The sequence below is a fragment of the Gorilla gorilla genome, chromosome 7 (assembly GCF_029281585.2).
Source record: "Gorilla gorilla gorilla isolate KB3781 chromosome 7, NHGRI_mGorGor1-v2.1_pri, whole genome shotgun sequence".
NCBI lineage: Eukaryota > Metazoa > Chordata > Mammalia > Primates > Hominidae > Gorilla > Gorilla gorilla.
In genome coordinates, this window is record NC_073231.2 from 139,166,959 (window position 1) to 139,239,047 (window position 72,089).

At 46.9% G+C, this 72,089-nt stretch overlaps 1 long non-coding RNA gene and 1 pseudogene across 1 annotated transcript; one reads left to right on the forward strand and one right to left on the reverse strand.

Moving 5' to 3' along the window:
- Positions 1–23,555: 23,555 nt before the first annotated feature.
- On the reverse strand, positions 23,556–40,214 carry LOC129524227 (uncharacterized). Its single transcript, XR_008667966.2, has 3 exons — positions 40,131–40,214; positions 37,864–37,976; positions 23,556–23,794 (listed from the first exon to the last, which is right to left on the reverse strand). It is a non-coding gene; the product is annotated as an uncharacterized lncRNA (long non-coding RNA).
- Positions 40,215–68,684: 28,470 nt separating this feature from the next.
- LOC101151948 (hsc70-interacting protein-like) lies at positions 68,685–69,874 on the forward strand (annotated as a pseudogene).
- The last annotated feature ends 2,215 nt before the right edge of the window (positions 69,875–72,089 follow it).

Sequence of the window (72,089 nt, forward strand, 5' to 3'; positions counted from 1 at the left end):
GCTCACAGTCCATTGGCCAGAAGTAAACACATGGCCCCAAACTGGATCTGGGATGGTCAGTCTTAGTGTCAACTTTAATGGGCCACGAGATGCCCAGATTAAACATTTGTTTGGGGTTTGTCTGTGAGGGTGTTTTAGGATGAGATTAGCATTTGAATCAGCAGACTCAGTGAAGTAGATGGCCCTCCCCAGTGTGGGTGGTCACCATCCAGTCCATCGACAGCCTGCATAGAGCAAGGTTAGAGGAATGGGGAATTTCCCCCCATTTTTACAGCATTACTGCTTGAGCTGTAACATCACATCTCACCTTCTCCTGCCCTCAGAATGGGATTGACATCATTGGCTCCCCTGGTTCCAGGCCTTTGGACTGAAACTGGATTATACCATGGGATCCACTGAGTCTTCAGCTTGCACATGGCAGATCATGGGACTTCTCAGCCTCCGTAATCACATGAGCCAATTCCTCATAACAAACCTCTCTTCTCTCTCTCTCCATATATATGCGTGTGTGTGTGTGTGTGCGTGTGTGTGTGTGTGTGTGTGTGTGTGTATTAGGTCCCTCTCCTGTGGACCCAGAGCATGATCAATTTCCATACTGCCCCTGCAGACAGCAGGTAGGAGGTATTCTTGGGCATTTGTCATGCTGAACTAAATGCCTTTTACCTGTGTAACCTCCAGAAAGTCCTATAACCTCTCTATGTCTCTGTTCCTATATCTGTAAAATGAGAATAATACTGCCATCAATCTGATAGGATTGTTATGAGGAATCAATACATTAATATATAAGAAGCATTTAGAAGTCTCTGACATGGCCTGGCGTGGTGGCTCACGCCTATAATCCCAGCACTTTGGAAGGTCAAGTCACATGGATCATGAGGTCAGGAGTTCAAGACCAGCCTGGCCAAGGTGGTGAAACCTCACCTCTACTAAAAATACAAAAATTAGCCAGGAATGGTGTCTGGGACCTGTAATCCCAGCTACTCAGGAGGCTGAGGCAGATGAGGCAGAGAATTGCTTGAACCTGGGAGGCAGAGGTTGCAGTGAGCCAAGATCGCACCACTGCACTCCAGCCTGGGTGACAGAGTGAGACTCCGTCTCAAAAAAACAAAAAAAAAAGGAGTTCCTGGCACAAATTATACAAGTACTAGCTATTATTTTTATTATTGTTATTTACTATTATCTACCCATCTCCTGCCAAACCCTGTATTAACCACGGTCTGGCTAGTGTGAGTTACATAGGTGTACTACCCTACCCTGCATCCATCATTTGTTTACTGTACAAAAATTACTTCATATCCCACCCTACTTAAAAATGTGCTACTGAAGTCAAGCTAAGGGTATGAAAAAAATGTGCCGGTGTACATTCATGCAAGTAAAACAGTCGTTTATGATGATCTAAGCTCAGAACCTAGCTACATGTTACATAGACACTCAGACAGGCTTTTGTGCACACTGTTAATATTTCCTAAATGTTCTAGGAAGCAACTACAGTGTAAAGTGAGAGAAGCTTGTGCTTTGTTTGGTCTGGAGTTCTTTCAAGAGTCACTTGCTGTTTGGGAAAATTACAACACTCTCAGCAATTCTACTCATAGTCTTTGAATCACCAGCAAAACACACCCAAGTTGGTCTGTGTTTGTAAGTGTGCATCCACAGTGGTTCCTTATTTATAGGCGTTGGGAATCTGATCGTTTCATCACGTCTTCCAGTGTGGTCATGCCCAAGCACTTGCATATTTAGAAATATACTACAAATCATTTTTATTCCATTTCTCCTTTATATGTAAAAGCACATCATATCTATTGTCTTAAAATTACATATGTAAGGAGATCATAGATCCATAATTTGGATTTCAGATAGTAAAGAATATCTACTTTACAAAGGGGAATGGAGTCATGAGTTTTAGTTCTTTTCTAGGAAATAAATGGGTCAGAAAGAGGAAGCTTGCACTGGCAGAGGGTGTGGTGGAATTCCAGGTATGTAAACAGCATTTAGAGAAGTTACCCTATGCTCCTCTATCATTCTTCCCTAGCCTTCTGAACTGTATTTTCTTCCAGCTTCTAAGACACAGGCAGTATCTATGCATCTTTGCCTTTTAAATTATCTGGAAACAATTACGTTTCTTGGTCCTTGTATCCCAATGGGTTTGTTTTTTTTTGGTTTTTTTTAGAAGAAACAGCACTGGGTTAGGAGACAGAGGACCTCAGTTCGAGTCTTCTGCTGGTGACCTCGGGACACTGCACTTGTCTGGGCCTCTGTTTCCTCATCTGCAAAAGTGAGAGTAATCATCTCATTTCTGAGCGGGGAGTGTTTTGAGCTCTGTAAGGGGCCACGGGAAAACAAGGCAGCAGGCCCAGGAGGGCCAAGACCACAGCCCCTGGAAAGAATAAATCAGGCTCACTGGACAGCAAGGCGTGCTGGAAGGAGCTCAGACTGGCTCTGCCCCACAGCAGGCCCTGGGACTCAGGTCTGCTCTCTGAGCCTCAGTTTCCCCATCTGCAAAGCAGTCACAGGGGCAGAACTAACTAGATGAACTCTAAGATTCCTTTGCCCACAGAAGCCCTGTAAAATCAATTAAAGGTAGATTTGTCCACGGAAAGGAGAAATATATTTATTCAGAAGAGATAGTTTCTGTGATGGTTTAATTTTGTGTCAACTTGACTGGGCCAATGGGTTAACGCTCTGATTCACCAATTTTTTCCAGGTGTATCTGTGCAGATGTTTCTGGATGATACTAGCATTCAAGTGGGGGAACTTAGTAAAGCAGATGGCCCTTCCCAATGTGGGTGGAAACCATCCAATCCATCGAGGGACTGAACAGAACAAAAAGGCAGAGGAAGGAGGGAAAGATTCATCCCTTTTGCTTCCTGCATGCCTGGTTGAGCTGGGGCATCTCATCTTCTCTTGCCCTTGGACCGGGACTTATAGCGTCAAATTCCCTGGTTGTCAGGCCTTTGGATTCAGGCTGGCATTACAGCACTCACTTTCCTGGGTCTTTAGCTGGTGGATAGAAGATGGTGAGGATTCTCAGCCTCCACAACCACATGAGTCAATTCCTCACAATCTTTTCATTAATTTATATCTATATCTATATATCTATATGTCTTTCCTATTGGTTCTGTTTTTTTGGAGAGCCATAATACATTCTATTCTAATGATGGAAAGAAGTTAAGCCCCAGTTGTTCCACATGTCTGGGAATTGCATTGGAAAAAATAGTCTCCTAGTGGAAGGTGACAGTGGTCATTTCCACATACCGTGGAAGCTCTCAGACAAGTGACATTGTATCTGAAACACAGGCAAAGGGCTGTCACTCATACCCTGGGTTAGCACCAGAGACATACATTCTCTCGTTTGGCTCACATCTGTTCTCTCTAACCATGCTCCGTGCTGGGTGCACCACTTAGGCCACTCTAGGTCAACAAAAGAAGCGGGTACAGAGAAAAGCTGAGCCCAGGCTCTGTGCTAACTGTGATGACTGAGGTAGCTTAGACAACTACAGGAAGGAGTACAGAGCAGGGTCACCTAACCTAGCCAGGGCACATAGGTGTCTGGGGAAATGCCAAGGAGGCACAATACTTCTAGATAAAGAGAAAGTTTGGAAAGCATGGTAGTTCCAGGCAGTGGGAACAGCCTGTGCAAAAGCATGGAAGCATGAGAAAATGTGGTGGGTTTTAGGAATGATTAATAATCACATCTGTTGGGCATAAAATAGGGGATTTGGAAAATCTAGAATTGAGGCTGATTGAGTAGATAGAGGCTGGCCAGGAAGGCCCTTGTATACTCTCATGAGTAGTCGTGATTTGCCTTTGGGCAATTGGAAGCCATTGAGGAATTAGAAACAGGAGGTTGACATAATCAGATCTGTGTTTTCAAAAGACCTTGATGTCTTCCACTATGTGTGGAAACACCAAGTCAGGGAGAAAATGCGAGACAGAATGAAAACTGAACCACGACTGTGGCTATGGGAGTCAATGCAAGACTGATCTGAACGATACTATAGGAGGAAGAAGAGAAAAGGGAGATCGGAGGGCAGCCTGGGTGGCTGCTATCAACAAATCCTTGGGCAGGGAATATTGCCCAGACACGTAGAGGATAAATGTAAGGCATTTGAGATATAAGATGATGATGGGCAATTGATGTAGGACAATGTCACATTAGTCTTTGTGTCAATCCTGAAAGTTGGTTGCTTTGGGATGTTGGATTTTCAGAGAGAGAAAGTGACTTGCCCAAGTTCACACCTCCAGGAATCCAGCTATGATTACAAGTGCCCTATATTAACTGGGGCCTTGAATGACAGAAGTTTGAGAAGCCCTACCAGAAGCTCTCAGTGGCCTGCTGCTGTGCCATTGAAATGTATTTCAGTGTCTAAGAGAGACTGTGCATTGTCCTCCCGGCAGCCCTGGACTGGACCCTGTAATATCATGAGCTACTCTGGAAGAGGAGAGACAAAGTTCACTGCTCTGAGCAGCAGGGTCTTTGGTTGCCATGTGACTGAAGATGGGTACAGATTTTTTTTGTAAACGTAATAAAAATCAAAAATAATAAAACGAGGTGTGATTTCTTCCATGAAAAACCATAAAATCTCTCTCATAGTCTCCCAGTCTGAATGCCTCCTTCCTTCTCTCTCCCCTTTGGCTCATGAATTTCTCATTCCTGCCAAATAGGTCGGTTGAGTTGGAAACATTAATTGTTTGCTCTAGTGGATGCCAAGGTTCCTGCCTGGCCTTCCTCATCTGACCCAACTTCATGTGCCTTTCAAAGCCCAGCTTAGATAGCCCCTTTTCTTGGACCCTCCCTGCTTCCCAGCCATGCCCCCACTGCACACATGCAGCTAGGTGAGGTCAGTCACTGTCTCTTGAGCCCTCCTCAGCTCTGGGGAGACCCTCCTTCTCTCAGCACCTGCTCCCATGGCCTTCCCCTTTAGACTCTGAGGATCCTGTCCTGGAAGTGGGGGCCTTGTCTTCTCTGCTTTCATATCTTCCTTCCTAAAATGACTGCCACCAAAATGCTGAATCAATGGACAAATGGATGAATAAATGAGTGGATTTAGAAGATGCTAGTGAGGTGAACTGTCATGAACACACTATCTCCGAGACATTAAAAATGTTTCATTAAGTTATTTTTATAAAACACACATACCATACACCATGGAATACTATGCAGCCATAAAAAATGATGAGTTCATGTCCTTTGTAGGGACATGGATGAAGCTGGAAACCATCATTCTCAGCAAACTATCTCAAGGACAAAAAACCAAACACCGCATGTTCTCACTCATAGGTGGGAATTGAACAATGAGAACACATGGACACAGGAAGGGGAACATCACACACCGGGGCCTGTTGTGGGGTGGGGGGAGGGGGAGGGATAGCATTAGGAGACATACCTAATGTTAAATGATGAGTTAATGGGTGCAGCACACCAACATGGCACATGTATACATACGTAACTAACCTGCACGTTGTGCACATGTACCCTAAAACTTAAAGTATAATAAAACAAACAAACAACAACAACAAAACACAGATACCAAGCCCAAAATATCCTTACAGTGTCCAAGGTTGTAAAATGAAAAGTGAGTCTTCTTTCCAGCTCCCAGGATCACTCTCCAGAAGGTGCTGCCCACAGGTGTCTTCTTCTGTTTTGAGACATTTCCCTTTTACATTCTTTACACAACTGGAGGCATGCTGCACAAACTGTTCAAATAAAAGAAATAAAATAAAAAGAAATCTTTTCGTTTCTTTTAACAATATCATGGAGATCGTTCCACATCATTTTCTATTCAGAGTTATGGAGTTCCTTTTTACGTATGTATAATAGTTTATTTGGCCAAGCTTCTATTGGAAGACAAAGATGACATGCCAATTAATATTCTCAACTCCAGGGCTTCTTAGCCTTCATCCTCACTAGCATTAGGTACTCTTTTATTCATTTTGGACCTTGCTGGTGACTTCTGGATGAAGGAGATGGTGTTGTCAGTCAATGTGCATTCAACTGTTCTATTTGCATTGTGTTTACTTAATAATTAATGTTTTTAAATACTTTTGCCAACCATGGTGAAAATACTTCAGAGACAGGGACAATATCATACACAATTACTGCTCTCACGTGGCACTAAATAGATGTCTGAAATGAATGGGTAAATGAATATCTGGGTGCTCAAACCTGGATGATAAGAGTTGGGAAGGGTTGGCAAATATTTTCTGAAGCAAGGTCAGTGGCTTAAAAGCCCAATTGATTAAGATATTTCTTGCATTATATTCCACCAAATCAATGAAACAATTCATTTAATCCACTTTCTATTAATGGCTGGTTAAGTTCCTTTCAATCCTTTACTATTATAAACAATGCTGTGTACTTTTCCGAGTATTTTCCTATGAAATAGCTCTAGAAAGTCCTAAATGACAAATTGCTGAATCAAAACATTCACTGTTTTTAGAAGTTTTTGATATATATATGATTGATTTTTTCCTCTAGAAGATTTGCAGAAATTTTCACTCCAACAGGGACCTCTGAATCTTTGCCATACCTTGTTCCATCCTTGAGCAGGGAAAAATCATGTGAAATGTAGACATGTGTTTCCCCAATTATTAGTTCTGTCGAGCATACTTTTACATGTGTGTTGGCCATTTGTATTTCTTGTGTGAATTATTTGTTCATTTCCATGGCTCATTTTTCCACTGGGATTTTGCCTTAGTTCTTTCCTGGCAGAATGTCACTGTGGGGTTTCCAATGAACCACGTCCCCTGGTGTGTGTGCCCTTGTTCCATTCCCCCTTGAATCTGGCCAGGCTGCTTGGGTGACCCACTCTAACTGACAGAAAGTGGCAGATGTAACATTTGGACAGTTTCAGGGCTAAACCTTCAGAAAGCCTGGTAGCATCTGCCTTTGCTCTGTTGGAAGCCAGCAGCCATATACCAAGCCCAGCTACCTTCACACCCCCAGACTGTGAGAAGTCCCAAGCAGCCTCATGGAGAAACCACGAGGGAGAATGCTGACGTCCCAGTCAATAGCCTTGCCTGAACTCCCAGCCAGCCACGTGTGTAAGCCATCTCAGAGGAGGGTCCCCCAGCCTCCCTTAGCCACCTGAGGTGCCACCCCCTGTCCAAATTGTAGAATCAAGAGCAAATAAGTAAAACAAGTGTCATTTCAAGCCACTAGTTCGGGGTAGTTTGTTACACACCAAACTACCATTAAAAAACCAAAACACTTACATTGTGTAAGAATTCTACAGATTAAGATTTGTGTTGACTGTCAGAAGTTAACTATCATGGTTAGATATCAAGGTGAGATCCAAGAAAGAGTCATACAGTACATTCTGTGCGTGATGCACTGTAAGTCTCTTTTAACCTGTAGGCATGTCTCCAGCCTGCAGCTTGATTGTTTTGTATTTTTGTCCTGGTGGAGAGAAGCCAGACGTCTTGAAGCATGTCTCCTCTAGAATCGTCTGCCGCCTCCTTAACCACTTGCAGTTGGTTTCCAGCTGGGCTCGGACATGGTCATTTTCAGAGCCAGCTCTGGCCTGTGGTATGTCTTTATCAGCAGCCCATCTGCAAGCCACGATGAGAGGCCTCAGAAGAAAGTCACCCTGCCAAAGCCTTCATTTCAAAGTCCAGCCCCCAGAATTGTGAGAAAATAAATAAATTTCTGTTGTTTAGTTCTGTGGTACTTTCTCACAGCAGCACAAGCAAACTAATATAGCTGATAATCCTTAACGTACACCCAGTATGTAGGAATCCTTATCATTAAATATTATAGGTGAAGGAGATGAGGTTAGAACAGATTAAGTCACCTGTCCAAGGCCATCTGATATGGTTTGGCTGTGTCCTCACCCAAACCTCATCTTGAATTCCCATGTGTTGGGGCAGGGACCTGGTGGGAGGTAATTGAATCATGGAGGCGAGTTTTTCCTGTGCTGTTCTCGTGACAGTGAATAAATCTCATGAGATCTCATGGTTTTAAAAAGGGGAGTTTGCCTGCACAAGCTCTCTTTGCCTGTCACCATCCATGTAAAATGTGACTTGCTCCTCCTTGCCTTCCGCCATGATTGTGAGGCCTCCCCAGCCATGTGGAACTATAAGTCCATTAAACCTCTTTCTTTTGTAAATTGCCCAGTCTCAGGTATGTCTTTATCAGCAGCCCATCTGCAAGCCACGATGAGAGGCCTCAGAAGAAGGTCACCCTGCCAAAGCCTTCATTTTGGACTTCCAGCCTCCAGAATTGTGAGAAAATAAACAAATTTCTGTTGTTTAGGTCTGTGTTATGTCTTACGGCAGCACAAGCAAAGTAATAGAGCAGTCAATCTGTGACACACTCCCAGCGTTTAGGAATCCTTATCATTAAACATTACAGGTGAAGAAGGTAAGGTTAGAACAGATTAAGTCACCTGTCCAAGGTCATCCTATTAGAAAACGGCAGAGCAGATGCTCAGACCAAAAACTGTCTTACATCAAACTCCCACATCAAACTCTCCTCCAAAAAATGTCAACAGAAACACCAACATACTCAGAATGTTGTATGGACTGGGGATGGTATAAGATTCCTGCCCTCTGCCCCACTTTCTTGTGAAATTTTCTCCGGACCTGAGAGGACCAATAAATGACCCCTCTCTCACTCAACACTTCTGTCCTCTCTGGGCCACATAAATTAGGGTTAAGAACATGGAATTCAGAGTTAAACTGGCCAGGATCTGAGCTCCTGGTGACTTGGCCATGGGTTTGCTGTGTGAAGTTGGGTGTGTTATTTAACCTCTCTGAGCCTCATTTTCCTCATGGAGAAGATTCATTTGCTCTCAACCTTGTGAAGTAACTATGGGAACTCAGGAGACAAAAGCTGTAGCTCATGGCCCAGAGCTTGGCCCCAAGGGGGACCCAGTAACTCAGAAGCCTCAGGGCAGGAGTCCCCAGGGCAGCTCTTCTCTCTGGGCTGGCCTCAGCAGCATCCCCTTCTCCCCTAAGAGGTCTCTTGGCCACCAAGGGGCTGAGTCTCACTGGGCTGTGTACCTTCAGAGCACAGCTCAGTGCCTGGCTCCCAGTAGACCCTTGGGAAATATGGGTTGTACAAATTAAAGTAGAAAGAGTAAATAGAAAAACAAATCTGGTTGGAAACTTCTGTGATTCTGTTTGTGCTATTAGATATAATCTCCTGGAATCCTCTTATTATTTTAGTAATTTAGAATTTTATTAAGCTCCTTAAGAAGATGCCAGTCGACCTTGTGGTACTACAGGGTGCTGGCCCATTCCAGAGCTGAGCTTCAAAGTGGGTCGGTGGCCTAGGTATAGTATTCTCTCTCACGGGATCTGAACTCTAGGTCCTGTGATTCACACAAACATATGCGGGGTGGCCCTCAGATGTAATTTAAGGAACCTCTCCAACGGACAGGGCCAACTCTGGCTGGAAGTGCCATAAGTCCACTAGTAGGGTGGGCAGAAAGAAAAGACGTGTGGGTGTGAAAAGACACGTGTGTGTGATGTTCCTCTCCCACCGCGGGAAGCATCCAGGGTGCCAAGGCTGGCCCACACCACCTCTGTGACCTCCCTTCCCTACCCTGCCAACATCCGGTCTACTCAACACTATATCGTGCATTTGAAGCCCGGCAATCGTTTTCTAGAGCACGACTTAGAAACTGGGACATAGATGACTATTGATTGGTGAAGACCAAGAGCATTTCCTCACAGGGCAGAAAAGGTCATTGGCAATTCATTTATTCATTCACCCATGCATTCACTCACTCAAGAAACTGGCTCTGATCAAGTGCTTGCTGACCTGGGGGTTGGAAAATAAATGAGACCTGGTCTCTGCCCTCTAGACACTTCTGGCCAAACGCAAACAAGCATGACGCTAAATGCCCACAGTGGTGTGTGCTTTGCAGAGCCAGGTATGGCACTGGGGGAATAAGGGGTCAGCATCTTAACCAACCTAGTGTGAGGGAAGGGAAGGAAGGAGGCAGGGGGACAGGATGGTCTAATCAATAGAAGTGCTGGTCTTTAGGTTCCTGCTCATGAAAATACAGCACATACAACGTCATCTTTATTCTCCTAAGAATTCCAACAAGATTTAATTCTCAGCCCTCATTTTACAGACAGAGTATCAAGGTTGACAGAGGTGGGGTAATTTTTCCTAACAAGAAAATGATGCAGATGGGATCTGCATCCAGATGCCTGATGCTGAGTCCAGCCACTACCATCAGGCAATCAGGAAGGGGCAGATGCAACTAAGACAGAAACTCAAAAGCTGAGAAGGGAAAGAGCAGCCCATCAGAGCTGCAGTGAGCGTGGCAGAGCAGGGGAAAGGGTGAGATATGGTGGGGCAGAGGGGGAGGATTGAGACCTAAGGGGCTCTTGCCTGGAGCCTCCATTAGCTCAGGGTGGGGCAATGCCCAGAGAAGTGAAGAGAATTGTCAAAGATGCATGACCCCAGTGGCAGAGCAAGAATTTTGACCCAGCATTCTCTTCATGAGAACCTGCTGTTCTTGGCTGGGTGTGCTGGCTCATGCCTGAAATCCCAGCACTTTGGGAGGCTGAGGCAGGTGGATAACTTAAGGCCAGGAGTTCGAGGCCAGCCTGACCAACGTGGTGAAACCCTGTATCTACTAAAAATGCAAAAAATTAGTCGGGTGTGGTGTGGTGGCACACGCCTGACACATGGAAGGCTGAGGCATGAGAATCATTTGAACCTGGGAGGCGGAGGTTGCAGTGAGCCAAGGTTGCGCCACTGCACCCCAGCCTGGGTTACAAAGCAAGACTCTGTCTCAAAAACAAAACAAACAAACAAAAAAAAAACTTCTGCTCTTTCCTCTGCAAGGGCTGCCTGGCCAGCCCTGGTCAACCTTGGGCCTGAGAGGAGCCAAGGTGAGCTGGGCAGTGAGGTGGGGGATATGGGAGGGAGAGAACCAGTATCTGTTTTTTTTCTCTTCTAGTTAAATAAAAGCTCAAATAACAAAAGTGCTACCTAAGCCCTAAGCCCTCGTGAGCACAAGGCCATATCCAGATGGATTCGCTAGGCTGGTTGGTCGAACTCCTCTGGAGACGGGGCCAAAGCTGGCAAATATTTAACCAGGGAGGGGACGGGTAGGTCCCATGCTTCCCCAGACCTGCACGACTCAGCCCTAGCGATGACCCCAGGTACTTGGAAAAAGTGCTGTGTGAGATTTCTGCCTGAATCTGCCTCCCTGTCCCCTACCACTGTGGTCTGGGGGTGTCTCCAAGCAGCTGCAAGCCTGAAAGGTGCAGGATCCATCTTTTGCTGGAAAGAAAACTTCTCCAGACCCTCAGCACTGAACAGCTGAGGTGAAGAAATCTTCTACAATCAAGGCATAAACGCTTAGAGGGAAGGTTTATTGTCTCTTCTTTACAGATGGGGAAACTGAGGCCCAGAGAAGGGAAACCCTTGCCTAGTGTCACCATAGCAGAATAGGGATGTAAACTCAGTCTCCTGACAGCCAGTTGTGGGCTTTATCCTCCCCAGCTTAGTCTGCCCGGGCTGCCATAAACAAATACCACAGGCTGGGTGGCTTAAAGAATAGGCACTCATTTCTCACAAGTTTGGGGGCTGGGAAGTCCAAGATCAAGGCACTGGCAGATCTGGTGTCTGATGAGGGCTCGCGTCTCGGTTTGCATGTGGCCACCTTCTTGCTGTGTCCTCACATGAAGGAGACAGAGATTTTGTGTCTCTTCCTTTTCTTATAAGGACAGTTACATCACAAGGGTCCCAGCCTCATGACCTCCTCTAATCCTAATTGCCTCTCAAATGCCTCTCCTCCAAACACCATCACATTGAGATTCCGGCTTTAACCTACAAATCTAGAGGAGGCACATTCAGTCCATTGCACTCCCCAAGACTGGGTTATACCGTGTGCCTCTTTGGTTCTTCACCCAACTGCAAAATCTCCATCCCATCCCTCCCACTCTATTGTCAAAATCAGTCTGTCTCCTCCCTGGGTCCTGAGCACACTCCTCAGGGGCTCAGGAACCTCTTCATCTCTCTCTACAACTCTGGAGCTGGCTCAGTGCCTGGCCCAAGGCGGGTGCTAAGGGAATATTTATTAAATCTATTTAACTTTCTCTCTTAATGCATTCCACATCCTGCTTCCAGAGTTATCTTTCTGTTTGTGTACAGGAGGGTAAGGTAGGTAGAGGGTTCAGCCCATGCAAAGGCCTCATGGCAGGAGTGTTCATAGTCAGTACTAGGAACTTGGAGGAGGCCAGTGTGTGGCTGGAGCAGAGAGCAAAGGGAAAGACTCAGGGCAGTGTGTTAGTCCACTCAGGTTGCTGTAACAAAGTACCACAGACTGGTGGCTTAAGCAACAGACATTTACTTTCTCACAGTCCTGGAGGCTGGAAGTCTGAGTCCAAAGTGTCAGCAGGACTGGTTTCTTCTGAGACCTGTCTCTTTGGCTTGCCATCTTCTCCCTGTGCCTTGATGGGGTCTTCCCTCTGTTTGTATGTGTCCCAATCTCTTCTTATAAGGACAACAGTCATATTGAATTAGGTCCCACACTAGCAGCCTTATTTTATCTTAATTACCTCTTTAAAGACTCTCTCTCTAAATGCAGTCACATTCTGAGGTCCTGGGGTTTAGGACTTCAACTCAGGAGTTTCTGGGAGACACAGTTTATCCCACAACAGGCAGGGCCTTGGAAGGCTTTGCAGAGCCTCAGGGAGTTTGGACCTTATTCTAAGTTGCTGTGAGACCAGCAGAAGCCTTTCAGCCAAAAGATAAAGTACTAGATTTGCTTTTGAAAAAGATCCCCATGGCTGTTGTGTGGTGACTCAGCTTCCAGGGGGTTAAGGGTTGAAACAAACAAGAGGCCCTTGGAGTGGCCCAGTGGACAGATGATGGTGGCCAGACCAGGGCAGGTTGGGGAAGGTGGGGAGAAGTGGCTGGAGCGGGGTAAGTTTAGAGATAGAAATGACAGTCCTGCTGACAAGTGGGTGGATGGAGGATTTGAGAGACAGAAGACATAAAGGAAAACTGGATTCAAGTCTTGCTCAGCCTTATGGTGGTGAGGTGACTTTGGGGAGGTGATTTCATGTCTCTGGGGTCCTGCTGAGATATGTGTAAAATCTGAATCAGGAGGCACAGCTCACTGGCAGACAGGGAAGTAATGTGTGGAAGGTGTCCTGTGGAGGCGCATTCATGGGTAGTGATGCTGAGCATCTGATGTATACCCCCCAGGCCAGACACTGGGCCCGATATCCACGTTGGGGGTGATCCACTCCCTGTAGGGGTATCTCCCGTGCCTCCCAGGGAGTCCATTCCAACACCCAGATGCTCTGTTAGATTTTCAGCAATGTCCACACTTATTTCTTAGTTTTATCTCTCTGAGTCACCAAAGCAAGTCCACATCACACCTGTCCCTTCGGGTATGGGAGCCCTCTTTTGTATTCCTATCCTGTGGCAGGATACCATGGAGTCAGAGATTTGGAGATTTGTATTTGCTTTTTTTTTTTTTTTTTTTTTTTTTTGAGACAGGGTCTTGCTCTGTTGTCCAGGCTACAGCCTCAACCTCCAGAAGTCAAGCTATCCTCCCAACTCAGCCTCTCGAATAGCTGGGACTACAGGTGTGCACCAGTGAACCCAGCTAATTTTTCTATTTTATGTAGAGTCGGGGTTTCTCCATGCTGCCAAGGCTGGTCTTGAGCCCCTGGGTTCAAGCAGTCCTCCCACCTCAGCTTCCCAAAGTGCTGGGATTCTAGGTGTGAGCCATCACGCATGGCCTGGAGGTTTGAATCCCAGCCCTGGCTCTTAGACACTGTGTGATCCTGGCTGGTCACATCACCTCTTGGGGTCCTGCTTTCCTCAGACATAAGGTAAGCATAATCATAATCGAATCACAGGCTGCCGTGAAGAATAAACAAGATGAGCTCACACAACGGTCAGGACCCAATAAAGGGCAACAATTTTAACATCAAAATCTATTTGTGAGAAAATAAAAGTTACTTAAACTTTGTGTGGGAGGCTTCTTGCAAGCTTTAGGATGGGGAAAAACAGATATGGTGGATATCACAGTTTTATTTCCTAGACCATGCCTATGCCACCAGTGGAGGCATTGGCCGGATCATTAGTTGTGGTTATTATCTTTGCTGGGGTCCTAGTCATCTCCTCCCCGAGCACACTCTTCATGTGACCAGCATCTCAGCGCTTCTGTCCCGCTCTTGTTACCGTGAGTTATGGCTGTCATCGACACCACCCTACAGCCCTTCAGAACGACTTCCGCCTGACGACCACTCACTTCCTGCCACCCTCAGCCAAGCATCATGGCCGCCCAGAACAGACTGGATGGGGATCAGGCTCTGCTTGGCCCACGGGCTTCTGCTGAGAGGAAACTCTCTGCCAACTGGGACATACTAGGGAAGGGGCTGAACTCTAGGTGGTCCCTACCTCACCTTACCAACCACACACCCCTTATGTCTTCCATTCCACTCTGCCTTCCCTTCCCCCCACCCCACACGAGGCCCTTCCAGACCCACCCACCTTTTACACAGGAAATGACCAACAAGACCACCAAGGCCTGCATATCCCAGAGAGGGGCCTTAGGAGGATGCAGTTGGGGTTCCCCAACATCATTTTTGAGGCACATGCATAAGGTGTTAAATAAAATCAAGCCACGGCAGACAAAATTTCATCCTAGTTCCTTGCATCCTTCTGGTTACATCGAGGAGCAGGCCTCAGTTTCGCACCAGGGCAGATGCTAACACCTCCTCTGCTCTCCTTTTAACCAGGAAAGAGCAGCCTCTGGGCTGGGCACCTCCCCCAGCAGCTAGACCTAGCTGGAAGTTAATATCTTGTTTGCTTTTGATTGTGTTTATTTTTACCCAGGCCTTTGATTTATGACCAGCCAAACTGCTTCTCCACTCAGAACAGCTATACACTGGTTTTCCTTTAATTGTTATATTTCAATTTATACAAAGGGATCCATTAAATTTTCAAAAATATAGAGGAATGAGTTTTACAAAGTGTACTTGGATTATGTCAAAAATCATAATTGTGGTACACAAAAAACTACCATTTGGGAAACATTACTTGAACACAAACAGGAATCCAGGCGGGGAGAAAGTGAGGCCCGGGAAGGGGCTTCCTCTCAGCTAATACTCAGTGGAGCTGGGCTGATGGAGGGAGTCACATTTGTTATGGGCTCCCTACGCACTAGCGTTGTACACACCCAATTACTCTACACAAGCAGCCTGTGAGATGCTATTTTCCCTGCTATGGTTCTGCAAACTGGGTTTCAAAGAGGTTGGGTGACTTTTCCAAAGTCACACAGCTAATTGAGGTACAGGTGAGACCAGAGGCCTTGTTTCCTGGGCCTGTGTTCTTAGAAAGAACTGTAGCCTAAACCCCTCACCCCAAACCCCCCTCTCCTTCCCCTGCTCATCTGGGGAGCTGAGTATATAAGGCCTGAGCTGGCCTTTGTCTTGACATGAAGGGTGGAACTTCTCCTTGTACTGACCCACAACCAAATGCTGACTCACCTCCTAAACCCACAGAACTCAATTTTCTCCTACAAAAGCCACGTGCCAAGGAGTACCTACTTGGAGCTAGGGCCTCATTTATATTAAGTTGACTTTGCATACAGCCTTGTGTGTTAGCGCATTTTAGACCTCAGTATACTGAGGCCCAGACTGGTCCTATAACTTGTCAAAACTCACCCAGCTGAGAAGAAAAAGAACTGAAATTCCCACTCGCATTGGTCTGGCTCCAATGCTGACATCAGCATCAGTATCCCTGCCCTTGACCTACAATTTCAGAGAAGCCCCAGTCTTCCCTGACCCCACTATCTCTGCAGTAACCTGAGTCTCTCACCCCTAATCTCCCTCCTGGGGCTGGAAGCACAGTATTTGGCAGCATCTGTTAAAAAGGCCATGTGGACTCCCATGATGGCAGTGGGCTCCTGGGAAGAGGTGGGATTGGGGATCTGAAGGAGGCAGGTAGGCCGGGCTCCTCGCATGAGAGATCCTGCCTCTGGGATGTTCATACCCTTGGCCTCAAGGGGCCAGAGCAGAGGGAAGGGTCTGGACTGGGAAATCAGAAATCTCTCTGCTGGACACTTACTCACTCCCAATGACCTTGGGCAAACTGTAGCCCCTCGGTTTACTCATCTGTAAAATGGAAAAGAGCTTCAGGAATTTCGAACTTGCAGGCATCGTATGGCCCACGAGCTTGTCCTGGTGTTTTTTACAAAAGAGGAATAATTCTCGTTATTTAATCTCTCTAAAGTAATGTCAGGGGGAGTTAGATAGAGGGTCTGTCTACAAAAGGTACATGTCCCTCCCTCCCTCCATTCCTTCCTTCCTTCCTTCCTTGCTCGTTCTCTCCCTCCCTTGTTCTTTCCTTCTCCTTTCTTTTTTTCTCTCTCTTTATTCCTTTCTCTTCCTTTCTCTCCCTCCATTCCTCCCTCCCTCTAATGTCCCACCCTCTGTCCCTGCTCTTTTCTTTCTTTTATCTTTGCTTGTTTGTTTATTTGTTTGTTTTGGGGGAGGGCACACTGATGCATGTATGGAAAGGAAAACTCTTCCTGTTAATATACAAAGTGAATCTGTGGCCACGGCTGCACTCCTCATTTTCATGGTCTGCTGCCTGTCCCGGGAGGCTGTGGCTCTGGACTGGAAGGGCTGGAGGTCCCCTCCCTGAGGACAGCCTCTGCAGCTGCTGGCCAAAGGCATGGCAGCCCCAAGAGTCAGCCGCCCGAGGCTGAGTCTGGAATGTCTTGTTTTGTTGTGTCATTAACACAGTGTTCGTTTTTAGGGCCTGACTTGGGAACGGGTGCCAAGAGCATTCCTGAGGGGTCAGAAGGGAGGGTGTTTATTGTCAGGCTACAGAAGTAACTTCCTTCAGTAATCCCTCAAGTACTCAGCAAACCTTCATTAGGCACCTACTACTGTATACCAATCACTGCACCAGGCCCAAGAGATGCAGAGAGGATCAATTAGCTATAATCCCTGTCCTCGGACAGCTCCCAGGACTGTGGGAGAGGCTGACCTATCAAGGGACAGCCCCCAGGGGTAAGAACAGTGACAGCGGAAAGCCCAGCGCACTGTAGGGTAGAGATGGTGACGCAGAGGGGTGGCCTCCAGGCTGCTTGAGTGCACCGGCCCTTTATTCTAGGGAATGTGCTAGAAGGACATAGTTACCTCTCCAAGAGGGCCTTTTGCAAAGGTATTCTTTTGCAATTGGTGATTTCTTTTTTCCTAATTGCAAGACTTACTTATTCCTACTTTCAGAAATCTTAAATGCTATGAAATGTGTGAGTCCAACAGTAAACATTCCTCAGAGATAACCAATGTTGGCTGTGTGCATTTCTTCAGCATTTTCTTGCTGGCTTCAGCATAACTAACACTCCTGGGGGCTTACCGTGCCCCAGACCTCCTAAGAAGGCAGCATGCAACTGCTCACTAAGGTAAGTACCGTCTGCGTGTCCAGCTTACACGCAGAGAAACTGAGACACACTCAGAATGAATCACTTGGTCCAGATCACGTAGGAAGGAAATAGCAAACCAGGACTCAAACCCGGGATATCAGGCTCCCTCCAAGCCTTTAATCCTGAGAGGGAAGAAGTCAAACATGGCTGGGCATGGTGGCTCAGGCTTGTAATCCCAGCATTTTGGGAGGCTGAGGCGGGAGGATTACTTGAGACCAAGACTTCGAGACCAGCCTGGGTAACATAGTGAGAGACACCATCTCTACAGAAAAAATTAAAAATTAGCCAGGCATGGTGGTGCATGACTGTAGTCCCAGCTGCTCAGGAGGCTAAAGTGGGAGGATTGCTTGACCCCAGCAGTTTGAGGCTGTTGTGAGCCATGATTGTGCCACTTCACTCCAGCCTGGACAACAGAGCAAGACCCTATCTCAAAAAAAAAAAAAAATTAGTCCAATAACTCCCCCATCCTCACCTGGCTAGTGTAGGAGCCAAGGTATACACCCAAGCAGTCTTATTCCATAACACTTGGACTTCACCACACTCTTTGCTGCCTTCATCCTAATGATTAAATATATATATTTACATGAAAACATTATTTACCAGCGTCTCATGGTGAATGGGACATTTTGCACTTCAAATAGAAGATCTTGTATCACTTTCATTGTTATTACAAGCAAATCTGCCTCCTTCACTTCAAGGTCAATTTGGCAATCCAAATCTCAGCATACCATTGTTGATTTGCCCAATGTCTTCTTTATGATTTTTTGGGTGGTTTCTGATTATCTGCTCTTGCAAACAATGCTTCCACAGAGATCTCAGTAGAGGTTGCTGAGAGTTGCATGAAAACTGATTCCTAGAAAAGGGATGGCTGGGTCAGTGGTGTGCACCTGCACGCCCTGGCATACCTGCCCAGAACCCCATGCAAAGACTTCCAGGGCTCATTTTCATCACCTAAAGAAAGAATGTCAGAGCCGGGTGGTGTTTAAAGGCTCCTCCCCACCATGGCTGGTGGCGGGATCCCATTTCACAGTTTTCATGCACTGTGCATTTTTATCTGTACTCCTAGATGGCTTTGGGAAGGTCATGATCTAAAAAGGAAAAAAAAAAAAATCAATCATGCTATCAGCAAAAGCCACGGTGCAGTCAGCAGCTGGCATTTCCAGGAGGCTAGTCGTGGCTTGGCAGTTCTTGTGTGTAAGTTACACAGTGGTGCCTCTTCCTCCAAGCAGCCCCAGAGAGCAGAATCCCAGCTGGATTTCAGCTTCTCTGTGCCCCCATGGCTAGGCGCCCTTGTGCAGTGCACAGCCTGACCAACCTCGCACATTATTCTAGTTAGAGCTGTAAGCTGGATCCCAGCTGCCTGGACTCAAATCCAGTCTTTAAATCCTATTAACCATATGCCCTTAGACAAGCTACTTAAACTGTGTGTGTCAATTTCCTAGTGTGAAATAGAAGCTGATTATAATAATAGTGCCTCCCTTATAGGGCACAGCAGCAGCAGTGAGGAATTAAGTTAAAATATCAAAAGCCCTTAGAAGAGTACCTGGCATATAATAAACACTCCATAGATGTTTGCTACTAAGCAATTAATAATCCTACTGTGCCATTATTTAAGGAGGCCCTACTATTCCGCCCCAAGGCTTTATTTTTCTCCAAATACAAAGACTTCCTTGGGCTTTCAAGGTAGCACATTTTAATGGAAAGATGCTGGGTTTGGGAACCAGAGATAATGGAGCTGGAATCCCGGCTTCTTTCCCTTCCATCCTTGTGACTTCAAGCAACTCCCTTTGCCGATCTGATCTTTACTGTGCAGAGGTTTGTTTCTATATTGGAGACCTAGCAGTGTCCCTGGCAAGGAACTGCACAGTGGATACTGGTTTCTCTCCCAACTCAGGGCACTAGGACTCAGCACAGGATGGAAGGTGAGGGTTTGGGTCACTCCCCAGGAGGGAGGTGGGAGGTGGAAGAATCCAGAGAGAAGCACACATTTTGTTCCCAGTGCAGCCTTGCCAAACTCTCCAAGGCCTGCCCCAGGGCCGTCCCAATGCCCAGCCCCTGGCAGGCTCCCACATGCCAGGCCAGCATTCCTGCACTTCCAACCTTGCTCATTCAAGAGCCAACACTTGCACTACCTCCTCCTGGAAGCTTAGAACCTTTCTCCAAACTAGGATTATTCCCTCCTAAGACCTCTCACATCTTTTAGCTTGTGCCTTTTTTGCAGGTGCTTTGATTCCACTTGTACTTCAACCATCTGTGAGCTACTTCTATTCTCTTTAGGAGACTGGCAACTTCCTAAAGGCAGAGGTTGGTGTAATGGGGGTGGGAGCATTGGCAGATGGTGAGATTGGGGACATTGGAGTTGAGGCTTTATCATGGACCAGTTCCAGGGTTCAGTTCTAGTCCCACCTCTCACTAAGCCAATATCCTTGGGTAAGGCACTTAACATCTCTGCTTTTCTTTTCCCTCCTTAGCATGAATTGGGGGATAATTGGCCACCATTACTGAGTGTCTACTTTGCCTTGCTCTGCACCTGTGGATCCTCAGAACAAGGAAGCTTAGTTCTTCTTCTTCTGCCCATTTTGTAGGGGAGGAAACAGTGGAAACTCAGAGGTGCAGACATTTGCCTAAGGATATACAGAAGATAAGGAGCAGAGCTGACTTCAGAACTCAAGCTTGCAAATGTGTATGCGGGCCACCATGCCACATCTGCCACCTCTCTCACAGCACTGCTGGGGGAACAGGAGAAGCACTGGAGGTGGCGGGCTTTGCCTTACTACACATGGCATATGCATTTTAAATAAGGACTTTGATCTGGAAGCAGGAGAGCATATTTATTGCCTCAACTCAGCTTGATTTGGGCTCTTCTGTCCCACAAATGACACCAACCCTCACCGGCCTGAAGACCTTGCCTGAAAGAGAAAGAGCAGTGGCGTGAAGTCAGAAGAGGTGCATTTACCTGCCACCTTTGCCTCTGTCTGTGTTCTCTCCCTGAGCCTCAGGAATCACACTTCAGTAATGGTTTTGCTATGAGAATTTGGAAGCGGCATGTGTAAAAACCCTAGCTCAGACTGGGCACTGGATAGACATCAGCAGCGAAGATTCACTGAGTTTGCCCCAGGGCAGACAGTGGAATGGGTACATTAATGCATATCCCAAATCCTCACAGCCACCCAGAGGTAGATCCTGTTACTGTCATCACGGCTACCTGATCAGAAAACTGAAGTTCCAAACGCAAGAACTGCATTGCGAGTGGATTTTCAACCCAGGTGAGTCGGCAAACATGTGTAAATGCTAGATTTGACCATTTAGTTCATGACACAGTACAGCCCACGAACTTGGAGTGTTTACATGAGAATTCAGAAATGCAGACTCAGGGCAGGCATTGCCTGGGTCCATGTCCTTTCCCCCAGGGCTGTCTGCCCCTGGGCTGTTTATAGTGTTGCTAGAGTTTACTTAATGCCAAATGAGTAACAGACTGTTCACCAGCACTTGTTTTGTGACTCTCACTTTTAAACCGAGTTGGAGTCTAACCCGATGAGGCCTGACCCGATAAACAGCCTATGGAATGACAAACATTTCTGTTAGCCAGCAATGGCTGCATATGATGCCTCCCATTGGCTGAAACTGCCCCTTTGTAAAAGAGATGGTAGTTTGGGGATGACATAAACAAGGGTAGAAAAAGTCAATTCCTGCAAAGCTTTTTTTTTTTTTTTTTTTTTTTTCTGAGATGGAGTCTTGCTATCTCCCAGGCTGGAGTGCAGTGGCGCGATCTTGGCTCACTGCAAGCTCCGCCTCCTGAGTTCACGCCATTCTCTTGCCTCAGCCTCCCGAGTAGCTGGGACTACAGGTGCCCGCCACCATGCCCGGCTAATTTTTTGTATTTTTAATAGAGATGGGGTTTCACTGTGTTTGCCAGGATGGTCTCGATCTCCTGACCTCGTGATCCACCCGCCTCGGCCTCCCAAAAGCTCTTTTTTTCCTCATCTTACTGTATCCATCCCTTTTATGTGGACTGGCATGTTGGAAGAACATTGCAGTGACAGGTGCCTGGGTTTGGGCTGTGTGACATCAGGCAAGTCACTTATCATCTCTCAGTGTTACTGTCAAGAGGAATAATTACACATATCCACCTGAGTGGTGAGGAATAATAAGATAGAAAAAAGCAAAGGCAGTGCTGACAGATGGGCAATGCTTGATTTATGTTAATCTTTTTCCTTTCCTCACTGTTAGGAGCAATTTTGTCTGTTTCTTTTTCAGAAATGCACTTTGAAGAGACATGCATTCGTAAGAGGTCGCTCCTGAGAATGTGACAGAAATCGCTGTGCCACCTGGCTTTCTTCTTTGTGAGTCTATATCTAGGAGTGGACTAGACTGATGCTGTGTGGTATTATTCTAACCAACAGCAGGCCGGGCATGTTGGCTCATGCCTGTAATCCCAGCACTTTGGGAGGCTGAGGCGGGTGGATCACGAGGTCAGGAGATGGAGACCATCCTGGCTAACACAGTGAAATCCTGTCTCTACTAAAAATACAAAAAATTAGCTGGGTGTGGTGGTGGGTGCCTGTGGTCCCAGCTACTCGGGAGGCTGAGGCAGGAGAATGGCATGAACCCGGGAGGTGGAGCTTGCAGTGAGCGGAGATTGCGCCACTGCACTCCAGCCTGGGCAACAGAGCGAGACTCCGTCTCAAAAAAAAAAAAAGCAAAAACAGAAACAAAAAAACCAAACCAACAGCATTTATTGAATACCATTGTAAGTTTGGCTCGATGGAGCCAGGGGCTGGGGAATTGAGGAAAACCTGGTACTGCAGAAAGGAGCTCACATTCCAGTTGGGGAGGCAGGAAGCTCTGGCCTGAATAAACCAGGGATTGAAGACACAAGCACAGCCTGTGAGTATCCCCAGGGAGTTATTCCTCCAGACTGTGGGGATCTGGGGATACTTTCTGGAGGATGTGGCGTGTTCAGAGTCCCCCAAACATGAGTGAGCCTGCTACTGACAGAGATTGGGAGAAAGGCATCCCAGGTAGAGGGAACAACAAAGGAATGGCTGTGCTATGCAATTTGTGAAACAGTCATGGCGAGCAGCGGCTCTCAAACTCGAGTTAGCATTGGAATCGCCTGGTGGGTGCATTAAAACACAGACTACTGCACCCCGCGCCAGCACCAGAGTTCCCAACTTGGGCAGTCTGGAGAGCAGCCTATGAGTTTGCATTCTAACAAGTCCCCAGGTGCTGTTGCTGCTGTTGGTCCACACAGGAAGAAGACATTGTAGAGGAAGCAGATAGGTTGGATGGAGCCAAAGCATGGAGGAATGTGAGCACCCGTCTGGTGCATCACTCACTGGCTATAGCCATCAATGTGTTCATTCAGTCCTTTACTGAGCAAGCAGCACCTCTGAGCCCTACTGTGTGCTAGTACAGTGATGGACTCTAGGTATACAGCGATGAATGCAACAGTCTGGGTTTTGCCATATCTTTACCCTGCTGAGGCTCTCAGAGGAGGATGGATGATATTCTACGTGACGTCACAGGCTGATGACCCTCTGGGCATCCAGGCACAGAAGGCAGGGGCTCTGGAGGTGAAAGTTGCCTTCAATCTCATGGCCCTTTAACGAAAGACCTTGTCTTACCCATGTTAAATTCAGTTTGGTTTAAATGTTTCTTCGTACATAGTGAACTATCACCTAACTGGATGTGTAAACAGGCTATAACCAACTCTAGTACCAATCTCTGGGTTTCAGCCAATCACAGACAGCCAACTGTTCAAACCATGTTCAAAGAAGGCAAACGCCAAGCTAGAACCCATCCAGCTGTTTCTGTTCCTTACTTCTGTTTTCCATATGTCACTCTCTTTTTTCTGCCCATAAATCATCCTCGACCACGCGGTAGCCTGGAAGCATCTCTGAACCTATTCTGTTTTGGGGATTGCCCAATTCAAGAACCATTTTTCACTCAATTAAATTCTGTTACATTTAGTTTTTCTAAGGTTTTTCCTTTAACGCCCAAAACACCCTGTGGTGTTTAAGGGAAGAATTGCTGCAGAGCTGACTTTCCTAATAATGAGGGTGATTGAGTCTGTTTGTTGCAATATAGGGTCTGCTGCTCCAACTGAGACCAAAAACAATGTGATGGAAACAAAAGAGTATTTTATTTCTCTTTTCATGCAATGGTCTGGGCTTGGGAAATTCCTGGAAGAAATGTTTGTTTCATGGGGGCCCTGGCTCCTTCCCCTGTACTTCTCCACCCTCCCTGGGGTGTTGCTTCATCCATAGGGTTGGTGATGATTTACGGCCAGGTGCTGCAATGCATAACTCGTGGGCATGTTGCATAGAACACAAGGAGAGTGGTGCTCTCTGGAGCCATGCGACACAGTGCTGCCTCTGTGAGGAGAGAAACAGGAAAGGAGTGTGAAGAGGACATCCCTTCCCTTTTAGGGCTCACCCTGGAAGCTGTGCACCTCACTTCTGCTCACAAACCACAGACTAAAACCATCCTGTGGCCTCAGCTGGCTGCAATAGAGGTTGGGATGTGTCATCTTTATTCTTGGCAGTCTTGTATTCAGCTGAACCCCAGCCACTTAATGAATGCAATCTATCCTCTTTTACTTCATTCTTTTAGAGTAAGTTTTGTGTAGCCATTCTCTCTAAGATTCCTACTCCATCGCCTTGCCTCTCTCCTTTGTTTATGAAGAGATACAGATATTTCCTTGTGGACAATCATTTTACCCCATCAAAATTCTCTGCAAACCTTCTAGAATTATATCCATTATTCTCAATTCTAACTTTTCAGCAGAATCACTGGAGGGATGAGGATGAAGATAGGGGAGGCTCTTAATACTGATGTTCCAGGCTTTTTGCCGGAAAAACCGATTTAATTTGTTTGTGGTAGGGTTGAAGCGTCAGGAATTTTGTAAAGCCCCCACTCATTGCCCAGGTTTAGTTATTTTCCCTTAAAGTATTAGGTTTCGGCTATTGGCCAGTGAGCTGAAAGTTGAGCCATAGTGAACAGGAGGTGTGCAAAGGTATGCATTGAAACGTTGAGTATTGGGTGCACAAAAACTGGGCCTGACGTAAACACTCAGCATCCACAAGTGCTTGCCACACTGCCTCTGAAATGGAGCCTCCATGCTACTGGCCCTCAGGTGTCAACTCTTTGATAATTGATCACCAAGTGTCCTGTGAAGATGCAATCCACAGCAAGTTTCTCTGTAGTGGGAGGGGAAGGAAGATAGGTTTAAACAGCAATGTCAAAAAGAAGGGGGGAAACAAAAGATATTCTTTGGTGGTTATCTGGAGCTGTAATTTAACTTCCCTCTACAAAGGTTGTATGCCCTTAATTATAGTGGGTTTTCTGTATTTATTCATGTATGTATATGCATCCATTTAATAGTCTGTGTTTATAGGTTAATACCCCAAATGACCCTTTATTGGGATAAGACAGAATCATTCTTCAATTCCCTGCATCCCTGTTCACATACCCATTTCTCCAGATGCTGACTTGCTTGTCCCCTCTTCCTTGAAACATTCCCCTCAGGCTCCACATGCACAGTGAAGAAGCAGGCAACATGGCATCAGCCAGGTAGAGAACCCAACTGCATAATAAAAGATTAGGGTGGGGCAGCCAGCTTCCTCGCAAGCTATGCAAACGGCACACCTAGTCCAAACCAGTTCTTCCCTCACTATGCAAATGGCATACCTGCTCCAACCAATCCTTTGTATCCTATGTAAATCAGACACCATCTCCTCAAGCTCATCTGTAAAACCTCCTGCACTTTGCCACAGACTGGAAGACCCACTCAGGAGCCCCTCTCTCTCTGCAGGAGAGAGAGCTTTTCTCTTTCTTTCACCTATTAAACCTCTGCTCTTAACCTCACTCCTTGTGTGTCCACATCCTTGATTTCCTTGGCACGAGGGAACGAACCTCGGATATTACCCCAGATGAGGACGATGCTTCACCCCCACTGGATGTGAAAGATGAAGAATGCAGCCCAGATTGCAGCTGGCAGCCACTTTGTGATCAGAGGGGAATGAGCCTGTGGATGAAGCCAACACAGTGGAGGGAAGGATGGAGACATGGAAGAAACTGGGCCTTGTTGATAGCCATGGAGATGCTGAATCAAGCCTTTCCTGAAGCCCTTTCTAACTGCCAAGATTTTCAGATCTTACACCAACAAATTCCCTTCATCATTTAGTCTGGTTGTTGTATGTATATGCTGTTTCTTATAGCTAAAACCATTGTAGCTTTTATGAGATATTATAGTAGGTTCTGGAACATAGAAGATACATGCTCAAGTTAGCTACCATATGCCCTAGAGACTGCCAGGGTCAGAAAACCATGCATGCCACCAACACATCTGTCTCTCAGCATTTTTATGTAGACAAAATCAAGTTAAAATGAATACCATGGATGGTCTTAAGTGGGCACAGAAATCCTTAGCCTTCTTCAGTATTATGGAGGGGGCTATCTAACCTTTTTTTACTTTCTTGAAGGTAGAGCTGATTGGGGTGGGCAGTCAGTGGTGCTAGTATATAAGCTTTCTGCTTTTTTTCTTTCTCTTTTTATTTTTATTACTATTATTATTATTTTTTGGGCTGCTTCTCTGAGTCACTGCTGAAGATTGTAGGACATCTTATTATTAAGATGGGGTGATTACTGAAATTAGCTCTAACTTCACATGGCTCTGCAAGAATTGGGTGAAGCGTGAACCCTGGAGATAGTCATCTCTTTCTCAAGAGTCAGCTACATGCACACTGGTCTGAATGTGATCCTTCACTTTGTCCAAGGGTAGGAAGCATTAGTCCCTTTGTAATGATGATTATTTTTGTTTGAGGGTGGGTGGGTAATTACTTTTGGTGTCCATATTCTTTTATTGAAAATGAAAATTTATTTTCTGATAATGCCTTAATTTTATCAGCCTTTATTGTGAATTATTCCATTGCTATACACAGCTTGCATAATCTTTGAAATCTTGCACAAAAATACCTTGGGGTTATAAATTCAGTCACATTTGAATTGATTGTGGTGTAGATGAAGGTGAATTCAAACTGGGTCTCTGAATAGCTGTGTGGCCTTGGGAAAGTCACTTAGCTTCTCTGCGCCATTGTTCTTCCTGAGGAATGGGGAAAAGGGTTGTGTTAGGCCAAGTAATGGCCCCCAAGATCATCTGGGTCTTAAGCCCTTAAACATGTGAATGATACTTTATATGGCAAAAGGGATTTTGCAGATGTGGCCAAGCTAAGAATTTTGTGATGGAGAATCACTCTGGATTATTCAAGTGAGCCCTAATTGTCATCATAAGTGTCCTTATAATGCAAAGGGGATTTGGCAGAGAAGAAAAGGCAATGTGACCACAGATATGGGGATCAGAGTGATGCGGCCACATGCCATAAAGTGCCAGCAGCCACAAGAAGCTGCAAGAGGCCAGGAATAGATTCTGCCCTAGACCCTCTGCAGGGAGCACAGCCCTGAAGCCATCTTGATTTTGGCACAGTGAAATTGATTTCTAAACTTCTAGCCTCCAGAACTGTGAGAGAATACATTTCTGCAGTTTTAAGCCACACAGTTTGTAGTAGTTTGTTACAGCAGCTCTAGAAAATGAATGCAAGCATCGCCTAGCACATTTAGAGTTCATGAGAGAACACCCAGCCTCCCAAAGTCTACTGCTCTGAAACAGCACCTAGAATGTGTGTCCAAAATTCAGATTCCCAGGCTCCACCCCAGAAATACAAAACTGGAATGTTTAGGGGGTAGGCCCTGGGCAGCTGCATTTTTAACAAGCTGCCGTGTGATGCATGTGATTGGGGAGCTCCAGTTCTATCATCAACATCAAGCTTGGCCCTCCCAGCAGGCCTGGGAGACAATTACCACTGAAGAACCCAGGGAAGCTGGGAGCAAAGGAAATCTCCAAGGAAGAAGGCTGGATGGGTACAATGTCTGGGCATATAAAGTTTTTATCTATATTTTCATCTGCATATGTAGAGTGAAGACACAGTGTACATGCATTAAAATAACCTAAACAACACCTGCTCTATAGAAGAAAAGGAGAGAAAATAATCCACACTTGCCATTTGAATTATGTGGGTGGTTTTGCTTGCTCTTCCTTCCCTCCATGAGAGTGTGCCCCCAGTGGGTGTGAAAAGGAGACAAGAGCCTGTTCCCTAAGTTTCCAAGTGCTCACATGGTGTGGGACCTTTCACAACACCAGTGCTGCTCCAGGATTTAGCCAAGTGTGTTTTGATAAAATGTGGCATAAACCGTTTTTGGTATGTATTGTGTATAACTGTGAAGAGCCATTGAACAGTTATGGGGGAACGAAGTGGCAAAGACCCTGTCCTTAGGGAGCACACATTCTAACAGGGGGAGCCAGGCAACACAAGAAATAAGGAACTAAACAGCTTGTTAGTTGGAAGTTAGTTCAGAAGAAAAATAAAGCAGACTAAGGGAGATCTGGTGAGTCAGGTTGAAGGGAGGTTTCAGTTATCAATTGCCACATAACAAAACCCAAATGTAATCATTTAAAACAACACCAATTTATTATTTTTTTGAAATTCTGTCGTCTGGGCTGGGCTCAGCTGAGTGGTTCTTCTGCTCCATGTGGAGCCTGCTGGTGCTACACCAACCGAGTGGGCATCTCCTCTCACATTTCTGGCACCTAACCTGAGATGGCTAGAACAGTTGGGGGTTCTTGGGCATCTCTTTTCAAGTGGCTTCTCCACCAGGCTAGCTAGGGCTTCCTCAAAGCATGGTGGTCTCAGGAGTGGCAGATTTCTTACATGGCAGCTGGATTTCAAGAGGGAGGAAGGAAAAGCTGTCAATGTGAGACATGGGCAGGTACAGTGTTATTTCCACCACATGTACTGGTGGGCGGAGTCAAAATCCAGCCCAGAGTCAAAGAGTGGGAAAAATCTTGCTGCCTTTTGCTATAAGGAGTGGCATGCACATACAAAGAGGGAAGGTGTTGGAGGCAGCCATTGTTGGAAACTATCCTTCACACAGAGGGGCACTCTTTTATATAGGGGAGGCCTCACTGATAAAGGTGCACATAAAGCAAGGCCAGAAAAAAGTAAGGGAGATAGCAATATGGATAATTGTGGGAGGAAAGAATTCTAGGTGGGCTGGGCATGGTGGCTCATGCCTGTATTCCCAGCACTTTGGGAGGCCAAAGTGGGTGGATCACTTGAGGTCAGGATTTCAAGACCAGCCTGGCCAACATGGTGAAATCCCATCTCTACTAAAAAAATACAAGAACCAAAAAAAAAAAAAAATTAGCTGGGTGTGGTGGTATGCACCTGTAGTTCCAACTACGTGGGAGGCTGAGGCAGGAGAATCGCTTGAACCCAGCAGGCAGAGGTTGCAGTGAGCCAAGACTGCACCACTGCACTCCAGCCTGGGCAAGAGAGTGAGACTCCATCTCAAAAAATAATAAAATTCTTGGCAAAGGGAATAGCAGGTGCAAAAAGCCCTGAGTCAGAAACATACTTGGCATAACCGAGGACCAGCAGGGAGTCCAGTGGGGCTGGAGCAGAAGATGTGAGGCCAAAGGTATGGAGGTGAGGTTGGAGAGGGTCTAGGTTGGCCATGGGGCATTGATGGCATCAGTGCATTTGGGGTCTTAGGGGCTACGAAAGGACTTGGTTTTAACCCTGAGAAGATGTGGTGTAGAGTAACCAGCTGACCCAGTTTGTACCAGATGGAGACGATTTCTGGCATATGGGAATTTCCATGCTACAATCAGGAAATAGACAAAAGAGAAGAGGCAGGAAGACTCAAAGTATGAGGCGATTGCAGTACCCTAGGCATGGGAAGATGGCAGCCTGGCCCAGAGAGGTAGTCATGAGGCAATAAGAACAGACATGGGCAATCCCTGCATGGCATGGTTTCCCCCAGCTGCATGGCATGGGCACCTTACAAGCTTCCCAAGGGTAATTTTGATTACACAAGACTTCGACATAACCAGTTATAAATTAACTGCTGCATAAAGTACAACTTCCTTGATGCCATATGTTCAGCAATGTCCCCTGGGTCCCATTCTGCCCAGCAGCCACAGGCAAATGGGCAAGATTTGAGTCCAAGGGGTCCTCATCATGAGGCTTCCCCCTGCCCCATGGCAATGTAGAATCTCCTCTGCCAAGCTGGTTTCAACTTCCTCCCACTTCACAGCTGTTGGGCCTTAAACTCTAGCCTTAAACAAGAAACACAGCACTGCCGGGAAAACCCAGGAAACTGGCACAGGCTCCCTTAACTCAGTGATTCCCCTGCTGGTTTTCTCCTCATGCCATATGGGCCAGCTGAGGCCAGTTCCCACAGTCTGCAAGGAGACTCCACGGTTCTTGGACACGTGTGTCTTGGTCCCTGTGGTGAAGGGACCACTTCCCCAGTGGGAGCCATGGAGGCCCCCTGCTCTCTGTGTCCATGGGTTACTTTGGCAGTAGTTCCCTAGCACTGGCTAGGGACTGGACATTCAGAGAGAACTGGGGCAGCCCAGCCCCGCCCCTAGGAAAAGAGATGCAGCCTGCAGGGAGGGAGACATCACACACACTTTAGTTCAGTTGCAGGGAGCCAAAGTTCTGACAGATGGAGGCCCAAGGGGATGGGGAGGCTCAGAGGAGGCCCGGGTTCCTTCCTGGAGGAAGTGGCGGACAGAGGAGGACTAACCAGGGGCAGAAGGGGAGGGGACAGCCAGTCCCAGGCAGCCCAACAGCTGGAGTGGGAACAGGAAGCCCCATGCCTGTGGTGTGGGGGTAAAGAGGCACAGAATTTTGGTTTTGCCAGAGTGAGAAAGTAAGAAGGGAAGGAGCAGAAGGAGAGGAAGAGAGGTGAGGAAGTTGGCCTCCTCCCTATAGCAGGGAGCTTATAGAAGTTTCCATGCCAGGCAGAGACAGTGGCATCTTTCCCTGAACCATCCCCCAACCCCAAGCCTTTGGCCACCTGAGCACCCAGCGGAGGCCCCTCTGCCTGCCCCTCACACTGCACATGAGCGCCCTGCACCCGCCTCTCAGCACTTTGCACCCTCCCCTCCCTGCTCCACCCTACCTGCAAGGAAACAAAAGGCACTTTCTCCTTCCTCCCATGACCCACTTTCCAGGGCCAAAGCAGGCTGCTGACTTGATAACCTCGGCCGTAGGTACCCTGCCCACAATAACATGTTTGCTCACACCCAGATTCCAGCAGGGCAGGGCCCGATAGCTGGAGTGATCTTCACCACAGTGCCTCAGATGCGAAAGGAAAGGGACCTCCCTCAAGGTCCCTCAGGTCCCACCAGGCCTGGAAGCAGGTTTCCAGACTGAGTCTCCCATCACTAAAGGTAATCAAGGATCGACCGTGGAAAGATAGAGATGGTCAGGGAGAATCGGGACCAGCCAACCTCCAGTCTCCATCCTCATAGGGTCTAATGCCCGAATTCGGTGTCTACCTCCTTGTTTATTCACTGCCAATCAGTCTGCAAGCATTCGCTGAGTGCCCCTGGGTGCCAGGCAAAGACAGGGCTGGCTTCCACTCCCAGCTCTGTCTCTCGCCAGCTGTGCAACCTGGGACACATAGCTTATCTCTGTGCCTCATCTACAAAGTGAGAATTCAGAGTTACTGTGAGGGTCAGAGATAAGGCACGCAAAGTTCCCTCTATACTGGAAGTGCTCAATAAATGCTAACTGTCGTCATTCCTTAAGACATGAAGAGGTCTGAGAGCTCTGGAAAGTTCTGACATTATAGGGTATCTCTGCTGGCATCCCATAGCCCAGGAGGCCCTGGTATTAGCAACTTGCTCCTTTGCAGGGAGACAACTGGTCCCACTGAAAATGTAGACACCCTTGTGGCCACACGTTCACCTGCATGCGCGCACGCCTCACCCTCAGCCCCCATGCGCTTATTACAGCAGTAGCTTTGAGGGGGCTATTATCCTCCCCAGTTGTATAGACACAGAGGTAGTGCGTCCAGGGCCACCCGGAAAGTATGGAGCAGCAAAAAGTATGAAGTCCAAGCCTCTCAGTTCCACAGACATGGTGCCTGGGCCATTTCCAGACATATCCATGCATCCCATGGTGCTGCTCCTGGAGTGTCCTTCCTGGCTGTTCAAGCTCCAGCATTTCCTGCAGGCCCCAGTTCACAGGGTCCTCCCTGAGAGGGCTTCCCGTAGGCCCTAGCAGAGTTTTAGGTTTCCCCTCAGCTCCTGCAGACCTTGCACATGGCTCTATTATGGCCTTTTGGAAAACTACCATTAATTACCCGTTTATGTCTCCATTCCCCTGATGTGGAGCTGCCCAAAGTCCAAGACCTTGACTTGAGAGGCAAATCTGTTATCTTCCGGACCTTATCACGCTCTGCCCTGGGTCACAGTCATTCAGGTTTCTGCCTCATCTCCCTAGCGGGCTGTCCTCACTTTAAAATATTTTAAAAACCATTTTTGTGTCTATTAGCCAGACTTTTCCTAGACACAACTAGGTTGAGGCTGACAGTTTCCAAACCACAGGTTGGGGGCATAGGCAGGAGGGGAACATGCTGAGGGAGAGGGGCAGGGGATTGCCATAGCCTAGGAAAGTTCGGGAGAGGGAGGAGAGAAGAGAAGAGGAAGCAGGAGGAGGAGGAAGGAGGAAAAGAGAGAAAGGAAGAGGAGGAAGAGGGAGAAAGGAGAAAGAGGAGAAGAAAGAGGAAGAGCAGAAAGGAAGGAGGAAGCTTAATGCATATAAAATGCACAGTGAAAACAGGGTTGACTGAGGTTCAAATGTGCCTCCCCGGGCAGGTCTTTCTCCAGCTCAGCTCTGGCTTCCCAGGGCCTTGTTTCCAGGTGCCCCTGTTCCAGGCCCACAGAGAGGCTCTTGTGTGGCTGATGCAAGTCGGCCATGGAGAAGCTGTTTCCAGTAGGCTCTTTGCTGGTGGAAACCTGCACCTGCCTAGGGTCTGGTACCACACTGTGATGGGCAGCCTAGCTGTGGGCCCAGATTCTGAGGCTGGCTTTGGCACCAGCTGGCTGTGTGACAGTGAGCAGGCTACTAGGATCTTTCGAGCCTCTATTTCTTCCACCACGAAACAGGACTAGTAATTCCCAAGCCACAGGGAACTTATCAGGGTTAAATGAAATGATGGAAGCAGAGTTTGGGGTACAAGGTGGGAGGGAGCTAGGAAAATGGTAGCTCTTTTCCTGTGAGCAGCATGGTGACAGCTCAGAGATGTGTGAATGCAGCCCAGGATGTGCAGCTCCTCTTGCCGGGACTTGTGTAACTGATGGGATTTGTTGGGTGATCCTGTGACCTGTGGAGCAGGAAGGAGCTCTGGCAATGGGGAGTGCAGGGGAGAAATCCACAAACCAGGGAGCCTAAAACTGCATGGCAGAAAGTTCTGAGCATCAGAGATGATGTGGCTAGTGCCACAGTCTGAGAAGTTCTCATTTTGAATTCCAGAGTCTTTGGGGAAACAGAATCATAGGTATGTGTTTCTAAGGTCTCTTTCTATTCCAAGTGTCAGAAACTCAACTCAAATGGACTTAAGACACAAGGAAAATACTCTGGCTCATGTGGCCCAAAATTCTGAAGGGGCTGCGAGCTTCGGGCAGGGCTGGATTCAGATATTTAGACATTGTCATCAGAATAGCATGTGTGTGTGTGTGTGTGTGTGTGCGTGTACGTGTGTGTGTGCATGTGTGTGCGTGCATGTGTGTGCCTGTGTGTGCACACGCGTGCTCATGCATGTATCCATGTCCATGTGCCATGGCTCTGCTCTCCTTTATGTTGTCTTCAGTGTCAGGCAAACTTCCCAAGCAATGATTAAGTTTCGGTCTCGCAGCAGCTTCAGGCTTGTATCCTACCCAGTTACCATTTCCTATAGAGTTTCAGCAAAAGCTCTCTGGGCAACTCTCACTGGACTGGTTTGGGTCATGGTCCAATTAGAGTCAGTCACAATGACCAGGGAATGGAATGTTCGCCATGGCCAGATGCACTCGTTGGCTAAATAATGTCTACGCACCATCATCCCCTTCTCCTGTGTCCACATGCTAATCCCTGAAACCTGGGAATGTGTTACCTTCTATGGCAAAAGAGGCTTTACAGATAGATTTAAATTAAGGATCCTGAGATGGAGACGTTCTCCCCATTTGTCTGGGTGGCCCTGGTATAATCACAATAGTCCTTATCAGGGGAAGTTGAGAGAGAAGAGGTGGCCTTGGAAGCATAGTTTGAGCCATGGTTTGAAGATGGAGGAAACGGCTTTACCAAGGAATGCAAGCAGCCTCTAGAAGCTGGGAAGGGCAAAGAAATGATTCTCTCCTAGAGCTTCCAAGAGGGAGTTTGGCCTTGCTGACACCTCTTGATCCAGCAAAACCCATTTGAAACTTCTGATGTCTGGAGCTCTAAGAAAATACACTGTTGACGCACCTGTAATCCCAGCTACTCAGGAGGCTGAGGCAGGAGAATCGCTTGAACCTGGGAGGCGGAGGTTGCAGTGAGCCGGGATGGCACCATTGCACTTCAGCCTGGGTTACAGAGCAAGACTCATTTCAAAAAAAAAATAAACAAAGAAAAAAATACACTGGTGGTATTGTAAGCTGCTAATTTTGTGGCAATTTGTTACAGCAGCTGTGGGAAGCTCATGAACCAGGCTGGCTCACGTGTGCATCTCTGGAGGTGGGGCTGGGGGACAGAGTGAGTCCCCCAAACTAGATGGACTGAGTGTGAAGGAGGGACAGGACCCAAAGGCAAACAAAGCCCCTTTACCAAAGAAACGGGGGGTAGGAGATGGGCTGGCGAAAAAGAAGGCAGAAGTCACAAAGACACAGAGGCATTGTGGGGTTCCTTTCGTAGGAAGTTCAAGATCAGGCAAAACAAGCTCATGGAAAGAGAGGCTGGGGTTGCTTCTCAGAGAAGGGCTGGATATTTACCAGGAAGGGGCACCAGGAGTCTGTGAAGCCGGGGAATGTTCTCTGTCTTGACTTCAGTGGTGGCTTCATGATGTATACATATGTAAAAAATTCTCACTCTTAAGATGTACATCCACTTAAGATGTACACACTCTGTGCATTTTTCTCTCTGGGTGAGTCATTCCTCAATTAAACAGCAGTTATTGCAGGGATAATTCATGGCAGCAAAACTCTGCCATTTGAACCCAACTAGCTGTCTTCTCTGTGCCGTAATAATATTCATTCATCTCAATCTTCACTCATTTGACAGAGGAGGAAACTGAGGCCCACGTGGTGAGGTGCAGAGCACAGGCAGAGTCATGTAGCCAGACCCAAGCCTGTCTGCCATGCCCTTCCTCAGCTCTGACTGCTTTCAGCTGGCCCAGTGTCCTGCTCTGCAGGCAGGGGTGGGTCCTTCACCGGCACTGCCCCCCACCTCCGCCCGATGTCACAGTTACTCCTTGGGGCCTCCTGGGGAGAAAACATGAGTCTCTTCTTTTTTTCAGTGCTTTTGGGCTGCTAGAAACTTCCGATCCCTCACTCACCTCTGCGCTCACTCACCTTCTGCTCTCACTCACCGTCTGCTCTCACCCACCTTCCGCTCTCACTCTCCTTCTGCTCTCACCCACCTTCTGCTCTCACTCACCTCCTCAGGATCTGGTGCCCAGCTGGGGTCTCACAGCAACCCTTGTTACTGCCCCTATGGAAACACAAGACCTCCTGGGGCAACGAGGTGGGGGTGTACCTACTCTCAGCATGCCTTTTGCTATTCACTCCCTTTTATTCATTCAACAAGCATTTCCTGAGGGCTCAGGAATTGGGGGTACAGCTGCAAACGGGGCCTCAAGGGCCCTGCCCTTAGGCAGCTGACAATCTAGACAGGAGACACACAGTAGCCAGGTGAGAAACCATATGACTCCACAGATTACCCAGGCACCTGCCATGTAAGGGGGAGGCCACCTGGGCACCCAGGAAGCCCCTGCTGCTCACAGCCATCCTCTCCTCACCTACAGCACACACTTTGCCTTAAGAGGGAGAAGCAAACTAAGCCGGGGGTATTAAATGAGGTCCCAAGTCCTCCATCGTCCAAATCCTCTGCATGGCAAAGCCAGGCTTCTCCCCAGTGAGAATCTGGTGCCCTCCTTGCTCCAGGCTGGCCCGCTGCAGTCAGCCTCCTCTGAGCCTCAGCTTCTGACTTCACGGAGGCCCTGCCATCTGCATAGCACATGCCCTCAGGTCCAGAAGAGACTGGGCAGAGCAGGTGTTCGCATCCATTTTTCAGACCTGCAAGCTGTGGCTCAGAGAGCAGAGTCCCACCCAGGGTTACTGTTGCTGGTGGCAGGGCCTGGAGCCTAACATCCATGCACCTTGGGGTAGAATTATAGGCCTGTCTCCTCCACTGAGCTGGGCTCCAGGAGGGCTGGGGCAGGGTCTGGGTTCAACTCCTAAACCCCAAGTGGGCCCTTAGCTGGGACCTGGGAAACCAGGGTCTTTTCCCCGTCGGGGCTTGCCCAGGCCATGGGTGCTTGTCACTGCCTGGCACAATCCCAAGGCCACTGTTCCAGGCTGGAGAAGGGGAGGGCAGTGGGAAGGCTGAAGGCAAGGGAGGGCTGAGGCTGGAAGCCACCTCCCATCTTCCTCCCACATGGAGACGTGCAGCGCCTCACACCCCTCCCAGGAATCCCTCAAGGCCCAGAGGTGACTCAGCAACACGTGAGCTAAGCTGTCCGAGCTGTGCCCCACCTCTTGCCAGATGCAGAGCCCAGTGGGTGGAGGGAACGTGCCACCCGCCACGTGCACCCCTGCAGCAGCTCAGCCTGCAGCAACAGAGCCGCCCCTGCCTCTCCCTCCCAGTCTCTCTCTTCTTTGTGGGGACCTCACGTGTTCCTTCTGCCTCCATTCAACCCTCGCCTCGCTCTACAGGCATTAAACACAGGACTGGTGGTTTGCTGTGCTGATGGTGCCACAAAAGCTACCTCCTGCAATCCTCTCTGCAATCCTGCCAGGCCAAGTGGGGAAACCGAGACTCAGAGACAGTTTGTGACTTATGCAAGGAACCGAGATTCAAACCTAGCTCAGCCTAACCCCGAAGACTGTGTGATTTCTCTTTCACGAGCCATGCTGAGTGGGATCGTTAACAAACTCTACCCCCTTTTGCGCATTTTACAGAGTGGGAGGGAAGACTGAGGCACAGGGAAGGGAGGTGACTGGTGGGGGAGGGAAGGGACCAGCATAATGTTGTCCTAGGACAGAACGGTGGCTCTCTGTGTCCCCAGGGCACTGTGGCTGACACTGGGACAGACTCCCTGCCCTAGGAATGTGTGGTGAATGAATGAGTAGGTGCTGGGTGTGCTCTTTCAACGTGATGGTCACAGGCCACATGCGGCTATGGGGCACTTGACATGTGACAAAGAAACTGAATATCTCATTTTATTTTATTTTAAATGTAAAATATCAATACTGTCTACAGTTGATATATTTCAAGACATACAGCGTCATTTGCACCATGCTTTAGCACTTGTAGAGCAGTTTATAGCCTCCATCTGCTCTTTTGATTCTCAAAACTCACCAAGACCCACATCTCCACTTTCCAGAAGAATGTGAGGTTCAGAGAGGTCAAGAGACTTGCCCAAGATCACACAGCCAGGAAGTGGCAATGCCAGAGAACCTGGCCACCCTGACTGTCTGCCAAATCCCTTTCCACTTTGTGCTTTAGTCACAGTCGCAAGCGCTTATGTGGCAGGTCCACCTCTCAGTGCTATGCCTGCGTTACCTCAATGATTCCATCCATTTCCCTAGGGGAAAAGGACACCAGTGTTAAAGTTCTAAGATGAGGAGACACAGACAAGCTGAATTCTTTGCCCACTGCTGCCTGGTTAGAAATCAGCAGAGCTGGGGTTTGCATTTGAGGTTCTGGAGCTGGACTCCGACCTTTGTTATTACATGAGTGGCCTTTGAGTGGTGTGTGGGGCGTGCAGAGTCAGCAACGCTCCTGTCGCTGAGCACCTTGGGTGACGCCTGAGTCTCTGAGCACTGGGAAGCCACTGGGAGGTGTTAAGCTCAGACCATGGGACTTTAGGAGAGGGCTCTGCTGAGGTCTGGGGAGGGACAGCTGGGGTGAGTTCAGGACGGGGGGCACAGGGGGAGACTGCTCAATAGCCAGGCACTGGCCACAGAAAGGAAAAAACAGAATGACTAGTTAAAGGACTTGGCTGCAAAGTCAGGTTGTGCAAGGATGCTGTCCCAGCACAGATAGGGAAGGGACACAGCCCGGAATCCCAGGCGGCAGCCGCACTGCCACGTGGAGGAACAAGAAGGCCCATGCAGAACGTGGCTGGAGGCAAAGGTGCATGGTGAGGAGCAGGCGGGGTCTGTGGGTGGAGCCCCCTACGGTGCCGCAGGCTGCTGCCCAGGGCCGGTGACCCAGCAGGAGGACACAGAGACTGCAGACAGGAGGCTCCAGGGCACAGGGTTTCCACATGGCTCTGTCCTTGGTGGCCTGAGGCCCCCTGTTTAACTCCAAGCTGCAGCTGCAGCCTCCTACCCAACCAAGAACACCAAACATACCTTGTTGCAGGTTTCAACCAGACATACCAACGGTGACAAGGAAGATGCCTCCACCTGCATCTTCCACCTGTTCATGGCTCTGTGACCATTCACTTTAAGAGAGGGACAAAAACCTAAAGGGAAAACAAACAAAAAGCGTCAGGTGATTCTGCTTGTAAAAGGCTGACATATGATTAACTTTGAAGAAGGCTTAAAAGTAGCTTTATTGGGTAACAGTACAAAAAAAATACTTATTTAAAGGAACTACTTATTTAAAATTGCAAACCTCCCACACACCTCATGCCCTGTTCTTTCCCATTTCTCTTCCTTTGTGGCACTGATCAGGGTTTCATATGCAGCTTTATGTAAGATACAAATTTATTTTGCTTAAAGTCTATCTTCTTCTATTGGAAAGTAAGTTCCATGAAAGAAGGAATGTTTTGGACTTTCTTGTTCACCATTGAACCTTTGGAGTCTAGAATTGTGCCTGGCATATAGCAGGTGCTCCATACGTTTCTGTTCAATAAATGCACGAAAGGGTGGCAACAAGAAAGCAACGATGCAACAGTGATAACGTGGCACCCATGGAAGGAGGTGAGGAAGCATCTGTGAGGCCAGCCAATCACCGGGTGTCGTGCATGTGACATGCATTCGGGGGCTGCTAGGGACCAGCCCTGGGCTAGAGCTTTAGAGAGGTTTCAGGCAAGAACATTGTCTGCTAAGTCACAGTATCTGGCTAGCGCAGCTAAGGTCTCAGGTGAGGCACATTAAGCTCAGCTCAAGGCCATGAGCAAGGTGATGAGCAGGTTTGCCTGCTGCAGGCCGGGCTAGCCCGGCTGTTGGCAGAAATAGCAGGGAGAACTGCCCTGAGCAAGGAGAGGAGGGGCTTCCTGGCCTATTTTGTGTGCTGGCCATTCCTGTCTGCTTCTCCCATACCCCACCGAGCTTCCCCTTTTGCCCTGGAGACAGTCATCAGTGATTTGAAGCTGGGCTGGTCACTGCAAAGAATCCGGAATCATTTCTAGGAGTTAGAGCTGAGAAGAAAGTGATGAGATGCAAGAGGCAAGACAATGCCAAGCTGGTCGTGGTGGACACAGAGTCCTAAAAGGGGCAGCTTCTGCCACAGAGGGGCCAGCAGAGCCATATCTCCTCTGTGAGTGCGCTTCTGTGTAAAACAAGTACCGCAAGTTCTAGAGTCAGACAGGGCCACGTTCAAATCTACCAGTGGCCCTTCCAAGCTGTGTGACGGGGACCCAGGTACTTTTCCTCTCTAGACTCTGGTTTTCTGCACCTGTGCATGCATGAACATGTGCCCACACATATATACACACACACACGAGAGTGGTATATTTTTGCCTCACAGGGCTAGTGTAAATATTATTAAATGGCATACATATAAAGCTTCCCTTTTCTGCTTTGAGCTCAACTTTTAGATTCTTTTTAAAAAGATTAAAAATCAATAACCAAGTGATGCACACGTATTGCAAAACAATTATTAAAATGAGATAATCAAGAAGAAGAAATTTAAAATCACCTATCATCACAAGAATGAGAAGACAAGCCACAGGCTGGGAGAAAATATTTACGAAAGACATGTCTGATAAAGGACTGTTATCCAAAATATACAAAGAACTCTTAAAATTTAATAAAGAAACAATACAATTTTTTTTAACGGGCAAAAGACCTGAACAGATACCTCACCAAAGGAGACACACAGATGGCAAATAAGCATATAAAAATGCTCAACATCATAAGTCATCAGACACTTGCAAACTAAAGTCTAATGAGATGTCACTATTAGAATGGCCAAAATCCAAAACACTGGCTGGCAACACCAAATTCTGGAGAGGATGTGTGGAGCAAAAGGAACTCTCATTCGTTGCTGGTGTATTAGTCTGTTCTCACACTATAAAGAATATCACCTGGGGCGCAGTGGCTCACACCTGTAATCCCACCACGTTGGGAGGCCAAGGCAGGTGGATCACTTGAGGTCAGGAGTTCGAGACCAGCCTGGCCAACATAGTGAAACCCCCGTCTCTACTAAAAATACAAAAAATTAGCTGAGCATGATGGTAGGCACCTGTAAGCCCAGCTAATTGGGAGGCTGAGGCAGAATTGCTTGAACCTGGGAGGCGGAGGTTGCAGTGAGCAGAGATCATGCCACTGCACTCTAACCTGGGCAACAGAGTGAAACTCTGTCTCAAATAAATAAATAAATAGAATACCACCTGAGACTGGGTAATTACAAAGGAAAGAGGTTTAATTGACTCACAGTTCTGCAGGCTTACCAGGAAGTGTGGCTAGGAGGCCTCAGAAAACTTAACAATCATGGCGGAAGGCGAAGGGAAAGCAGACACCTTTTTCACAAGGCAGCAGGAGGGAGTGTGTGGGAGAATGAGGAAGAGCCACACTTTAAAACCATCAGATCTCGTGAGAATTCACTCATCATCACGAGAACAGCGTGGGGTAAACCGCTCCCATAATCCAATCACCAACCAGCTGGTCCCTCCCCTGACAGGTGGGGATTACAATTGGAGATGAGACTTGGGTGGGGACACAGAGCCAAACCATATCAGCTGGTGAGAATGCAAAATAGTACAGCTATGTTGGAAGACAGTGTGGCAGTTTCTTACAAAACTGGACATACTTTTACCATATGATATGGTTTGGATCTGTGTCCCCACCAAAATCTCATGTTGAAATGTAATCCCCAATGCTGGGGCCAGGTGGGAGGTGACTGGATCATGGAGGCAATTTCTTGTGGTTTAACACCAACCCCCTTTGGTGCTGTTGTCGTGATAGTGAGTTCTCATGAGATCTGATTGTTTAAAACAGTGTGGCACCCCCCTTCCTCTTGCTCTGGCCATGTGAAATGCTGGCTCTCCCTTTGCCAGCAAAATTGAGTAAAAGTTTCCTGAGGTCTCCCCAGCAGAAGCTGCTGTGCTTTCTGAACAGCCTGCAGAACTGTGAGCCAATTAAGCCTTTTTCATTTTTATTAATAAATTACCCAATCTCAGGTATTTATAGCGGTGTGAAAATGAACTAATACGCCACACTACCCAGCAACTGTGCTCCTTGGTGTTTACCCAAAGGATTGAAAACGAATGTCCACACGAAAACCTGCATGCAGATGTTTGTAGCAGCTTCGCACGTAATTGCCAAAACTTGGAAGCAACTAAGATGTCTTTTAGGGGGTGAATGAATAAATAGAATGTGGCTCATCTAGACAGTGGGATATCATTCAGCACTAAAAAGAAATGAGCTATCAAGCCTGAAAATATATGGAGGAAACTGAAATGCATATTACTAAGTGAAAGCAATTAATCTGAAAAGGCTACATACCATATGCCTCCAACTATATGGCATTCTGAAAAAGGCAAAACTAGTGACAGTAAAAAGATCAGTGGTTTCCGGGGGCTAGAGCGGAGGGAGGGAGGAATAAGCAGAGCACAGAGGATGCTTAGGATGGTGAAACTCTGCATGATACTCTAATGCTGGATCCATGTCGTTATACATTTGTCAAAATCCATAGAATGTGCAACACCAAGAGCGAACCCTAATGTAAATGATGGTCTTTGGTGATGATGATGTGTCTCCGTAAGATCATCAGCTGTCACAATGTACCCTCTGATGGGGGATGTTGATAATGGGGGAGGCTATGCATGTGTAGGGGTAGGGAGTATATGGGAAATCTCTGTGCCTTCCTCTCAGCTTTGCTGCGAACTTAAAACTGCCCTACAAAATAGTCTAATAAAGAAATCACTCACCATCCCATCCCCTGGTTGTATTTACTACTGTGTTCCTAGCACTTAGTGTGCTTCCTGGCACATAAATGGGCTGTTAACTCAATAAATGTTAGTTGGGTGAATGAAGGAATAAATACACTCAAAATAATGTGTTAACATTTTGGTGTATACAATTCCAGTTATTTTTTTGCTGGGTGAGGAATAGAGGCTCGCTTTGTCGCCCAGGTTGGAGTACAGTGGCACAATCTCAGCTCACTACAACCTCTGCCTCTCAGGTTCAAGGAATTCTCCTGCTTAGCCTCCGGAGTAGCTTGGATTACAAGCACCCGACACCATACCCAGCTAATTTTTTAATTTTTCAGTAGAAACAGAGTTTTGCCATGTTGGCCAGGCTGGTCTCGAACTCCTGACCTCAGGTGATCTGCCTGCCTCTACCTCCCAAAGTGCTGGGATTACAGGTGTGAGCCACCATGCCTGGTCAAATTCCAGTTACTTTCTATGCACATATATCATGCTTTTTTCATTTAAATGACATTCTACCAGACACATGATTTTATAATCAGTTTCATCTCTTGATATACTGTTGCTCCAGGGAAATAAATACAAATATTCCTTAGGAACACTTTAATGGCTGTGCATTGTTCTGCCATTTGGATAGACCATCATTCATCAAACTCAGCCCTTCTTTTAGCATCTGGGTTAATTTCACGTTGTTGCTTTCAGACACAACACAACAACAGGCATCCCCATATGCGTGTCATTTCCTACGTGACTGTTTATCTGTCAGGATCAGTTTTAAACAGTCTGGGCAGGAGAGAGGGAAGATGGTGGTGATGTCATCTTGGCTTCTGAGTCTCCTGCCTGTAGGGGCGTCTCAGTGATGGAGTTCTGCATGACTCATCTTCTCTGAGAAATATCCCTGTGAACACACCGGGAACATGCCACCTGCATCAGCCCCATGGCGAGGGTGACCACATGACCAACCCCAACAGAAGGCCTGGTGGTCTGACATGAAGGGACATGCTCCTGGGGCCAGCAGGGCAGAGGGGGGCCTGGTCCTGTCACCCCTGAACACCCAGCAAGAAAGCCAGTCAGGCCTGGATTTGAGACCTGGGCTGCCACTTGTCAGCTGTGTGTCTTTGGTGAAGTGACTTAACCTCCGAGCTTTGATCTTCTTATTTGTAAAACAGACATCACTCACCTCGTAGGGTTATCAGGGGGATTAATGGTGATGATGCAATAATGCTCCAGGAGGTGTTTGTGCAGAGCCCAGTGTGGGCTGTGAGTTCAGCCTGCGTTACTGTGTTGACATCACCACAAACCTGAACATAAGACATGCTGTGTACCTCGCACCACTCTGAGCATCTACCTGCTGTAACGTACTGCCTTTCAGCCTTAGTAGTGGACAGCTTCAGGAAATTTGTCAGATAGGAGCTGAGCCAGTTGGCCCCTGGGTTTAGAGTTTATTTTGGAAAGAAATATCCTCACTCTCCTGGTGGGGCTGTGTTCTCAGGGTGGGAAGAAGGGATTGGGCCATGAGACTGGAGGTGGAACCACGGCCCTCAAGAGCTCATGATCCTGAAGTCACCAGAGCTCTGAGCATCTGCGTCTCCATCTGTAAACCAAACTAGGGCTCACTGGGTCACTAGGCCTTCCCAGCTCTGAGAGTCTAAAAATTCCTTCTCAGAAATGACGAATACGACAATCTACACCAACCCAAATCCAGCCCAAAGCCCTTTCTTGTAAGGATCGAAAGCTAAGAATGGTTTTTACATTTTTAAATAGTTTAAAAAAATCAAAAGAAGAATATTTTGTGACATGGGAAGATGATATAAAACCCAGATATTAGTGTCTATAAATAAAGCTATAATGGAAGCCAGCTGTGTTCATTCATTTGCTCACTGCCTATGGCGGTCTTGAGCTGAGGTGGTGGAGTGGAGTGGCTGCCACATGCTTCTGGCCAGCAGAGCCTGGGAGGTTTGCTGTCTGGCTCTTCACGGAGAATCCCTGCTCTTCCCTGGTCTAGGGTTGACTGCAGAGATTACTCACCATCTTTGGAATATCTGGAATTTTTTTCTTTCTTTCTTCAAAGGTCACTACTTCCAAAGACCAATAATGTTTAGAAAATAAAACAGGATGAGTAGAGAACTTCTTTAGCTTGTCCCAGATGCCTGGGCAGACAGCCCATGGCCCAGGGCTCTCCAGGGCTGGCCCAGGGTAAGGGTTTGTGGATGTGTGGAATCTCAGTGCCAACCTCTCTTTTGACATGCTCACCCTGCAGAGATCCAGTTAAGACATGCCCCTCTGAAGGGGCCAAAAAGGGATTAAAAAGGAAAAATCTGTGCAGTGCAGTGGGGCTAAGTGCATGTGTGTGGAATCAGAGCTGAGTTCCAACCCCATCTCCCTACCTCTTAGCTTGTGACCTTGGACATGGTACATAACCTCTCACTGACTCAGTGTGTTTATTGGTAAAAACGGGGGAAATAATAGAATCTATCTGTATTAGTTTGCAAGGGCTGCCACAATAAAGTACCACAGACAGGGTGGCTTAAACAACAGAAATTAATTCTCTCACAGTTCTATAGGCTAGAAGTTCGAGATCAAGGGATGGTCCCTACATAGCTGGTTTCTTCTGAGGCCACTTTCCTTAGCTTGTAGCTGGCCTGTGTCCTCACTTGGTCTTCCCTCTGCACGCTTTTGTGTTCAAATCTCTTCTTTTGAGAAATCAGCCACGTTGGATTAGGGTCCACCCTAATGAACTCATTTTACCTTAATTATAGCTTCAAAGACCCCATCTCCAAATGCAGTCACATCCCGAGGTCAGGGCTTAGGACTTCAACATATGAATATTGGGGGCATATGACTGAACCCATAAATGCTGCCTCATAGGGGAATGCGGGGACTGAATGGAATTGGGAATTTGGAATATTAGTGGTTTATGGAAACGTAGTGAGTCTTCAGCCAATGGAAGCTCTTATTTTCATTCATCACAATTCGTACGCATCATGGTGGAGCTATTGCAGTGTGTGGAAGAACACTGGAGGGACATACATGTAGGGTTGGAGGGGCTCCTGGGTGGTTCTGAGCAGCCCTGTTGGGGACAGTCAGGCAGTTTGTTCACTGCACAACCCCAGAGGCTGGTGTTTATATGTTATTATCATTATCAATTTGCATACTGATTAGAGACATTTTTCTGGCAGATGTCAGAAGAAAGAGCACCTTTTCTGAAATCCCCATGGAGGCTCAGTACAGCCCAGGGCAGTGCTGCTTCCTAGCCTGACACTCAGGTTGAAGAACACCATGCAGAGACCAGAGCCCGACACACAGTCAGCTCTCAACACAGCTGTGCTGGACAAGTGCACGTGAAGGGTCCCTCTCCTGGCCATTCCACTAGAATGTAAACTGCGCAAGGGCAGGAGCACTTTCCCAGTTTCCATCTCGGCCATTGATGTGTTTCAGCCCCTCCACAGTTTCTGGCACATAGTAGGTGCTCAGTAAATATTTATTGAATAAAATAAATGGATCAGTTATAGCATGGTTTTTTCCTTTCCATTAAACAAGTCTTCTACAAAATGCATAGGGACTCAGGATGGGGGCACAGTATCTATTGAACACTGCTGTGTGTCAGCTGCTCCCTCACTCACTGTAGCCTTTATGCTTCCCTGTCCTGTTTCTTAACATCACAGCCCCATGGGGTGGATCTTTTCCTGGAAAGGGAATGCACTGTCAGTCAGAGCCAGCTGCTCGAGCTCTGAGCCGCCACTCCTTTTGGCTGGAAGTATTGGATGAAATGGCTCAGCAGTGTGTCACGCACATAGTAGGTGCTCAAAAAATGTTACTTTGCCTTCTCCTCTTTCTCACCCCAGGATGGTTGGAATAATTCTCTCCATTCCAGCCATCAGCATTTCAAGCCCTCTCTTCATCCAGAGGGCCCCACTGTTTGTCCCTGGGACTTCAGAGGTGAAGGATAAGAATAGAGCCACCGAGTGGAGGAAGAGGAAGGAGAAGGAGAAGGAGACCCCACCCAGGCCATGGGACAGGGCCTGAGGAGCCAACCCATGAGCCTTCAGGGAAAGGGTCACCACCCCCACCCTTGCAGGCTCAGGGACCTCCCATGCAGCAGCCGGGGGTCACAGGTGGCTTTGGGGATAGATAAATGTGACAGCTGCCTGGGCTCCAGGCCTGGAGGAAGCATTGAGCATCTAGGGCCTAGAGCTGAATGGGCCCTTTCTCTTTCAGTAACAAACACATCCCTTGTTTGTAGGTTTGTTTGTGTGTTTGTCTCCCCAGGCTGTTGCTGTTCTTCTTCTCCTCCCACACAGCTCAGCCTCGGGCAGGCAGCTCCAAGATCCCAGGGCTTCAGCACTTCCAGAGCATTGCTCATCTCTCCTCCAGCCAAGTGCAGAGAGCATCTGGGATCAAAAGAGAAGGGAGGTCTTCAACTGATCCAAATCCACTTGGAAAAACAACCTGTTTGCTGAACCGACCTTAGGGAGCCCTTAACAAAGACCAGGCACCATGCTGGGCTTAGGCAGATAATCCTCACAACAGTCCCTCAGGGCCAGGCTAGCTAGCCACACTTAACATTGTGTCCCCCACCTAGCTTCAAGCCCTTCAAGGCTCCACTTTGCTCACCAGATGAGGAGCTTGAGGCATAGAGAGCTCAGTGCCTTTCCAATTACAGTGGCTGAATCTGACCCCTGGACTTTCTACCCTTCTGCCTTGGGTGAGGATCCAGTCTCAGTACCCTCCTGCTTTGGGTAAGGATCCAGGCTCAGTACCCTCCTTCCTTGGGTGAGGATCAAGAATCAGTACCTACACCTCCCAGTTCAGCTTCCAGCTCCATCATCCTTTTATTTACTACCACACCACTGGCACCTAAGTGCTCCTATGCTCCCTGGTCCTCACTCTCCTCTTCTGTAAAATACAGACACCAACAATCCTACCTACCTCAGAGTCTGTCTTCAGGATGAAATGTTTTAATTCTTAGGAAACACTGAGACCATGGCTTGGGCGAGAGAGTCCAGTTGTTCATGTTTTCTCATCTTTGAAAGAACAGCTCAGGGAGATGCTGCTGTTATTCCCATTTTACAGGTGGGGCCACTAAAATGCAAGGAAATTACGTAACTGGCCCAAGGGCATCTCACTGCTAGGAACTAGAGCTGGCATGGGGGTTGACTCCTTCTTGTCAAGGTCCCACACTGGAGTCCAGATGGGATGGAGGTAGAGCTGGGAAGTCATGAGCCTGGATAATGACCAGAGGAAATCAGGAAGCTGGAGAATTTCATGCGATTCCACACATTCAGATTTGTGAGGACCAGAGGCAGAGAAAGGCTGGGTGCCAAGATGTCTCAAAGGGGAAACCGATGTACTTGGTTGGCTTGAAGACTTTGAGGGAGTTTGAGGAAGTCCTGATGCCAGCACCTGTGCCTTCTTTTCTGTTTCCCTGCCAAAACCAACATAGCAAGCATCCCTGAGTCACTCAGAAGCCTTGGGCTGATGTGGCCCAAGTATCAGTGAACACTAGAAACTATCCCTCTCCATTTCTCTTGAGCCCCCTTCTCCTGTTCCCACACAAGGCCAGCCTCACTGACTGCTTTCTTCTGATGAAGTCTTCCCATCCCCCACCCCTCCCTCTTCCAAAGCAATGAGGCAAAGCAGTGGGGCTATGGGCTGCCAGCACTGTGCTGTGCAAAACAGAAGGCCTCCTGATTAAGGTGAAATGGCATCATTGTCTGGGATAAATCCTGAGATCTTTTGTCTCAAGGCCACAGAAAGCTAGGATGAGGACACACAAAGAGTGATGTTCAGAGTGGAAGTTTAACAGGTGAAAGAAAGATAAGAGCTCTCTCTGCTGCAGAGAGAGGGGTCCTGGAGAAATGGGTTGCCACTTTGGCAGTGAAATGCAGAAGGTTTTATAGATGAGCTTGAGGAGGTGGTGTCTGATTTACATAGGACACGAAAGTTTGGTCAGACCAGGTGTGCCATTTGCATAGTGCGTGAAAAACTGGTTAGGATTAGGTGTGCCGTTGCATTGCACACAAAGAAGCTGGCCACCCCAGCCTAATCTTTCATTGTGTAGATGGGTTCTCTACCTGGTCAGTGCCATGTTGCCTGTTCCTTTACTGTGCATGTGGTGACAAGGAAAAGGGAAGATGGAGCCTCCATGTTGAACATACCTGGCTTCCAGGTAGCCCTTTTTTATTGGTACAGCTGCCAGCATTCACCTGTGCAAGTTTGCAGCTTGCTTATCTACGTTTGCAGCTCAATTTTTCAGGCTGCTCTTTGTTATAAAAGAAATGATTTGGGGGCTGCTTTTTGTTAAAAGAGAAACTTTGCTGGGGACTCTTTTGTCCTTACTATCTGCCTAAATAATTTCTTTCCATCTCCTATATCAAAGGCAAATGTGCCAAGGCCTCTCCAGTTGCCTTGACCACACCTTGGGGGCTCCCCCAGACTCAGAGAGAAGCATGCCCAGAAAAGCATATATTCTTCAACCAGGCTGGGTCTCCCAAGGAGATTCTGCACATGTGATGCTCTCCCTCTGGGGTGGGGGAGGAGGGCAGGAATAGGTGGAGAATGTGTGTAACTGGGGACCCAGGGTTGGCTCATGAGGGAAGACGGGGTCAGCATACAGTTCTCCAAGGGTAGTAGGTCTTAGTACTCCACTTGGGGGTGTGGATAGTCTTGGGCAAGCTGCCGAGGCTTTTGAGCCTCAAGATCCCCTTTGGTGAAAGGAGAGCTCTGGGATTTCATGCTCACTTCACCACCTTTCCCCCTAAACTCTGAGCATCTAAGTACTGCAGACTGCAATTCCATCACCTCCCTATCCCCAGGGCCTGGGCCATTCCAGGTACCCCATTTACTGGCACTGTTGAGTGCACAGTGCATGCCAGGTACCCCACAAGGACCTTCTCATGTTACCCTCCCTGGCCCAGTTAGTATCTCCATTTTACCCGTGACAAGGCAGAGGCTTGGAGAGGGGAAGTGAGCATGCTGCAGATGGAGTTAGGACATGGTGGCCATCAAATCACAGCCAGGCTGACACCTCCAGAACCCGCCAGCTTAACCACCCCACTACACTGGTACTACATGTGTTCCAGAATTACTTATCAAACGATGGAATTCAATGTTCAACTGAGGCTGTTGAGAGAATTGAATAAAGTGATGTATACATAGAACCTAACACTGGGTGTGGTATTCAGTAGGAGTTTAATAAATAGTGTGTAGCTCCTCAAAGGAGCTGCCCTTTAAGGCTTTTGGCAGATTTTCTTGAGATAAAGCCATACATAATCCAACAGCACAGAATGCTCAATAAATGCATCAAGTTCAAGTGTCCTGACTTAGCCCTGGAGGGGCTGAAAATCCAGTCCAAGAACATCTTTCCCACTGAGAAAAATGGTTGGAAAGGCTGTTTGCCTTACTCAACTGATGTTTTGTCTGAGCCTGAAGTACCACCATAGGCACAGTTGGGAGGGGAAGGCCGAGTCCTGGCAATACTTCTCACTGGTTTGAAACTCTGAGCTCTGGCCACAGAAGCACCATGTTTTCTGGGAGTAGCTATTGCCTGGAGAGAATGTGGTGAGAGTGAGACCTCATCCTTCCCTCAGCAGCTTCAGGAATAATAACACACAACAGCCTATGATGATAACATCTATTATTAAGACTGTTTTAAGCACTTTGCATGAGTCAGCTCCTGGGTAAGATAAATACTATTCTTCTTCTTCTTTTTTTTTTGTGAGACAGGGTCTCACTCTGTCACCCAGCTAATTTTTGTATATTTTGGTAAAGGCGGGGTTTCACCATGTTGGCCAGACTGGTCTTGAACTCCTGACCTCAAGTGGTTTGCCTTCCTCGGCCTCCCAAAGTGCTGTGATTATAGGCATGAACCACCACACCCGATAATCACTATTCTTATTCCCATTTGTAGATGAGGAAACTGGTACAGAGAGGTCAGATAATTTGCTGAAGGTCACACAGCTAGCTGGCGGTGGAGCTGGGTGAGGTTTGAACTTGGGCTTTCAGGTTTCATAGTGTTCTCTAGTAACCCTCCTTCCCTGCTGCCTCCCACAAGCCAGTCTCTAGCCAATTCTTCTGTGGTTAAGGGAATCATTTTTCACGGTACTAATAGACAAACATTCCTTGTTCAATGTTATTATTTTTCTGAATTTTCAAAGCAACTTTATATGGGTCCAGAGATGAGTAAGATAGCTTCCCTGGCCCTTGAAGAACTTATGCTCTACTGGAGAAGGAAAAATGAAGCTATAATTTCACTTTCTCCTTTTGACAGATGATGAAATATCAGGAGAGGCATGAAATCGACCCAACGTCCCACAGGCAGGGAGTAAAGTTGGGATTCTAACCCAGGTCAGGCTGCCTCCTTTCCACGCTCCCAAGCCACTAGAGAATGTACTTTGGCAGACATGACAGCTGTGTGCTAATATTTGACGGACCCTTGAGAGGAAGAAGTTCTGCCTTCTTCTCTGCGATTCCAGAGGAGAGGACTGCAGCCTTGGTTGGGATTTAGAGGGGACAAACAGAGATCTAATATGGAGAAGACTTCATGGAGGGGAGCTCACGTATTTCTGAGGAATGCTTGTGTTTCAGGGACTACAGTGTATCTCTGGTGGTATAGAGAGACTAAGAATCCAGCCCCAGGTTAGCTCAGGACGAAGGAATGCAATATCTTCTTGCGTCTGTTTCTGTCCTGTCTAAAATTGAAAGTGCTGTAAGGAAAATACCCAAGGCACTCATGTTTCCCCACGCAGCAGGCAGCAGGCAGCAGGCAGCAGACTGCATCTTGATTGGGATAATATTATTCTGTAGGTTCCTTCCATGATTTCCTCATAAATTCACCCTCATGAAAATCCAAGAGGAGCTCAGTGTTTATGTAAGACCCTGAGCTTATTCTTCTTCCTCTTATGAAGTTAGATTAAATTAGTTAAGAAATGAAGAAAAAAGAATTTAAAAAAATTTCATCTCCTTTTCTCTGCATGAGTAAGTATGTTTGCATGAAAAATAACAAAATGAATCAAGGAAGGAAGAAAGAAAAAAGGAAAGAAAGATGGATTCATGTTGCTGGGAAATGAATACATCTTAAGGAGAAAAATAAGCTGGCATGGTAAGCCTACCCACTGGATAATATCCATCAGAGATCAGGCAGCTGGAGAAGCACCAGTATTCACTTTCCTGTTCTCAGCTTAATGATCTGGTTAGGGAATATAGCCTCCATCAAATCTGGGATTCTAGAATCATACATGAATTGCTGTTTTTTTCCTCCCTCCTGAAAATGACCCTAGAGATTGCCCCCACAGGATTTAGAATCACACGCGCACCTGGATTTCAATACTGGCTGTGCTTCTTGGTGACAACAAGACTTTGGGAAAGCCGTGTCATCCCTCTGCATCTTGGCTCCTCCTCTTGTGAAAGGGAAGGAGCAGTCACACCTCTCCATGAGATCATGTGAGGGTGAAATGAGATTGCATGTGAAATGCTCAGGAAATGAGCTTGGCTCATGATAAGTGCTTTTAAACAAAGTTATTTCCTTCCTCTCTTTTAAGAAACTTTCCTAATTGGATTTTTTAAATTGTGAAATACTTTTCATTGTATTTAGCCAAACAGTAGAAAGTCTATTTCAAAAAAAAAGTTGATAAACTTTTTGTGGCAGGGAATGCTATTTGGCCATCCAACATCCATTATCCATTTCTGGGTTAGTAATAAAACTCTTATATTATCTGGGCTGCCCAAACGCCATAGCATACAACATGATACAATACAATGTAACACAGTTACTGTGGCCAGCTAAAATAAAACTACATTTCCCAGCTTCCTTTGCAGTTAGGCGTGGTTGGTGGGACTTCTGGGATAGCTCCCTAAAAGAGGCATAAACTGTTTCTTCCATGCTCCTGCCCGGGCATGATGTTGCAAGCACTGACTGTCATCTTAGGCCACAGGTGGCTTGAGGATGGAAGGCCGTGGTTAAGGGCAGTGGAACAGAAAGGCAGACAGAGCCTGAGTGATGACCTAGAGCTACAGCCATATTAGTTCAGGACCATCTATTTCTGAACTTCCTTTACAAGAGAAAACTAAACTTCCTCTTTACTCAGCCACTTATTTTGGGGATTTCTGTTGTAGGAACCTGAATCTAATTATAACTGATGACACGTCTTTTCCTTCTAGTCCCCGCTCTTGACATAACAGGCATTAACAATTGCGTTTTTCTACACGTTTCTTTATGTTCATAGCAAAGATATTTTTATGTACACACATGTATAAAATGGTATCATGCTCTATACCGTACTTTTTCATTGCTTAGTAATATACATATCAAGGTAAAATTCCCAGATCAGGGTATGCAGATTTTGAACTTAATCCTTTTAACATTAGGCTATAAAATTATAGTATGGATGCATCGTAGTTTTTTTTTTTAAGTTACTCAAATATGTCAATTTTATTGTTTCTCTATACACACATTTATTTGATACTGAATATTGCAAAAAAAAATAGCACATCAAAGTTTCCTTTCATTGGTATCCAAATTTTTGAAAACCAGAAAATCTAATTATTATGCTCTAGCCAAACTACTCAATGTTTTCATTACATTCTTTCCCCACAAGTTACTTTGCATCAAATTCTTGATATTGGGTTTCATCTCACTGACTTTAGGCTTCTAAAATACATGGGAATACTTATGTCCTTTTCGTATTTCTTTGGGTCAAAACAGTGAGTAAAGGTAAAGTATACTGAGGTTATCCAAATACATTCAAACTACATACACTACATACATTACTGATTTCATGGTAGGAAGGAAAAAAAAACAAGAAGAAAAATATATCATAGAACTCATTATCAAAATTATTTGTATACAATCCATTCTAGCATGGAGTAGCTTTCTCAACCTGCTACATAAAATTGCCAGCAAGAAAGAAAAGTATGAGAATAAGCTTTCTGGCTGAATTGGCTCAGTGCCATAATTCCCTATTCTAGCATTCTCAGAAGAATCCCATCTATGATACACACAGAAACCACAGCCACATTTGAATGGTTCACTTCTTGATCATTCTGAACTCCCTTAAGCCCAGTGTTTGTTTTCTTTCAAGCCTAGGAAGCCTGCTGAGTGACACGTATCTACATTTTAGCATCATTTCTTTCCATACAGATAGCAATGTTCTTACTCCCTCCTCCTGTAAGGTAAGCCATCTCTGATGTCCTGGAAGATCATTTCTCTTTTCTCCTATTGTTGGAGTGAACCTTCTGGTAGAGAGGAAGGGAATTTGATACCAGAGCTGAGAATCAAGTTTAAGGTTCTTTATCAATGTCTCGGAGCAGAAGTTATGAGAGGCCCTGAATTGTCCTGGGAATTTTCTTCAGTGAGCATTTTTGAAGGCTTTGGGATCAAGGTTGGGTTAAACTTCTGTGATGGGTCCATTGGCAATCTAGACACAGCACTAAGCTCCTCCTGGATCTTTGGAACCCAGCAGAAACCGATATCAGACTTTCAAATTGCCGCAAGATAGCCGGGAAAGAACTCTCTAGCCCAGAAAGAGCCTGAAAACCTGAACTCCACCAAATGGTAATGAAAGAACTGACCAGAAATTTAGGTCCCATCTCCTCTTAAAATACAGATAAGCCTATTATACATCGTAATTCATTCAATAATTGTCCTATTGCTATACTGAGAAGGTTTCTAGTTGTTTTTCAGCTAACATAAACCTTGCTACAATAGACACTTGGTACAAATAGCCTTGCCAATACTGCTTTTATTTTTTAGCACAGACGTCCACAGTGGGGTGACTAGCTCTTTTCACTTTTACGTCTCCTCTACCCCTTCCTTTTATAGCTGAGGCAAGAGAGGTCCTGAAAGATGGTGTGCCAAAGACAACAGAGAAATACAAAGCCAACAATGCCTCCAGAATCCTCCTGATTAGAATCTGAGGTCCACACCCCTATTTTCCTGTATTTTGTAGCAGTAAATATTTGTTGAAAGAATATGCTAGTAATCTTTATTAAAAGCTGTTCCACCAACTCTGCTTAAACATATCTGATGAAAAAGAGAGTATCAACTGCTAGAATGTTCTTCCTACATTGCGTTGCAATCTAATTTCCTGAAACTTCCACTTTCTAGTCTCTGTTCTGACTTCTGGGGTACTGGAGAACTGATCTACTTCCCCAAAGGACAGGTAGGACTCACGAAGCCAGGCACTTGGTGATAAAGGCATTGAGGATTGTCTCTTTGGGGCGCTCCACACTTCTCACATGTGGAGTGTATGCTACTGGTTAGGCAAGGAGCATGGCTCTGAGGATGCAAAGAAGAATAAGACATGGTCTTTGACCTCAAGGTAGTTACTATCCAGGGTTTGGGGGACAACTCACAGAGGTGTAGCTCATCCTCTGGCAAACTTAGCTTTGGGGTGACCTGAGAACCCAGAATAATGGCCACAGGGCACTACTTGAGGAATGTTCAGAGAGGGGAGAGGGATGTTTGGAGGGAGGAGAGGAAAGCATGCTGGTGGGGCTAAAAGGTCATTTGAGAGAAATAACTGGAAATAAAGTTGGATGAGGAAGAGGGCAGCCTGTTCTCACCCAAAGGAAGAAATCAATTCTGCTATAAGTGATTTGCTTTTTCTGGAAATATTCCTTACTCAAAAGCACAAAGAGTCACATTATCATGAGTCCCCCCCGCCACCTCTCTGAGAGAATTTAGAAAAGAACCTGAAAGAGCACAGGCTCTATCTGCTTTTCCCTCCCAAAGTTCTAAGAAAGTCTGCTTGACTAGGTCATTACTAAGAGACATTACAGCAATTAAATTTTCCTCTTATTAAAACATTAGGTAATTTGGTGGCAAAATAAAAGTTAAAAAAATGAATGGTTGAAATCTATAGAAATTAAATCTTAAACAGCAAAAGGCAAGCAGGCAGTACTTTGGTGTAGAAAAAGCATGAGGTATAAAGCAGGGGGCATTGAGTTGGAATACTAACTCTGTCACCTGTGGCTGGGGAATCTGACTGTGTCACTTCTCCTTGCAGCTTCATTTTCTTGTTGTAGAAAAAGGAGAGAATGGTACCTACATAAAAGGTGTCTGCAAGAGAGTAAATAAAATAAAATAAATAACTTCTATAAAGTGCTTAGCCCACTGGAGGTGGCAAGTGCCTGTGGACTTTCCCCTTGCTTGTATTTCCACTTGCCATAGTTTGGGCACATACACAGAACATTCTCTCTGTTTTTGTTGGGTGGCTGAGGTCCTGCTTTAATTTTCAGAAAATAATACATGAAGAATGTGGATCAGAAAAGGCACAAAACTCTACACAGTTCTCAGGGGTCCAAAGTGTCTGCTATGGTCTAAATGTTGGTGTCCCCACAAAATGTATATAGTCGAATCTAATACCCAATGTGGTAGTTTTAAAAGTTAAGGCCTGGCTGGGTGCGGTGGCTCACGCCTGTAATCCCAGCACTTTGGGAAGCCAAGGCGGGCGAATCAAGAGGTCTGGAGTTTGAGACCAGCCTGGCCAACATAGTGAAACCTCGTCTCTACTAAAAATACAAAAAATTAGCTGGGCATGGTGACGGACACCTGTAATTCCAGCTACTTGGGAGGCCTAGGCAGGAGAATCTCTTGAACCTGGGAGGCAGAGGTTGCAGTGAGCCAAGATCATGCCATTGTATTCCAGCCTGGGAGATAGTGCGAGACTCCATCTCAAAAAAAAAAGAAAAAGTTAAGGCCTTCGGGAAGTGATCAAATCATGACGCTTCCAATCTCATGAATGAGATTAGTTGTCTTATAAATGAGGCTCAAGTGAGACCCTTTGCCCCTTCCACTCTGTGAGGACACAGCAGGAAGTTTCCATTGATGAGGAATGGGCCCACACCAGACACCGAATTTGCTGGTGCCTTGAATTTTTTAATTTATTTGTGGGTTTTTTTTGTTCGTTTGGTGTGTTTTCTTTTTTTTTCTTTTTTTTTTTTTTTTTGAGACAATCTTGCTCTGTTGCCCAGGCTGGAGTGCAGTAGTGTGATCTTGGCTCACTGCAACCTCCACCTCCTGAGTTCAAGCAATTCTCCTGCCTCAGCCTCCTGAGTAGCTGGGACTACAGGTGCATACCACCACGCCTGGCTAATTTTTGTATTTTTAGTAGATATGGGGTTTCACTAGTTCACCATGTTGGCCAGGCTGGTCTCAAACTCCCGAACTCAGGTGATCTGCCCACCTTGGCCTACCAAAGTGCTGAGATTACAGGCATGAACCACCATGCCCAGCCTCATGCCTTGAATTTGGACTTCCCAGCCTCCAGAGCTATGAACAATAAATTTTTGGTTGTTTATAAATTACCTAATCTAAGGTATATTGTTATAGCAGCCTGAATTGACTGGGACAGTTTCTCTTGGGCCTTTGCCCAAATCCCGTGATGCATAGATGGCCCATAAGGTTACCAAGCCAGGGGGTCTGGGCCACAGGTTGGGTTCTTCTATCCTAATATGGCTGACTGCACTTTACATAAGTCAATAGATGATAGGAGAAATGCAATGGATTTAAGGAAAAAAAAGGTGGGGGGGGGGGGAAAGGGAGGGACGTAAGGTCTTGTCCTGGTTCTGCCTCTGGTGACCTGTGTGACCTGGAGCAAGTCAGTTAACCAGAGTATCAGGTCCGTGCTGTGTAAAATGGGGGTATTAACCCTCTTCTTGCCTCCCTGAAGAATTCTTCACAAATTCTATGGAATGCAACAATGAAGTCGTTCAGAAAGTTATTTAGTGGTAACAATGTAAAGGTTTCATAGGGACAAACTGCATGGGTGGTGAGAATACCCCATCTAAGGGACCACCAGGGAGTTGAGATTTTTGCCTTTGCTTTGTGGAGAGAATACTAGGCGGCCCTTGATCTACCTCAGCCCCCATCAGGCTGTACCTTTGCCTTTTAAGGTCTTGCTCTATTTTTTATGAGAATCCTAAGGCCCCCCCCTCCCATGGGCTTGGCCTATCACATGCTGGTGATCAGTTAGCAGCTTGATCTCTACTTTGGCAAAGCAGGAGGATTGCAGGTTGTAAGATCTCTGCTTGCTCGGGTGAGTGTGGGTTACTGAAGATCTCAGATAAACAGCTGATGTCTGCAACAACCAAGACTCTTGCAGATGATGTCTACAACAGCTAGGCCTAGGTACAGCGGCCCTAGTCCTTGGAGTAAGGTGGCTGTGTTACCTTTGTTACCAATACACTTTGTTAACCCTCATATGGAACCAAATGCTGACTGGGAAGCATTATTGTTTATATTCTTATAGTGATACTCTTTATTGAACGCTTATTCTATGCCAGGTGCTTTTCTTACATTATTTTTCTCATCTGCTCCTCTTGCAGACTTTTGAATTCAGTGGCACTTCTACATAAATTAGTGCTTGACTAGTCATACATATGTATATTTGAAAACCGGTAGTACATTTTGTGTGAGAAAATGTTCATTTAGTGTACATGCCATGCCAGGTGGAATATGGCTTTAGGAACCCCTTCCACTACTCTCTAATGCTTTGGCAAACTTAGCCACAGGTCAGTAGAACGTACTGATTGTGTTGGTTAACATATCAGTTTGGCTGCTGTAACATAAAGTCCTAAAATAATAATGGCTTAAATAATGCAGAAATTTAAATTTAATTATCTTTCCCATAATGGTTGGGTAGGTGGGCCAGGTGTGGTGGTTCACGCTTGTAATCCCAGCACTTTGGGAGGCTGGGAGGATCATTTGATGTCAGGAGTTCAAGACTAGCCTGGGTAAAACCCCATCTCTACCAAAACAAAACAAAACAAAACAAAACAAACAAACAAACAAAAAATACAAAAAAAATTAGCCGGACATGGTGGCCCGTGCCTGTAGTACTAGTTACTTGGGGGGCTGAGGTGGGAGAATCACCTGAGCCTGGGAAGTCAAAGCTGCAGTGATCCATGATCATGCCACTGCACTCCAGCCTGGGCAACAGAGTGAGACCTGTCTCAAAAAAAAAAAAAAAAAAATTTGGGCAAGTGACCCAGGGCTCATACAGTGACTCTATAGTAATCAGCATTCAAGCTTCTTCTGTCTCATTGTTCTAGAATTCTCAATGTGTAACTTATATCTCATGGTCCAAGATGGCTGCTTCAGTTCCATCTATCATATCCTCATTCCATCTAATGCACATGGGGAAAGAGGAAGTTGCACATAATATTTCCTCTCATATCCCATGAATGAGAACTTAGTCCCATGATCGAATTGCAGAGGACTCTGGGAAATGTATATTTTAGCTGAGTGTTCTGCTTAGGTAAAAATTCTGCAATTCTAAAAGAAAGGGAGAATGGATATTGAAGGGCAACTCATGTCTGCCATAGAGGTCAAGATATGAACTTGGAGGCCTATAAACATGAGCTGAAACCCCAGTGCCATAGCTTCCTAGCTGTGTGACCTAGCAAAAGTATATCAGTTATCTATTGCTGTGTCACAAATAATCCCAAAACTTACCGGCTAAAAAGAACAAGTGCTTATTATCTCACTGTTTCTACAAGTCAGGAATTTTGGGGTCAGCGTAGCTGGGTGATTCTGGCTCATCGTCTCTCATGGAATGAACTGTAATCATGACATTGGCTGGGGCTATAGTCACCAAGAAGCTTGACCATGGATTCCAAGAAGGCTCATCCACATGGCTGTTAGCAAAAGGCCTCAGTTCCTTACCATGTTGATCTCTCCACAGGGCTGCATGGCTGTCCTCATGACATGGCAGCTGCCATCCCCACAATGAGAGATCCAGCAGAGAGAGCAAAGGCGAAGCCCAGCGCCTCCTATGAGTCAGTCTTTAACACCATCACTTCTGCTGTATTCTATCCATTACAGTCACCATGGGCAGCCCACACTCAAATGGAGGAGAATTAGCCCCACCTTTTGAAGAAAGGAGGATCAAAGAATTTGTGGACATATTTTAAAACCAACACAGCAAGTTAGTCATTTTTGCTAGCTGAAGTGCATTTCTCCATCTATAAAATACCAGTAATGCCTGAGTCATAGGGCTGGGGAAGGGTTTATAAGAGAAAATGCATGCAAAGGAGCAGATACATACTAATTACTCAGTAAGTGCTAGCTAACATTGTTCCCCAATTTTCCCAGATAGGCCTGGCCTCACTCTCCCGCCACCCACAATGGCCTGTGCAGACACACAGCACACCTGCAGCACTCATTGCCAAGATATCATCGGAGAGACGTGTTCGTCAAGATCACTCATAACTGTAAACATAGGAAATGAATTCAAGAGCAGTGCTGCAAAGAGTGGGGATGAGCATGTCTGTTCCCAGCTAGGGCAGCACAGCCATGTGGGACAGCATAAACACTGCTCATAGCGCACTCCACGTGCCAACTTTGAAATTATGTGATTCGTATATGGTGGGGCTGGAGTGGGAAATTTGAAATACTTCAGATTTTGCACACTGAGAATGTTTTCTCATTTTACATTGCATGACATCAAAATCACAGGGTTTGGATTCACTCGGAATGTGATGACATTGTAGGTATTCATGTATCTGTTTCTGCCGCTACATGAATTGTTTGAGGACAGAGATCAGGACCTCAATAAGCCAGTTCATCTTTGAATCCTCAGTTTTCTTCATCTGTCAATGGGGATGAGCTCATTCACTCACACAGCTGCTGTGATGATTAAATGATCTAATGCAATAAAGTGCTTGACAGAAATCTATTCTAACTGAGCACTCATTAAATGGCAACTACTATTTCTTTTTAACTTTTAATTTCAGGAGTACAAGTGTGGTTTGTTACATAGGTAAAGTGTCATGGGGGTTGTTGTACAGATGATTTCATCACCCAGGTATTAAGCCCATTACCCATTAGTTATTTTTCCTGATCCCCTCCCTCCTCCCATCCTCCACCCTCCAAAAGGCCCCAGTGTGTGTTGTTCTCTATGTGTCCATGTGTTCTCATCATTTAGCTCCCACTCATAAGTGAGGATATGTGGTATTTGGTTTTCTGTTCCTATGATAGTTTACTAAGGATAATGGCCTCCAGGTCCATTGATGTCCCTGCAAAGGACATGAACTTGTTCTTTTTCATGGCTGCATAGTATTCCATAGTGGATATGTACCACATTTTCTTTACCCAGTCTATCATTGATGGGCATTTAGGTTGAGTCCATGTCTTTGCTCTTATGAATAGTGCTGCAATAAACATACCCATGCATGTGTCTTTACTGGTGGTAATCACAGAAAGTCTTTCCTCAAGGGCTCAGTGGAGACAAAGTCCAGGAGGCCTGAGGTAGGGGGAAGTCAAGGGTAAGGGGAAAAAGTGGGAAGTAGACAAAATAGAGGAACCCTTCAAATAAGGACTCAAAAACTGGTATCCATGAGAAGTCAAGGCTCCCACAGGTCAACAGTCTAAGCCAGGTTAGCTTCCAGAGCAGGAGCCGACAGGGCCCACGGGAAACAACCAGAAATGGTGGCTGGGCTTGCCTTGGGCTGGAGACCACTCATCTTCCAGCTGCTGTGGCCAGACACAGAGCTGGGCTTCCAGGTCTTGATGTAGCCAAGAAGCCGGGGACCACCAGCAGCCCTGAACCCCTCTTCTGGAAGCAGCCGCCCAGGCTTTCTTAAGCTGTAGATTTCCAGGACCTGGCACTTTCCTGCCATCTTCTTTGGCATGTCTGCAGGCTCTGCAGACCCTGCAGACCCCGCATGTCCAAATGGGTCTCCTCCCCAACCGGCCAACTGGCTTCCCGTCATGTTCTTTTCCTTGGCCTGCCTCTGGACCAGCCATCTCCCCCATCCTGCCTTCTTCCCATGTTTCTGGCCCACCTGTCTGTCATCTCCTGTCACTTTTCTTCTCGCTCCCTTGGCTGGCATGGCTGGCGATGGCCTCTCCTGCTGCTGACCCGTCCTCTGCAGGGCCCTGCTAATGGCAGCTTGGAGCACTCCCACCCCTGCTCCAAGACCTTCTGTGACTTTTTCTGACACACAGCTGGAAAAAAAACCCAGCAAACCAGGAGGAGGAAGTAGTTTACCTCCCAAAACACTCAGCATGAATTAATCTCCCAGCCCAGGAAACGCAAAACTAACCCTCGAAATTCCCCTTCCTTCCCGACAATCCCTCTCTCTCCTCCCCAGGTCTTCGTCACACTCGGAATCTCTCCAATATACCTCATCACCACTTTTCTGCTAAATGGCTATTTGTGTACCTATTGATTTTACTCCACTCGACTGTAGCTTAAAGACTTTTTCTTATCCAACTACATAAACATGATAAGTATCAGGGCCAATACTCAGAATATTAAGCCCTCTGCAGGAGCGTCCTGACTGAAGAGAAGGCCTAGCTGTTGGATTAACAGAAGTAAAAGAGATAAAGAAGAATCAGATGGAGATTTTAGAATGAAAAACTATAAAAACCCCATCCACCAATGGGCTCAACAGCAGAATTGGAATATAATCCTAACTTCAGGATTAATCTCCTTTGTCTCCTGCAGTATACCAATGGCTCCTGAAAATCTGGGAACTGGGAATAACCATCTCTGTACCGTGGGGGGCTAACCCCAGGAGTGGCACAGTGGAGAGGCTTGCTTAAGTGTTAGTGGAGTTTGATTTTGGCTGTGAGGCCACTAATGGGTAGATGAAGCCTCTAGAGAAGTTGAAATCTCCTTCTCCTGGGTTAACGCAAGGGCAACATATACTCACCTCCCTGGATAAAGCTATGGCTTCCAATTTAATTCAGCTTGCCCAGCGCACCACTGGAAATTTTCATCCTTCAGTGGTCCTTCTTCCAGGAGATCTCAGCCTGCAGGGAATAGTTTCAAAGTTTCCAGCCTACAGTGTTGACAGGGTCATCGAAAAGCATCACACCTGGCCCATTTTTCCTCCAGGGAAACTGAGGCACAGAGGAAAAGGGACTTAGCTAAGGATCTATTTGAGTGAGCCTGTAAAAGAATTAGAATGAAACCTAGGCCTTCCACTTTACAGTTTTTTCCCACCAACTCCCAGGAGTCCTTATATTTTAAATCATGATTCTTAGTTCCTGGGAGCTGAGCCTGGGCTTGGTAGAAAGGCCAAGGTAGGGAAAGAAGCTGTTTTGCTCTCCATTAGTTCAAAAATTATTTACTAAAAACCATATTGTCATTAGAATTTGTAATGTTTGCCATTGCTGTGTAACAAACCACTCCAAAACTCAGTGGCTTGAAACCGTAAAGTATTTATTATTGCTCACAAGTCTATGGGTCCTTCAGTGGGTGGTTGTGGTCATCTAGTCAGGCTTGGCAGATCTTGGCTGGGTTTTGTGCCAGATCAGCTGGTAGTGGCTGGCATGAAAGGGCCTCACTCATATGTCCTGCAGTTGGCTTGCTGTGGGCTGCGGTGACAAAGGTGTCTGGGTCATATATCTCTCACCCTCCAGTAGGCTAGTCCAAGCTTGTTTACATGGTAGAGAAAAGTTTCCAAGAGAAGATGAAATGATTCAAAGCTTCTGAGCCCTAGGTTTCAAGCTCCACATCACTTCTACCACATTCTTTTGCCATAGCAAGGTCCAAGGCTGGCCATGATTCTAGGAGAGGGGAAATAGCTTCTACCTCTTGATGGACACAACAACAAAATGCCAGTGCCAAAAGGCATGGATGCAGGAGGGCTGGACAATTGTAGTCACTTTTATAGTTTACCATAAGGCTGTTCAAAAATTTTGATTCTATTTCTGTCTGGCTCTTTAGGGCTATGTGAGCTGCTTTGGTCAATAAATTAGAGTGAATGAAATATGGCACTTTTGGGTGAAAACTTAAAAATCCAGTGTGTGATTCTCTTCTTTTCCTTCCTTCTACTGTGGATAGCAGAGGATCACAACAGGGGCCTCCATGACCCCAATTCCATAAATGACTGGGATGATCAAATTCCATCCCCTAGGCCCTCTGTCACCCACATTGCACATGTAGCATGAGCGAGAGCTACAACTTTCGTTGCTTGAAGTCCCTGAGATCTGGGAATATTTGTTACTGCATCATAACTTGTTATATCCTGACAGATACAAGTCCCTACTATGTGCCAGACACTATCTACTGGTCATAAATCAGTGAACAGGAAAGGCACAATCCTTGCCCTTGGTCAGCTCACAGTCTTTTGAGAACAAAATACAAAACAAGTGAACAAATACATGTATACTTATAAGCATGTAAATTATGATCTGTACTGTGAAAGAAAAGAATTGGAGTGAAAAAGAAATGAGGAATGAGAGGGACTGTGAAAGAGGGGAATCAATGCAGATCACGTGGTTGAAGGCAAGCCTCTCTGGAAAGGAAGCCTGGAAGCCAAGACATGGAGGGTGGAAGGAAGACAGCTGAGGCAGCCTGGGAGCAAAAGCAAAGCATCCTGGGGCCGAACAGTGGATGAGAAGGCAGAACAGAGTGTGAGAAAGCAGAACAGTGTGTGAGAAGGTGGAATAGAGTGTGAAAAGGTGGAACAGTGTGTGAGAAGGCAAAACAGTGTGTGAGAAGGCTGGAACAGCATGTGAGAAGGTGGAACAGTGTGTGAGAAGGCTGGAATAGAGTGTCAGAAGGCAGAACAGAGTTTAAGAAGGCGAAACAGAGTGTGAGAAGGCAGAACAGTGTGTGAGAAGGTGAATCAGAGTGTGAGAAGGCTGGAACATGTGTGAGAAGGCGGAACAGTGTGTGAGAAGATGAAACAGTGTGTGAGAAGGCTGGAACAGTGTGTGAGAAGGCGGAACAGTGTGTGAGAAGGCGGAACAGTGTGTGAGAAGGCGGAACAGTGTGTGAGAAGGTGGAACAGTGTGTGAGAAGGCTGGAACAGTGTGTGAGAAGGCTGGAACAGTGTGTGAGAAGACGGAACAGTGTATGAGAAGGCGGAACAGTGTGTGAGAAGGTGGAACAGTGTGTGAGAAGGCAAACCAGTGTGTGAGGAGGCTGGAACAGTGTGTGAGAGGGAGGAACAGTGTGTGAGAAGGCTGGAACAGTGTATGAGAAGGTGGAACAGTGTATGAGAAGGTGGAACAGTGTATGAGAAGGTGGAACAGTGTGTGAGAAGGTGGAACAGTGTATGAGAAGGTGGAACAGTGTGTGAGAAGGAGGAACAGTGTGTGAGAAGGTGGAACAGTATGTGAGAAGGCAGAACAGAGTGTGAGAGGGTGGAACAGTGTATGAGAAGGCAGAACAGTTTGTGAGAGGGTGGAACAGTCTATGAGAAGGCAGAACAGTTTGTGAGAGGATGGAACAGTGTATGGGAAGGTGGAACAGTGTGTGAGAAGGCAGAACAGTGTGTGAGAGGGAGGAACTGTGTGTGGGAAGGCAAAACAGTGTGTGAGAAGGCAGAACAGAGTGTGAGAGGGTGGAACAGTGTGTGAGAAGGCTGGAACAGTGTGTGAGAAGGCTGAAACAGTGTGTGAGAAGGCAGAACAGAGTGTGAGAAGGTGGAATAGTGTATGAGAAAGTGACACTGTGTGTGAGAGGGTGGAATAGAGTGTGAGAAGGTAGAACAGTGTGTGAGAGGGCAGAACAGAGTATAAGAGGGCCAGAGAAGGAAGGGCTGGCTCACTGCAGAAGTGAAAGGAGGCCACACAGCAGGGAGAAGTGAAAGGGGAGGGTTCCCCAGGATGAGGATGGTGTGAGGAGGGGGCCAGGCCACAGGGCCTCAGAGCCTGTGGAGAGGAGCTTGGGCTTATTTGAGGCACCTGGGCCCCCCCCAGTGCTCAGGGACGTGAAATGGAGTCCTTTGGGAAGCTTCCCATTTCCTGCTGGGCTGGGGGCAGTGCAGCAAGCTGCTCACATCCCTTGTCCTTGGGCATAAGCCCCAGGGATGTCAAGGCTCACGCCAGGCCTCACGGCTGCCTCAGAGAAAGGGAAGCGTGACTTCCCCACAGTAATTTTGACACAGTACAATAAACACTCCTCTCTTCCTGCTTGGCTGAGGCCCTGGTCAGGTGGACGCTGGCCATAGGCACCTCTCCGGGCTCTAGCCCCACTCTGGATCCTGCAGAGACCCAAGTAGGGGCAGCTGGTGACCAGAAAGCTGCCTGCAGTTGCTCACCCCTGCCAGGCTCCAGCAGGGCAGGAGACATAGGCCCAGGGCTGGCTGGAGTGACTCAGATGTCCTCATAAGACACCAAGGCCAGGCCAGGCCAGACTCTGGGATCCTCAGTGGTGTCCCAGCTAGGGTTTCAGTCCTCCCTCCCACCAGCCTGCAGGAAAAATAGTGTGTTGTATGGTGCCCATGAAGACCAGAGGCAAGCGAGGCTCAGGGCCTGGGATGGGGCTGTGCAAACACACTCTTCTCCTCCATTCTCTCAGACTGTGTTTCTGTCCCCTGTGACAGCTACTGATGGGTGACAATGTCCAAGCTTGTGGTTGAGTGTTTTGCTTGACAGTGGGTGGATGGGGGCAGGGAGAGGTGGGAGAAGCACAGACGGGGCTTCAGCTGGGCCTCCCTTTGTGTTCCACCCTTCTCAGTCTACACACCCGCACCACACACACACACACCACACCACATATCACACCACACGCATACCACACACAGATCACACACCACATACATCACACCATACACACCACACACACACCACACCACACATGCACATCACACACTACACACATATATCCACACACCACACACATGCCACACACAAATAGTCACACAATACACTACACACAACACATACCACACCACACACATACACACACATATATCACACACCACACATAAATACCCACATGCCATACCACACACACCACACACACACCCCACACTTATACCATACACCACACACACACCCCACACATATACTCACATAGTACACACCCCACACACACCACACACATATACCCACACACCATGCACACATTACACACATATACCCACACACCACGCACACACCACACACACCACACACATATACCCTCCCACACACCACACACCACCCCCCCCACATAAATACCCCCACACACACTGCACACACCATACACATACACCCACACACACCACACACACATACCACACTGCACACACAGCCCACCCACTCTAATCTCTGCCTCCATCTCTATGTGCCATTCCCCTCTTTGTGCCTCAAATCTCCCTCTCCTTTCATCTATAAGGAGATCTGACTTTGGATTTAGAGCCCACCCTTAAATCCAGGACCATCTCATCACGAGATCCTTCATTACATCTACAAAGATACTTTTTCCAAATAAAGGTTTTTCCAATGAAGTTCCAGGCAGCTGTATCTTTCCATATGAGGTTCCAGGCAGCTGTATCTTTCCATATGAGGTTCCAGGCAGCTATATCTTTCCATATGAGGTTCCAGGCAGCTATATCTTTCCATATGAGGTTCCAGGCAGCTATATCTTTCCATATGAGGTTCCAGGCAGCTATATCTTTCCATATGAGGTTCCAGGCAGCTATATCTTTCCATATGAGGTTCCAGGCAGCTGTATTTTTGACCCACAGGGTCAATGGGTCTCACCAGACTCCTAAAGGCAGTCTTGGAGCTTGAGCCCTATGACTTTTCTGACTTGGCGACTCTGCCCAAACACACCACAGGTCACAGCAGTAATGAGAGCAGAATGGTGCCTCCTGCGCTGGGCCCCGCGAGCCGCCATGCAGAAGGGACTGGAAGGGCAGGGACTGCAGGAGCTTCCTGCGTTCTCTCTTGCCTCCTCCCCTTGGGTAATGGGGTCCTCTAACATGAGCATGGTGTAGTTGCAGCTCGCCCAAGTGCCCCATGAACAGGTGAGGAACCTGAGGCCTGGGTCACATGAGGAGGCTAGGGACTGGGACTCTGGATTTTTGTATTACCTGGAGCAGGACCCAGAGGTGAGAAAGTAGTTTGATAAACTGAAAGAAGTTATTGTGGCAGACGTGACATGGACACTGGGTGAGGCTGACAGGTGGGCTGGGTGGGCTGGGGGAGACCTTGCTATACCCACTGGAACAGCAGGAGCCCCTGATCCAGGATTCCCTTCTATCTGGTGACCTGTCCCATAGAGGGGCAGACCCTACCTGTCTTCCCAGATCAAAACATGCTTTTGAGGGAGACACAATGAACTCCTTCATGCTAAGGCACAAAGGGTCATGGGGACAATCAGAGTTGACCTCTTCAGAGGTGCGGGCTTTTTCAGACCAGGACTCTGAGAAGACTCCACTTACAGGACAATCTCCTGAACCCTCTCCCATCCCCTCTCTCCAATGCGTAAGGATGCTGGATTCAGAGAAGGGATACGACTTGCCAAAGTCACACAGTGAGTTAGTAGCAGAGTCAAGACCCAAGCCACGAGACTCCTACAGGTATCCTGCGCTGTTTCTAGCCAACAGCCCCTGCACGCAGTTCTCCCAGTCCAAAAGCTCTCATTCTACAAACGAGCAAGCTGGGGCTGCCGGCTCAACATTGCTTTGTTGGTTTGGGAACAAAACAATAAAAACAATGTGTTGTGTAGACTCTTGTTTTGCTCACAAGCTGAGATCTCTTGGGGCAGAGTTCTTGCTGGGCCCCTCTGAGTCATTAAACTTCAGGCCATCGCAAGCCAGAGAAAAGAGATGTTTTCTGGGTCTGGAGTAGAATGAGGGTGTCTTCCTCCAGCCCCCCAGATCCAGTCCTTGGTTCATGCTCCTTGATCCCAAGGCCACTTCTGTTCTGAGAGTCATTTCAGGAGGCAGGCTATGCGGGCTCCGAGGTCTGGAAGAATCAACTTTGTGTCCTGGGATCCCCTCTTCCCTGCTGTGTGACCTCAGGTGGGTTGCTTAACTTCTCTGCAGTCTCTGGTACTCCCAGCTCAGGGATGCACTGAAGAGAAGCCGCACCCTGCCTGGAGTCAGGAGCAGCACAGTCCTCCATGCAAGCCAGTTTCCTCCATTCCACTTCAAACTCAAGGCGGTCCTTTCCTAGTGGTACAAACAGGAACTGAGCAGGCTGGAATGGCTGTTTGAAAGAACTTTCTGGCCAAGAGGGTGTGTCTACACAACTTGGTTCTCTGTCCCCAGGGATCTGGGAAAAGTTCCAGGCCTGAGCAAGTTTATCAAATTCCTTTCTTTACCCACCCAGCCTTGAATTTCATGGAAAACAAAATAGAGAAGAAAAAAACAAAGTAGCCTAACATTTGCTTTAGTTAGTGCATGGATTTTAAAGTCTCTCGAAGCTGGGTTTCTGCACTTCGCTGTCTCCTTACTGGGTCTCCCGGGTATGATATCTCAGTCCCTCTGAGCTCAGTTTCCCCATTTCCTGCATGTAAAATGGGTACAGTGATGAAGCTCCTGCTCTGTGTTAAAGGGCGAGTGAGCCATGCCCGAGAGCGTGCAGCACAGCTCTTGGTATGACATCAGTGGTCACAGTATGACAGAACTGGTTGTTGTTGCCGTGGACAGCCTTTTTCACACTCTGCCACAGTGTCTCCTGCAACAGTTCTTGGCTCTAGCCCTATTTCTGTGTTCATCCAGAAAGTTCTCTTTCTTCTCCACATGATTGCTCAGCTGCTCACTTGCTGGTCTCTTTGGGCCACAACTTTCTCCCCTGAACAAGCAGAGGCTTAGTGACCTCTCAGGGGTTGTTCAGCTGTGACATCCTCAGAGCCAGCGTGGCCTTTGCATATTTTCAGAAAGCTATAACGTCCTTCTCCTCATACGTTAACCTCCTCTTCTCCAACCCAAATGGAGGCAGCGCATGTTTTGGCTCTTCAGTATCCATTCCCCCTAGAATCTGACAAGAATTTTGTTTAGAGGGTCCGGGCGTTGAGCTCTGCTCAGTGCATGCAGCCACACAATATGCTTTTGGACGTGGCTTCCTAGAGGGGATGTTATCTCCCACCTCCTTGAAGGCGCGCATTTCTGGGGTTGCTCCATCCAGGGAGCTGGTTCCTAGTTAAGAATATGAGAATGTATGCAAAGGGAGGCAGGCAACAGCACGAACAGCCACGCTTCTAGAAGATTCTAAGGAGCGCGCAGGAGCAGCGCAGAGGGAGTAGCAATGAGCAGGCAGAGGACCCGGGGTCACGAGACCATTGGGTGGGAGGAGCCAGCAGCCAGGGAGGTTCTAGTCTGTTCTGCCTCGCGGCAGCCGCCCTCTTCTGCGCGGTCATGCCAAGCCAGCACCTGGGCCTGGAACCGGGCCGCAGCCCCCCAGCTTCGCCCACCACCTCCCTACCATGGACCCCTGCAAAGTGAACGAGCTTCTGGCCTTTGTGAAAATGTGTAAGCAGGATCCGAGCATTCTGCACACCGAGGAAATGCGCTTCCTGAGGGAGTGGGTGGAGAGCATGGGAGGTAAAGTACCACCTGCTACTCAGAAAGCTAAATCAGAAGAAAATACCAAGGAAGAAAAACCTGATAGTAAGAAGGTGGAGGAAGACTTAAAGGCAGACAAACCATCAAGTGAGGAAAGTGATCTAGAAATTGATAAAGAAGGTGTGATTGAGCCAGACACTGATGCTCCTCAAGAAATGGGAGATGAAAATGCGGAGATAACGGAGGAGATGATGGATCAGGCAAATGATAAGAAAGTGGCTGCTATTGAAGCCCTAAATGATGGTGAACTCCAGAAAGCCATTGACTTATTGACAGACGCCATCAAGCTGAATCCTCGCTTGGCCATTTTGTATGCCAAGAGTGCCAGTGTCTTCGTCAAATTACAGAAGCCAAATGCTGCCACCCAAGACTGTGACAGAGCCATTGAAAGAAATCCTGATTCAGCTCAGCCTTACAAGTGGCGGGGGAAAGCACACAGACTTCTAGGCCACTGGGAAGGAGCAGCCCATGATCTTGCCCTTGCCTGTAAATTGGATTATGATGAAGATGCTAGTGCAACGCTGAAAGAAGTTCAACCTAGGGCACAGAAAATTGCAGAACATCGGAGAAAGTATGAGCGAAAACGTGAAGAGTGAGAGATCAAAGAAAGAGTAGAACGAGTTAAAAAGGCTCGAGAAGAGCATGAGAGAGCCCTGAGAGAGGAAGAAGCCAGACGACAGTCAGGAGCTCAGTATGGTTCTTTTCCAGGTGGCTTTCCTGGGGGAATGCCTGGTAATTTTCCCAGAGGAATGCCTGGAATGGGAGGGGGCATGTCTGGAATGGCTGTAATGCCTGGATTCAATGAAATTCTTAGTGATCCAGAGGTTCTTGCAGCCATGCAGGATCCAGAAGTTATGGTGGCCTTCCAGGATGTGGCTCAGAACCCAGCAAATGTGTCAAAATACCAGAGCAACCCAAAGGTTATGAATCTCATCAGTAAATTGTCAGCCAAATTTGGAGGTCAAGCGTAATGCCCTTCTGATAAATAAAGCCCTCGCTGAAGGAAAAGCAACCTAGATCACCTTATGGATGTCACAAGAATACAAACCAATGTACCTTCTCATCAAGAGAGCTGGGGTGCTTTGAAGATAATCCCTACCCCTCTCCCCCAAATACAGCTGAAGCATTTTACAGTTTGCCATTAGGTTTGCCATTAGGGTATTCATTCAGATAATGTTTTCCTACTAGGAATTACAAACTTTAAACACTTTTTAAAACAAATGTAAAGGGTCTGTTAATTCTTCTATTTTTCTTTACTAATCATTTTGGATTTTTTTTCTTTGAATTATTGGGCAGGGAATATACTTATGTATGGAAGATTACTGCTCTAATTTGAGTGAAAGTTATTAGCGCGAGGCAAACATAACTCATTTGAGGATAAAAAAAAAAAGAAGAATTTTGTTTAAAGAGTTATTCTCCCTCACTTGTGGGCCAGTTTGGTGGGATATAAGTCAGGATGGGATACACACCCCTGGATGAGCTGTCGGTGTTTGGCCACAGCCAGGCCCTTTACACTATCTTACCAGACTTTGAATCTCTGGCAGAAATATATGAGATGGAGGAATGAACAGAGGTCATTTGTTCCAGTGATTGGCCGCATGGTCATCTGAATACAGCCCCCAGAGATATCCATGTTTCTAATCCCTGGAACCTGTAAATATGTTACTTTACATGGCAAAAAGCCGGGCGCGGTGGCTCATGCCTGTAATCCCAGCACTTTGGGAGACTGAGGTGGGTGGATCATGAGGTCAGGTGTTTGGGACCAGCCTGACCAACATGGTGAAACCCCGTCTCTACCAAAAATACAAAAATTAGTCAGGCGTGGTGGTCCACACCTGTAATCCCAGCTATTCAGGAGGTTGAAGCAGGAGAATCACTTGAACTTCGGAGGCAGAGGTTGTAGTGAGCCAAGATCATGCCACTGCGCTACAGCCTGGGTGACAGAGCGAGACTCCATCTCAAAAAATAAATAAATAAATAAATAAAAATAAATAAACAGCAAAAAATTTTTGCAGATGTTATTAGGTTAAGATTTGAGGTGATGTATTAGTCCATTTGGGCTGCTATAACAAAATACCTGATACCAGGTCACTGATAAACAGCATAAATGTATTTCTCACAGTTCTGGAGGCTGGAAAGTCCAAGATCAAGGCTCCAGCAGATTCAGTGTCTGGAGAGGGTCTGCTTTCTGATTCATAGATGGCAACTTCTAGCTGTCTCCTCACATGGTGTAAGGAGCAAACAGGTTGCTCAAGCCTCTTTTATGAATCCCATCCATGAAGATGGAGCCCTCATGATCTAATCACCTCCCAGAGGCTGCACCTCTTACTACCACCACTGTATGGAGTAGGTTTCAACACATGGGTTTTGGGGGAACAAAATCATTCAGACTATAGCAGTTGAGGAAATTATATGGATTGACCTGGTAGACTAATATAATTACAAGGGTCCTTAGGAGAGGGAGGCAGGAGGATCACAGTCAGAACTAGAAGAAGGTGATGTGATGATGGAAGCAAGGCCGAAAAGGGCATTTGATATGGGGGCCATGAGCCAAAGAATGTGGCAACCTCTAGAAGCTGGAAAAGGCAGAAAATAGATTCTCCCCTGGAGCCCTCAAAAGGAAAGCAAACCTGCTGACATCTGGATTTTAGACTTCAGACCTGAAGAATCATCGGTGAACAAATTTGTGTTACTTCAAGCCACCATATTTGCAGTAATTATTACAACAGCAAGGGGAATCTAATGTAGGCCCTGATGAGACATCGGCACTGAAGCCCTGGAGCTCCTGATTCCAGCCTTTTCCTGAGCCTGCCTGTCCGGCCTTCTCTTTGATTCTGCAAGATTCCTGATATTGCATTTTGCCCATGCTCCACTGAAGAGCCGCTCTACTGTGCTTTCCCCAGCGGAGCATGTTCTTCACCCTGTGTGGTGCTGTTTGCTCCACATGGTTGCTCCTTTGGTTGTTTATTTCACATTTAGGTTGGCAGTTCTGACTCATAATAGCTGATAAGGCATGTGTTGATGATGTTTGTTTGGACTTGTTGCAAACACTCAGAGGAAGAATATTATGCTGGATGTAACAAATGCAAGTTTTCAGGTTCCTTAAGCTGCCTTTAAGAAAATGTTAGACTATTTATTTATTTTTTTTTTGAGATAGAGTCCTTCTCCCTCCCCCTCCCCCTCTCCCTCCCCCTCCCCCTCTCCCTCTCCCTCTCCCCACGGTCTCCCTCTCCCTCTCTTTCC